Raw genomic sequence first — 71831 nt, 5'->3', positions numbered from 1 at the left:
ACTCTACTTACTCGGTCATGGACATACAGACATATTTCCATACTCCTCTGCTCAGACACTTGTCCCATTGCCCCAGCGGCCTTCGCTTACAAGACCCAAGTTCAGGGATAAAATTATTAAGACTATCAAGATGGTAACAGAAAAGCATGAAACCAAGCGTGAGGTCGTTTGGAACATGAGACCTTGTGTGCTGCACAGATTTCCCAGTGATGAAGCCAGCCCGGCTTATCAGGTGTGCTCATAACACATTGATTTTAAAAACACTGTCTCCATGGTGACCGGCTTTTCCTGGTGTGATACAGCGATTTCTAATAAGAAACATATTTTCATCCCATTCCTGGCACAGAGCTCCCCAAATCCTTGGAAGTTCCAAGGTGTGGAGAGGTTTTGAGATTCTTTTGTGATGTTAACGAGGTGACTTTTGGAAACTAAACATGGAGGGTGGTTGCCAGATGAGCCAACCTTGGGATGAGGGGGTTAGAACTTTTCAGTCCCACCCCCAACCCCACCACCCGGGAGGGGAGAGGGGGGAGGAGCTTAAGTTCAATCACTAAAGGCCAATGATTTAATCAACCACACCTATGAAATGAAGCCTCCATAAAAACCCCCAAGGACAGGGTTTGCAGGGCTTCCAGGTGGATGAACATGTGGAGACCTGGGGGGAGTGGTACATCCAGAGAAGGCACAGAAGCTCTGTGCTCTTTCCCATACCACGCCATATACATCTCTTCCATGTAACTGTTTCTGACTTCTATCCTCTTATAATAAACCGGTGATTTAATGAGCAAAATGTTTCTCTGAGTTCTGTGAACCACCCTAACGAAATAATCAACCCAAGGAGGGGACCCTGGGGAAACCTGTGATCTGCAGCCAGTGGTTTAGAGACACAAGTGACAGCCCAGACTTGAGATTGAGGTCTGAACTAGTTGGAGGTAGAGTGAGCAGTCTTACAGGACTGAACCCTTCACCTCTCTCCAGGTAGACGGTGGGATAATTGCTACTGACAATTGTGCCAGAGGATTCCTTGGTGTGGGGAAAAAACCCACACCCTGGATTGGAATCAGGGTCATACTCCTGCCGTGGTACAGTGAGCACACATTGCACTTTGTGGTAAGGGTGCTGTTGATGTGACAAGATTCAAAAGAAAAGCAAATAACTCTAAGTCATCATTTTGTTGAAAGAAAGAGAGAAAGAGAGAGGAAGGAAGGAAGGAAACAAGGAAGGAAGGAAAAAAGAAAGAGAGAGAAAGGAAGGAAGGAAGGAAGAAGAAAGAAAAAGAAAGAAAGAAAGAAAGAAAGAAAGAAAGAAAAAAGAAAAAAGAAAGAAAGAAAGAAAGAAAGAAAGAAAGAAAGAAAGAAAGAAAGAAAGAAAAAGAAAGAAAAAGAAAGAGAAAAAGAAAAGGGGTGTCTGCATGGTTCAGATGGTTAAGCATCCAACTCTTGATTTCAGCTCAGGTCATGGTCTCACAGTTCCTGAGATACAGCCCCTTATTGGGCTCCACAATATCAGCCCAGAGTTGGGCTTCTCTCTCTGCCTCTCCCTCACTCACACTCTCTCTCTGTCTCAAAATAAACCAACATTTTTTAAAAAGAAGAAGAAATTACAAGTCTAAAATGAAGTCATATGCCCCCCCCCCATAGCAGCAAACCAAAACTTAATTACAGTTTCAACCTATTCCAGCAATGTGACCTTTTAACGGTCCATCTGAAATTTCCTGATAGGAAATGATGAGGTCATCTGCATGATAAAACAAAAAGCAAAAAATCTGCCCTTCTCTTCCCCCAAAAAAGAAGAAGTAAAAATCCTTTTGTTTTTTTCTGTTGCCAATACCCTCTTGCTTTACCCTCCTTCCTATAAAAAGCCTTCCATTTTGTACAGCTCCTTGGAGCACCACTCGACTTGCTAGGTGGAATGCTGCCCAATTCATGCATTGTTTAATGAAGCCAATTAGATCTTCAAATTTACTCAGCTGAATTTTGTTTTTTAACAATTTCTTGCCAAGGGAACAAACCAGAATTCCCTGTGTATCTTTTTAGCAAAGGAACAGACGTAAAATGAAATTCTGGGTGTGTTTCCTTTCTGTTCCGTTGAGTTCATAGATCCAAGCAAATATCCCATCCTCAGAATTTAGACTTAAATCTGTCCTTCCTTTTGAGGAGGGTGAGAATTCCCCATGGTGTTTAGGTCTGATTTTCCTTCACTCTGCAGAAGTCTGGGGCTCCTGAGTTCTTCAGGAGTTCTGCTAATAATTGATGAAGTTTTGGGGTGATGGTGGGGTTCGGAGCTGACGGCCAAGAAACAATTCTTGAAGACGTCTTTGGTGTAAAAGGTGATTTTATTAAAGCACGGGGACAGGACCCGTGGGCAGGAAGAGCTCCACTCGGGTTGTGAAGAATGACTCATTATATCTATGGGGCTGGGGGAGGTAAAGTCAAGAGGAAGTTTCTTTTCTTTCTTTTTTTTTTTTTTAATGTTTATTTATTTTTGAGAGAGAGAGAGACAGACAGAGGGTGAGCAGGGGAGGGGCAGAGAAAGGGAGACACAGAATCTGAAGCAGGCTCCAGGCTCTAAGCTGTCAGCACAGAGCCTGACACGGGGCTTGAACCCACAAACCCTGAGATCATGACTGAGGGGAAGTCTGGCACTTAATGACTAAGCCACCCAGGTGCCCCAAGAGGAAGTTTCTTAAAGGGATTTCCCATATGTTAAAAACTCACAGATTTCAGGAGGCCTAGCTATTGTCAAGCTAAGGTTCTTTTTCCCTCTAGCAAAGCATTAATATTAAGACAGTAGGGAGTTCCTGGAGAAAGAAACTACTCTGCCTGCCTCAAGTATCTGTCAATGGGCTGCAGGTTACAAGGAAACTCAATTTTCTCTGCCATTTCCTTTTTTTTTTAATTTTTTTTAAACATTTATTCATTTTTTGAGAGACAGAGAGGGACAGTACAAACTGGGGAAGAACAGAGAGAGAGGGAGACACAGAATCCGAAGCAGTATCTGCCATTTCCTTCTTGCCTTTGTTCCCCACATCACTATGGAGGGAGGGTGATGTTGGGGCTCCAGGAAACTGAGTCTATAGGTTTCTGTATATTAGGCTAATGATAGATTGCCTTTTTCTTGTAATTGACTAAGATATTTGTAAACTGGTGGAGAGTCTATCAATTTAACCATTTATTTTCTGTCCTTTCCTTTGTCCTTAGGCAGCCAGGAGTGCCTGAGGAATGTCACACATATCCCACCTTGGGGGCAGGGGGCAGTGAGGAAGGGGGTAATGTTAGCTTGTGCTTGGTCCTCAGCTTGCCTTATGGTCCCTCATCAATAATCACATGTTCTTCTCCAATCCTTGCCTGTTGCTTTTTGCTGTGGTGACATTCTATACTGAGTGTACTTATAAGGAATCAGTTGCCATCTGAAGGAGGACTTCAGATACTATGCTTGGGTGGTTGTTAAAGCACAAATCACAAACTGATATCCACCCCTGTTTTTCAAAGAGAGCATGAGTGGGGGAGGGGCAGAGAGAAAATCCCAAGCAGGCTCAGCACGCTGTCATCACAAAGCCCGATGCAGGGCTGGAACCCACAAACCATGAGACCATGACCTGAGCCAAAATCAAGAGATGGCACTTAACTGAATGAGCCACTCAGGCACCCCAATATCTCTTCTTTTAACAAATACCCAAGATTTGTGGGAGCTCATTACAAGGGAAGTGAATTACCATTTGTTATTGGGTGATGCAAATGTGTTGCTGTTGTGATTTTTAATTTTTTTTGTCATCACAAAGAATTTTATAATACATTGTCATATACATATATTGTATGTCTATATATAGATAGATATAGGTGTATATATCATAGATTCTGAGTTTTACATCTGCTGAGAAAGGTCTTTGTCATTACAATATTATAAGTAAAATTGCCCATGTTTTTCTTTTCTTTTTTTTTCTTTCTTTCTTTTTTTTTTTTTTTTTTTTAACTTGAGAGAGAGAGAACAGGAGCAGAGGGGAAGGGCAGAGGGAGAGAGAGAGAATCTTGGGCAGGCTCGACACTGGGCGCAGAGCCTGATGCTGGGCATGATCTCACGACCCTGGGATCATGACCTGAGCTGAAATCAAGAGTTGGACTCTTCAACCAACAGAGCCACCCAGGTGCCCCGCCCATGTTTTCCTTTTAGTACTTTTGAGATGGTAATAGGATTTTTGTCATATGACATTTTTATCCATGTAATATTAGCCATCCTCCTTTTCTATAAATAGCTCCCTTGGAATAGTGCATGCTATTTAATATACTATTGAGTTGTATTTGCTAATATTTTATTTGAGATTGTGCATTTCCAGAATATGTATTTTCTCTGGGAACTGATTTTCTTTAAACTTCTTATTGTGTTTGTAACTTATTCAGTGTAATGATTTCTTGCTTTTATTTCTTACCCTTTCCTAAGTTCTGTCTCCTCATTTCTAAGTGTCCCAACTATGGTTTATGTAGTTTTTTTTTTTCTTTCATTCCATCATTTTTAACTCACTTTAGATCACTTTGAAATGGTAGGTTATATCTTAATCTGTTTTGCAAATGTGTCTTTCTGGCATACTCCCATTTTCTATAGAGATGTAATTTAGCTCCTAAATTTTTTTTGTTTTTGTGTGCTAGCATTTTGTAGGATTTTACTTCAATCCTTTTCTTTTTTTCATTTTTTAGGCAATTCATGTTCCTGAACTTCTAGAATGAATATAGTTCCACAAAGCTTTTCTAAGTGCACAGAGCTCCTTTTTCTCAGTTTTCATCAAGTGTTCAAAAATATATTGGCTTGATTTCAAATTTCCTGTCTGGACCTTCACTTTCCTTCATTTCTACTGACCCTATTCTGATCAGTTTTGATTCTTCTTTCTGGGGTTTCTTCTCATGGTGGGATGCTCTCTTGGAAGGGAACCACAGCTTTTTGTGAATTTTGAGAATTCACAGAATCTAGACTATTTTCCTCTCACCTAATGGCAAGACTCTTTTCACTCACCTACTTCTGGATGGGCAAAATTCTCCCAGTTTTGTAGGCAGATAGGGTTAGGGGTCCCCAGAAAAAGAAAGATGAGTTACAGCTTTCTCAACATAAGAGAAGTCATTTTAGGCCCCCAGCCATGTTGTGGTCTATGCCTGACCAGCACAACTTGCCCAAGCACACTTCTAGAAGAACTTCCTAGGAAGTGCTGGAATTACAAAGAAATGCAAAAATCTCAGTAGTTCAAGATTTTAAGGGAATAAAGGGAATGCAACAACTAATTCTCCACCAGGCAAGGGAATAGCGTAACCACATCCGAGGCAACAAATCAATAATAAGCCTTCCAGTGCTGTTTCAAAAGTAAAGATTGACCTAACACACATCCTTGAGTTGTTTTTTCACAGGATTTAAACCCCTCTGAGCACTCCAATACCAGACTAACTAGAGCAGAGAATGGATGATGCTGACCCATGCTGGCCCCCATGACTTCAATCAACTAGGACCTAGACTCTGTCCACTTAGGATGATTTTTGCCCAATTCTCTACTAAATTCTCCCTAAGTCCCTCTGTGAATACACATGCATTCTTAGCTTAAAACTTCTCTAATTTTGTTGTTTGGGGAGACACTGCTGTGGCAAATATCCATATGTTCTCCTTACCTGTTGTAAATAAAACCCTTGATTTTGCTATTATTTGGCTTGGTTGTGTCTTTTGGCTCAATACCCACCAAGTGGCAAACCCAGTTTCAAGTTACAGTTTCACCTTCCTCCTCAAATTCACCTGCTGTCATTTTCAGTTGGCCTTCCATTTTTCTCCTGTAATCAGACCCTTCAGGTGCCTCTGGATTCCCTCTTTTTCCCACAGAAATGCTTCCAACATGCAGGTCTTAAGGCTAATGGTAGTTTGTTCTATCAGCTTATATTTTGGGTTTCTTGATAATACCTTGCCCCCTAGATTTGTTAGAAAAGTTGTACATGGAGGGAGGGTGCTTGGGTGGCTCAGTTGGTTCAACATCTGACTCTTGATTTCAGTTCAGCTCATGATCTCACCTTTCATGAGATCAAGCCCTGAATCAAGCTCTGCACTGGCAGCACAGAGCCTGCTTAGGAGTCTCTCTCTCCCTCTCCCTCTCTCTCAAAATAAATAAAATAATAATAAAGTAAGTAAAAAATAATAAAAGTTGTACATGGGTCTCTGGTTTTGTGATATAATTGTTCTGTGTGATCTCTATGTAAGAATTCAAAAATTCTGCCATTATTGCCATGAGTTCCCAGAATCCACACCTTATTCTTGAAAGACATTTCTGTTTGGTGCTGAGTTTTAATGTGAGAATTATCTTTTCTTAATATTTTGTAGAGATCATTCCAGTGTCTTTGAATTTCTATTGTTGCTAATGGAAGCTGCTGACAGTCTGATTATGGTTCCTTTGTAGATGATCTCTATTTTCTCTGGCTGCTTTATGGTCTTTTCCTTGTCTTTGGTGTTCTTCGGCATCACTATAATGTGACTAGAAGTAGATTCTTTTTTTTTTTTAATTTTTTTTTCAACGTTTTTTATTTATTTTTGGGACAGAGAGAGACAGAGCATGAACGGGGGAGGGGCAGAGAGAGAGGGAGACACAGAATCGGAAACAGGCTCCAGGCTCCGAGCCATCAGCCCAGAGCCTGACACGGGGCTCGAACTCACAGACCGCGAGATCGTGACCTAGCTGAAGTGGGACGCTTAACCGACTGCGCCACCCAGGCGCCCCTAGAAGTAGATTCTTAAATTCACTTTGCCTCTTCTATTGGAGGACTATTTCTAGTCTATTCTAGAAAATTCTTACCCACTGTCCCATTCTGTTAGTGTTGTCTTTAGGGTGACTCCAATCAAAAGCGTGCCAAAATTTCTCTCCAGTCTCTCTCTCTCTTGCTCTCCCTCTGTCTCATTCTCTTTCATTTAGAATACCTTATCATTTTCCCTACAATTTACTTATTTTCTTCTCAGTTATGTCTTATCTGTTGCTTAATGCTCAGTTGAAATTTTCAATTTTAGGTATTATATTTCCCATTTCTTATTTTTATTGAAGTATAATTAACACACAGTGTTCTATTAGTTTCAGGTGTACAATATAGTGATCCAACAATTCTATATGTTGCTCAGTGCCCATCATGATAAGTGTCCTCCTAATGCTCTTTATCCATTTATTTTCTCTTCTCATTTCTTTTTCAAATTTACCTAGTCATTTTTGATAGTCACTCATTCATTTGTAACACCTGCGGTTCTCTCTTTCACTTCCCTAAACACAAAAACCACACTTTTTTTGCATACACTTTCTTATGATCTTATTATCGTTGGTCTTTGATGTCCTATTCTGTAGACTCTAGTTAGGGTTGACTCTTAGTCATATGGGTTTGTTTCCTCACACGTTTATTTCATTATGAGTGTGTATATGGTTGGAATTTGACTTTGGGAGTCCTGCAGGGTCAGGACAGAGATGATTTCCCCAGGGTACTATGGAGCAGTACCAACCTGAAAACATCTTAAATGAATTTCTTGGATTGGGGTTCTCAGAGGAAGTGGGCATGAATTCAAGCTGTAAGACTGTATCAGAGTAATGCCATGATTACAAGTCATCATCAAATATCAATAACATTACTATTATTGAATTTTTACTCAGTACCATCAGTGACAGAATGATTTACTGGTTTCTCCATTTGGCCAGCAAGGAGATTTTTGTAACATCATCTTTTCTACTGAAGTCATAGGCTTTTGGGATATACAGCTTTAAGTGGTGGTCTCAAGTTCAGCTATGACACTTGGTCAGGTCCAAATATTATTCCTCAATGGAACTCTTAAGCAGAAAATCTGTTTCTGCTCTGGGTATATTTCTAGGATGACTCGAGCTTTTGTGTTTGCTCACCACTCATATTTCAGCTATATGTGTTTTCTCTTTTTAAATGACTTCTTTTCTTTTCTTTTGAGCTTAGATATGAATTTAAAAGACATTTTACAATAATTTATTCAGCATTAGGATATTTCATCTAGTCTTATTTAACTGCTAGACATGGAGATACTATGGTGTCTATTTTTTTTTAAGTTTATTTATCTTGAGAGAGAGAGAGAGAGAGAGAACATGAGCCAGGGAGAGGGGCAGAAAGAGAGGGACAATCTCAAGCAGGCTCCGAGCTGTCAGCACAGAGCCCAACATGGGGCTGGATATCACAAACCATGAGATCATGACATGAACCAACATGAAGAATTGGACACTTAACCAACTGAGCCACCCAGGTACTCCCCACAGTCTATATTTTAAACTGGACTCTGTATCAACTTTGTTTGTAAATTTTACAATAAAACCTCTGTACCTTACAATGAAACTTGGGGTTCTTTTTTTCTTGGTTAGTTTTAAATGAATTTTTACTTTTTACCAAAGTAATGAGTGTACTTTGTTTTAACAGTCAAATCATGCTAAAAGTAAAAACAAAAGACAGTAGTGTCCTTTCTCTCCCTTCTTTTACCTCAAGCCCTGATTTCCACAGGCAACCACTTAAAACTCGTTTAGCTGCTCCTTGTCATCTTTATCTCTATATTTTAAAATGATATGCATTATTCAATATTTCTTGATTTATTGGTTGTAGATATTATATATTGTGCTCTTAAAGGAAGGTTGAGAGTTTTGCCTTTACTACCTTCCTTCTTCTCCTAATATAGTTATACCATAATATTTGGTTAAATCAATGTTCGGTATCTTCATCATTATGACTAAGTAAAGATCGTTCGTTATTGTGTTGAACAGTATACACCATGTTTTCTTGGACAACTTTTTGCTCTTCATGCAAGCAATATTTTTCTAACATTTTTACTAGCCAAGTTTCCTATACATCTTAATCTCTCATACTCTTTCTTACATAAACAAAACCACCCATCATTTTCATGTATCCCCGGCAGATCTCACACTCAGAATCTTCCCATCTTGTATTTTTTCTTTCAACCTAGTACCCAGCCATCATCAGGGATGTGCACTCAGTGCACTTGTACTGGGACCCCATTTCTTGGATTCTAAGCTTTCCCTTATCTTGTTCATTTTCCCTTCTAGTGGTTTTCTGACAAAGTGTGTAAGGGAGGTAAATTTTTTGAGAAATTTCATGTCTGAAAATATTTTTATTCCACCCTCATTCATGATTAATTGTCAATGTAGAGGATTTTAGGTTGGATATCACTTTTTTTTTTTAATGTTTATTTATTTTTGAGAGAGGGAGAAACAGAGCACAAGTAGGGGAGAGGCAGAGAGACAGAGAGACACAGAATCTGAAGCACGTTCTAGGCTCCGAGCTGTTAGCACAGAGCCTGACGTGGAGTTAGAACTCATGAACCGTGAGATCGTGACCTGAGCCGAGGTGGGACGCTTAACCAACTGAGCTACCCAGACACCCCGGATATCATTTTCAAGTAGAATTTTGAAGGCATTCTTCCTTGGAGTCATGACTTCCAGGGCTGTTGACAATTTCAGAGCCATGCTGATTTCCACATCATTGGTTGTGTTCTCTTTTCTTCCGGTATTTTAAGTGTTCTCTTTCTCTCCGTGGTTCTCTGAAATAAACTGAGCACATGCTGTGTGGCAGTTCTTTTTCACTTATTACTCATAGTTCTTGGTGGCCTCTTTCAACTTAGCAGCTAGGTCCTTTAGATATGAGTAGTATTATAGAATATGTTTATAATATAATTTCTTCATCATGTCTTCTTTCTCTCTTTCTGATTTACTTAAGGTTGTTCTTCTTGGACGAAGCCTCTAATTTTCTAATCTTTTCTTTTATCCATCTTTTTGTCTTTTGTCAACAGTTAGGGAGATTTTTTTTAAGCTTATCTTCCAACTCTTCCATTGAAGTTATTTTAGAAGTTATTTTTTAATTCTGAAAGCCCTTTTCTTGTGCTGTTCAATTTTAATGGTACTGTATTCATGTTTCATATATGCAATATTTTTGTTACTTCTAAGGACATTAATGATAGGTAGTTTTATTTTGTTTTTTAAGTTTTCTTTCAGCTTCCTTTATTATCTGTTTCCCAAGTGCCATTTTTCTGTTTCTTTCTTTGAATCTTTGTCTTTCATGTTGAAGTGTTTTCCATTGTATGGTGTTCTGAAATTCTGCTCATCTTTAAGAGTAAAGCCCTAAATATTTGGAGGCTGTGTGTGTGTGTGTGTGTATCATCACTCCAGAGTGGTTGTGCAGTAAGCATTCTTTGGTATATTCAAGTATCTGCAGGTATTTTCTCTAGAACTCTTCAGGTATCCTGGGGAAGAATCTGACAACTAGAAATGGCTCCCTAATTTGCAGGGGCTAATGCAAAATGAAAATGTCAGGTCCCTTGTTCAAAAGTCAGGAAAAAGTTCAGTGAGAGATACTAAAATATGAATATTTTTCTTTAAAAACATTGTATTACTTATAACATATAATAGAGGTTTAGTAATACAGATGTCACATAATCTTACAAATTACAAAGAAATAACATTTTTGATGTCATAATTTTATGTAATACAATAGGGTATGCTGCTTTATTAATATGATTTCTTGATCAATCAGCAGATTTTTCTGGCTTGCTTTTCTGCAAATTCACTTATTAGGTCATGAAAATTTATATTTTTACCAACTTCATTTTCAACCTCTATAATTGAAAGTGATGTCCGTTGTTCTTGGCAAATGCAAGATCTCAAATAATCTCAAATGGAGACAACAATAGGAGCAAATACCAAAAGGAGGGAAAGGAGAAGAGCAGTAAAATAAAAGAATGAATAGGTCAGGTAAGTACAACCTACCTCAAGAAGAAACACATGTCAGGCAAAGGAGCTTTATCTAGTTTATAGTCCATGGATTTTAAACCACGTTTTTAAACTCACAGAAACACAAGTCATGTCTCCACCTTAGAAATGGCAGCTCAGCGAGAATGAACTTTGCATTGATCACACAGCCAGGAAGTTGCAGAACTGGGATACGGATGCTGATATATCTGAATCCAAGAGCCCACATTCTTTCAATTACATGAATGGTGGTGTGTTTTAGGAATGGTGCCTTGACTTCCTGATCTGCCTACTGACCAGGACAGAGAGGAAAAAGACTTGAACCAAAATCCAATAATTGAACTGAAAAAAAATGATAGTGAAAAGAAAATAGAAGAGATAAATGCTTCAAGAGACACTGCAGAAGTACGTTCAGTTGGACCTAGTAACTTGTTGGATGTGAACTGTTAGAAGATGACAAAAATTAAAGATTTCTTAGCAATCTTGAGCATGAGTCAGAGTAATTCCACCAGTAAGTAATGAAAAAAGGTACAAAAGACAAAGTCTGATGACAAACTTTGATATGACAAAGTGTGAGTGTTGAACTAGAAGTCATGACAGCCTCTCAGTAGAAACGTCTGCTGGGCATAGTGAGGCCCAGTGGGTCTAGAATGGGGCAGAGGCCAGCGCTAAAGATGTATATTTAGAAACCATTCACCTAGAGCCAAAACAACAAGAAGGGATAACAGCACCAAAGGAGAATGTGTAGGAAACAAGAAGACCAAGCACAAACCTGTAAGGAATGACAAAATTTAGGGCACAGACACACTGAATGAAAGAAAGAACAGTAGCAAACAGAAATATTCTAATAGAAGTATTCCCAGAAGGCAATTGTTCAGAGCTCAGTAAACCTGGGGTGGTCAGTATCAAATGTGCCTAAAATAGTGTAGGAGAATAAACACAAGAAACACTGACTGAATTGGAGATGTGGGATAATTAGCAATCTTTAAGAGTTAATTTCAATAAAGTGCTGGAACCAAAATTCAGGAGTGAGTAGGAGGAGAAGAGTGGAGGAAGTGAATGCAGAAAATTTTTCTAGAAATAATGAAAGGAAGATGGGTGTCTGGGTGGCTCAGTCAGTTAAGTGTCCAACTTTGGTTCTGGTCATGATCTCACGGTTCATGGGTTTGAGCCCTGTGTTGGGCTCTGTGCTGACAGCTCAGAGCCTGGAGCCTGCTTCAGATTCTGTCTCCTTCTCTCTTTGCCCCTCCCCTGCTCACACTCTGTTTCTCTCTCTCTCAAAAATAAATAACATTAAAAAAAAAAAGAATGAATGAAATGAAGAAATGTAAAAATGCAAGAAATCTAGAAATAGAAAGGCCACATACAGACCATAGTTTTAGTCTTTTCATTTTAAAGATAAGGAAACTAGGCCCAGAGACGTTAGCTAACACCTTTATTTAACCTGGGTGGCAAAAGAGCTTAGACAGAAAACGAGTAAAAATGAAATGGTAACTCAGGAGGGATAAGGATCAAGGAAGACTTTCTGTTGCCAAATAAGAGTCCATTTAATTCCCCAATTTTCATTTAAGACCTGGCCTCCTTCCTCTAGTACCATGAGCTCATGATCTTGAAATTATTTTCAATACATCTGAAAGAAAGATCATATTATCCACTGAAAACCATGACTATGATGCCTCGCATGCTGGAAAAATATATGATGTTGTTGGTTTGAGCAGGGGAAAGAGAAATTTGTCTATCACACTTTTTTATTCTTAAAGGAGTTGTATAGTCCTGAAACCTGGAGGACAGGAAGGATTGCTCATACTAAATTTGAAATGCATCACTATAATAATCTTGATAATACTCCTCCCTGTCCTATTTTGGAGATAACAAATAACCCCAAGGTAACTATCCACCTACAGAAATGGACACAGTAGGGTAAAGGCGTTCATTAAAAAAAAAAAAATCACCCAATTATGAATAATTCAGGATGAGCTGGCAAACACCATTTTGCTATGAGTAGCAAAGTTCATCAAGAAACACCCTGATAATGCGTATATAAAGACAAGCTCAACTGTTTGAGCAGAACATTTGCCATCGAAGCTTCACCCCAGGAACAAGCTCTCCAGCCTGGACATCATGTCTGTGCGCTTTTCTTCTGCATCCAGACGGCTTGGCTCTAGCGGGGGAGTGGGCTTTGGGGCTGGAAATGCATGTGGTGTGCCAGGCATTGGAAGTGGCTTCTCTTGCGCTTTTGGGGGCAGCTCACCTGCAGGAGGCTATGGCGGAGGGCTCGGAGCGGGGACGGCCTCTTGTACTGCCTTCATGGGGAACGAACACGGCCTCCTGTCGGGCAACGAGAAGGTGACCATGCAGAACCTCAACGACCGGCTGGCCTCCTACCTGGAGAATGTGCGCGCCCTGGAGGAGGCCAACGCCGACCTGGAGCAGAAGATCAAGGGCTGGTATGAGAAATTTGGGCCTGGTTCCTGCCGTGGTCTTGATCATGATTACAGCAGATACTTCCCAATAATTGATGACCTCAGGAACCAGGTAAGAAACACAATGTTGTGAGGGTTAGTTAATACCCCAGAGAGTATTTAGCCACACGAGCACCCACAAACGTGTATGCTGTTACACACAGCAGGGCTTTGCTCTCAGCTTCTAATTTTCAGAAGTTCATTATTAATATTAAAAATAATTTATTAAAATATTTGTTAATGTTTATTTTTGAGAGAGAGAGAGAGAGTCACAGTGTGAGCAGGAGAGGGGCAGAAAGAGAGGGTGACACAGAATCTGAACCAGGCTCCAGGCTCTGAGCTGTCAGCACAGAGCCCAGCACAGGGCTTGAATCAGGAGCCATGAGATTATGACCTGAACTGAAGTTGGAAGTCCAACCGACTGAGCCACCCAGGCACCCCAATATTAAAAATAACTTATATTAAAATTCTAATCTTCGAACATGGCTCACCCATACCTGGTATGAGGTATGCACGTTTATGCTTTTTGTGATATGAAAATATCAAAAACTGCCCAATGTTTCCTGCTATTTATTTATAAGTTTTTCCATAGAAAGGATTTTTTTTAACAGGTGGGGTGAAGTGGTAAAAGAGGCCAGACTTACTTTCCCGTTTCCAAAAGAATCATCTTATTATTAGAGACAGAATGTCAGAAAGATTACTATAATTTCATAGGTGACTTTATTTCAAGGGAATGTGACATTTTTAGATTATTTCCTCACTCTTAACTAACTCTCCATTTATCAGATAATTTCTGTAACTACCAGTAATGCCAATATTATCCTGCAAAACGATAACGCAAGACTAACGGCTGATGACTTCAGGCTAAAGTAAGTAAAGCTGAAGAGAAACCAAAGAAGGTTATCTCAACATTCCCCCCACCCCTTTAATTTAGGCTATTGGAGGTCACCTAACTTGTTTGATTTTGCTTCTTTGTTTTAAACCAAATGCGTATAAGAATGACCAGCTGAATGGGAAATTTAGGAACTTACACAAATGAATGTTAAGATCATATGAAAGATTTTCGAGTGTTCCTATTCTCTTGCTTCAAAGAAATTTGTTCATTGCATTATGGGCAGTCTAACGGAAATTTTGAGTAGATTTTAACAGTTCGACCTCAAAGCACGGTTGGAGTTTTATGATGACCTAAAAAGTGATGGGACTAAGGTAATGCAGGTGTCTACTATTTCCTAAGGTTTGAAAACGAACAGGCCCTTCACCAGAGCGTTGACGCGGACGTCAGCGGTTTGCGCAGGGTCCTGGATGAGCTGACTCTGTGCAGAACGGACCTAGAGATCCAGCTGGAAACTCTGAGCGAGGAGCTGGCTTACCTCAAGAAGAATCACGAGGAGGTAGGTGCTCCGTCTCCCCCGATTCCACAATCCGCCTCGCTCCCAAAATTGAAAAATACATGTCAGATGACGAATCTGATGTCTGACGTCAATATTCCAAAAGGAATTTGTCGATTTCTCCCTATGGTTTAGACTGTTTGAAATGTTCCTATCCATCCGCCCCCAAAGAAACAAACTTTTTTAAACAAAGCAAAACAAAACACTTCTAATCTTCTGCATCCTGGCTTCTCTAGTTCCTTTGAAAATACTCAGCTCCTAACATGGTTACCTTTCTTTTAGGAAATGAAGGCCCTGCAGTGCGCGGCAGGCGGGAACGTGAACGTGGAGATGAACGCGGCGCCCGGGGTGGACCTCACGGTCCTGCTGAACAACATGCGGGCCGAGTACGAAGACCTCGCCGAGCAGAACCGCAGGGACGCGGAGGCCTGGTTCAACGAGAAGGTGAAACCCCGTGGGGGCGCGCTTACCAGGCCCTGAGCGCTGATGCAAGGCAAGCTGTACCCTAACATGCTCCCCAACCTTGCAGAGCGCTTCGCTGCAGCAGCAGATCTCCGACGATGCTGGTGCCACCACCTCAGCTCGGAATGAGCTTACGGAAATGAAACGTACTCTTCAGACTCTGGAGATTGAACTTCAGTCCCTCTTAGCAATGGTCAGTAAAAAGTACAAAAAAGATTTGTTTCAGAAATTGAGGTAAAAATCAGAAGAGTGCTTCTTCTACGTGATATTACTTAGTTTTGTTTTTATCCGTTAATGACCGTGCTTTGAAATAAGACACCTTTGCATTTTGCCCAGCAGAACCCCTCTTTGCCTGGAAAGTATACCTAGATGCTCATAATTATGAAACATTAGAAATTAGCAAGTACAATTCTTTTGAGGTGCCCGTAAAAGAAAAGCGTTTTTACACTGAGTCTTCCCTCCTAAGGCAAAAGATCAAAAAGCATTCTCCATGGAGTGCAAAAATACCTTTTCACCTCTCCTAGCTTCCTCATCTAGCATTCCTTTGGAACACTTAATTAAGAGTACTTACAAGTTCCATCTTAGGTGGCATAAACAAGAAGCAAAGCAGAGGCGGGAAGGTTGCCTATAAAGCTAAACAGTCATGATAATAATAGTAACCTTTTCATTAAGGCCCAGCACTTTCCCCCACAGGAATCCACAATAACCCTAGGGCTTGGGCAGGGCAGACTTTATAATTCATGTCATTATTTCCAAAAGAACAATCTAAGATTCAAAGAGTCTCCCCAGAGTCCCCCAGTTGAATATGAAGGAACCAGAACTTTCTCTCCAGATTTCCTAGCTCCCACCTCTATACTTTTTCCACTATGGCAAGTAAACAAACCTTTAGAGTTGATCCACAAAGGAGGGTATGAATGTATGTGAAATTGGGACTTTGCAAAAAATTCTTGCAGAAGAAAGAGTAAGACACTCTTATCTTCATCCCATGTAAAACTATAGCAGGCATCCCTCTTTAGGAGAGACCCTATATAAACCCATTTGGATTCACAAGCTGATGAGTCAAACCATTCAAAGACTGACTTAAAAGGTCATTCTTTCCTTTGGGTCATTTTACTTCTGGAAAGTTTATGCATTTCACTAGGGGATTGTCTTTTAATAGAAGAGCTAATCTCCATGAGAGGAAGCTGTTACATGATTAGAAACAAGGCAGCTAATTGTCTGAGAACTTTTTTCCTGGGGAATGTGGCAAATTGTGCCAGACTCCACAAGCATAGGCTATATTGGTGGGGTAGAGGGATCTTTACACTGTGCCCTATGAAGAAACAAGTTCATCTTTGCTAACACTCCTGGACATGAGTGACATTCACCACCAACTGTGTCATTGTCAAACACAACAACAGTATGACGATTAATATTGAACAAGGGGGACTCTTTGGGGTAAATATGGTCATTTGCATTATGTAAGGATAACTCTTTTAAATGTCTCTTAAGTGCTCTGCCTGATTCTAAAACAACATTGTGACATTTTCTACTGAACTGTGTCTTACTGATCCTCAGAAACAGTCCCTGGAGTGCTCCCTGACCGAGACCGAAGGGAACTACTGCACGCAGCTCGCCCAGATCCAGGCTCAGATCGGGGCCCTGGAAGAACAGCTGCACCAGGTCCGAACCGAGACGGAGGGCCAGAAACTGGAGTACGAGCAGCTGCTCGACATCAAGGTCCACCTAGAAAAGGAAATTGAGACCTACTGCCGCCTGATAGATGGAGAGGATGGGTAAGTACCACTTCCAGTGAGAAAACATTTTGTCTTAAGGTTATTGATTTTTTTTTTGAAATCAGGGATAAAGTATTTATGACCCATGTCATGTGTACATAAACTCCTTCTAGTGTTATTTAGAATCCAGATATCTCCCATCTTTTTTTTAAAGTTTATTTATTTTTGAGAGAGGAAGGCAGAGAGAGAGCACAAGCAGGGAAGGGTCAGAGAGAGAATTCAAGCACACTCTACACTGCCAGTGTGGAGCCCCATGAAGGGCTCAAACTCATGAACACTGAAATCATGACCTGAGCCGAAATCAAGAATCACACTTAACAGACTGAGCCCCCCAGGCGTCCCCAGAGATCTCCCATCTTAAATCCTTGTTTTACAATTTCCTCAGCAAAACAGAGTGAAATAATTAATGCAAGCTCTCTTATTTTTACAGCTCTTGTATTAAATCAAAAGGCTATGGAGGACCAGGAAATCAAAGAAAAGGTAAACAAAAGCTGTGTTAAGCATCCGGTATTTACTTGTATGTTTCAAATTATGAGTTAATTATTTCCCCTTTATGAATTTGATAAATTCTAACAATTCTTATGTGTCATTTTAGACTCATCTAAAACCACCATGGTTAAAACGATTGTTGAAGAAATAGATCCTCGTGGCAAAGTTCTCTCATCCAGAGTTCACACTGTGGAAGAGAAATCCACCAAAGCCAACAACATGAAGAGTGAACAGAGGGTGCCTTCCTGAACCCCCAAAGAAGAGCCCCTAAATTAAAATACCAACCTGAAGCTAGGTTCCTAAGTGAAAGCCCTCTTATTTTTCTGCTTTTCTTCCAGTGACTTAAGAACCTATTTTTAGAATTGTAGCATTTCTTTGGATTTCTCTCTGGTGGTGTTTCAATAAAAACTCTTCTTGTTGCAAGACATCTTCACTGGTTGTGGCCAATCTTTGCATTTTAAACATACCCCAGATGGGAGCTGAATCTTATTTTTAATTTCTTCTGTTTAATTCAGTGGCCTTCACAAGTTAGGAGTAAGTTTAACAGGCAAACTGGTTGGAGTCTTTTTCACATCTCTGTAAAATTTTAAATCTTTCCCCTTCCATCTATAAACACTTGTTATGCACACTTGCTAAGTGCTGGCAATGAGAATAAAAGTGTATAAAATCTAATCCCTGAGTGCAACTTGCTCATAGAGTGGAAATAAGAAATTGAAGAGCCAAATACATCCTTAAAATAACAACAACAACAAACTGTAAATGGTGATATTTGAAGGTAGAGTGGAAAAGAGAGAGATGTAGGAACTAGACAGGGCAAGAGTGGAATTCTGCAACACAGTGTTTGGCCACAAAACACGTCTTAACAAACTGAAGAAGACTGAAACTGTATCAGGTGTCTTTTCTGGCCACAGAGTATGAAACTAGAAATCAATAACAGAAGGACAATTGGAAAATTCAGAAATATTTAGAAACTAACTAAGACATTTCTGAACAACCAGTGGGTTAAAGAAGAAATTGAAAGGAAAATTTAAAAAAAAATCTTGAGACAAATGGATATGAAAATATAATATACCAAAACCTTTGGGATGCAGCAGAAGTAGTACTTAGAGGGAACTTTCTGGGATAACCACCCATATCAAGAAAGAAGAAAGTTCACAAATAAACAATCTAACTTTACACATCAAAGAACTAGAAAAAGAAGGAGAAATTAAGCCTAAAGTTAGCAGAAGGAAGGAAATAATAAAAATTAGAACAGAAATAAATGAAATGGAGACTAGAAAAGAAACAGATAAGATCAAGAAGACTGAGAGTTGGTTTTCTGAAAAAATAAAACGGACAAATCTTTACTAGACCAACCAGAGAGAGAGAGAGAGAGAAACTGAGAAGGAGAAAACACTTCCAAACTCACTTTACAAAAGGCCAGCATTACTCTTATACCAAAACCAGACAAAGATGCTACAAGAAAAGAAAATTATAGGCCAATATCCCTGATGAACTTAGATGCAAAAATCTTCAACAAAATTCTAGCAAAACAAATCCGACAGCACATTAAAAGAATCATACACCATGATCAAATGGGATTTATCCCTGGGATGCAAGAATGGTTCAGCATAAACAAACTAATGAATGTGATACACCACATTAACAGAAGGAAGGGTAAAAATCATGTGATCATCTCAAAAGATACAGAAAAAGAATTTGACAAAACTCAACACCTTTTCGTGATAAAAATGCTCAACAAATTAGGTACAGAAGGAATGTAAGTCAACATAATAAAAAGGCCATATTTGACAATACCACAGGTAATAACATAGTCAATGGTAAAAATAAACTGAAAGCTTCTCCTCCATGTCAGGAATAAAACAATAATATTCATTCTTGCCACTTTTATTCAATACTGGAATTCCTAGCCAGAGCAATTAGGCAAGAAAAAGAAATAAAAGGTACCTAAATTGGAAGAGAAGAAGTAAAATTGTCTCTGTTTGCAGATGACATGCTCTTATGTATAGAAAACCCTAAAGACTTCACCAAAAAACTGTTATAACTAACGAATAAATTCAGCAAAGTGGCAGGATACAAAATCAACATAAAAAATCAGTTACATTTTTATACACTTAATAAATTTTTCAAAAAAGAAAATTAAGGGGTGCCTGGGTGGCTCAGTCGGTTGAGTGTCCAACTTCAGCTCAGGCCATGATCTCACAGTTCATGAGTTCGAGCCCCGCATCGGGCTCTGTGCTGACAGCTCAGAGCCTGGAGCCTGCTTCAGATTCTGTGTCTCCCTCTCTCTGCCCCTTCCCTGCTCATGCTCTGTCTCTCTCTGCGTCTCAAAAATGAATAAAACTTAAAAAAAAAAAAAAAGAAAATTAAGAAGACAATTCCATTTATAGTAGCATCAAAAAGAATAAAATACTTGGAAAAAAACTTAACTCTGGAGATGAGAGACTTATACACAGAAAACTACAAAACATTGATTAAAGAAATTAAAGCACCCACAAATAATTGAAAGACATCCCATGCTCATGAACTGGAAGAATTAATAATGTTTAAATGGCCATACTACCAAAGCAATCTACAGATTTAATGCAATCCCTATCAAAATCCCAATGGCATTTTTTATCATAAACAGAAAAAGCAATCCTAAAATTCATATAGATACACAAAAGAACCTTAATAGCTAAAGCAATTTTGAGAGAAGACAAATCACACTTCCTGATTTCAAAATATATTACAAAGCTACAATAAATAAAACAGTATGGCAGACATAAAAATGTGGAGAAATTAGAATCCTTAAGCACTATTCATAGGAATGCAAACTGGCATAGCCACTATGGAAAACAGTATGACATTTTCTCAAAAAGTTAAAAATAGAATTACCATACGATCCAACAATTCCACTTCTGGGTAAATACCCAAAAGAATTGATTGCAGGATCTTGAAGAGATATTTGTACATCCATGTTAAGAGCAGCATCATTCATAATAACTAAAAATGTAGAAGCAACCCAAGTAACCATCAATGATGAATGAATAAGCAAAATGTGGTATAAACATACAATGGAATATATTCAGCCTTTGAAAGGAAGGCAGTCCTGACACATGCTTCTATATGGATGAAATTTGGAAGTCTTTATGTTAAGTAAAATAATTCAGTCACAAAAAGACAAACACTGTATGATTCCACTTATATAAGGTACTAGAGTAGTGGAATTCATAGGGAGAAAAAATAGAATGGTGATTGCTAGGGGCTGGGGGAGAAGAGAATGGGGAGTTATTGTTTAATGGGTATATTTAAGTTTTACAAAATGAAAACAGTTATAAAGATGGATGGTGGTTGCACAATATTATGAATGTATTCAATACCACTGAATTGTATGCTTAAAAATGGGTAAGGTGATAATTTTATGTTCTGTGTATTTTACCACAATAAAGAGAGTAGAGATCCCAGAAATATATCCACATATATATGGTCAACTTATCTTTGACAAAGGGGACAAGGATACATAATGGGGAAAGGGTAGACTCTTCAACAAATGGTGTTGGGGGGCGCCTGGGTGGCTCAGTCGCTTAAGTGTCCAACTCTTTGTTTCGGTTCAGGTCATGATCTCACGACCTGAGAGTTTGAGTTTAAGCCCCGCATCAGGCTCCGTGCTGGCAGTGCGAAGCCTGCTTAGGATTCTCTGTCTCCCTCTCTCTCTGCTCCTCCCCTACTCATGCTGTTTCTGTCTCTCTCAAAAATAAAATAAAGCTTTAAAAACACGTTTAAAAAAATGGTGTTGGGAAAACTGAATATCACATGTAAAAAGAGGCCCATGTGAAAGTGGCCCCTATCACATACTATACACAAAAATCAACTCAGAATGGATTAAAGACCTGAAAATAAGACCTAAAACAAAGTCCTCAAACAAAACATAGGAGACGAGATTGGGCGTGTTCACGGTGATATGGCCATAGACATAGGAGAAAGTTCCTTGACATTGGTCTTGGAAATGATTTCTTAAAAGTGACACCAAAATAAAAGGTAACAAAACCAAAGTATATGCAGGACTTTTTTACATAACTTCCAGGAAAGAATCAGTAATAGTGATACCCAGCACTTTAAACTCTATTCTAAGCCTTATTTTATTCTCAAAACAACCCTATAAGATAGGTACTGTTAATTATGCTCTTTTTATACATAAGGAAACTAAGGCAGAGAGTGACTGGCTTTCTCAAGGTCACACAGCTAATAACTGGAATTGCTGGAATGCTAATCCAAGCAGTCTGGCTCAGAGTCTGTGTGCTTCACTCTAACATAATACCGTAGTATTGAGAACCTCAGGATTCCACAAGGAATCCTTCCTTCTACTGAGGGAAGGGAGGAAAAATCTAAATGCATTCTAACTCCAAACAGACAAAGATTAAGCCGTCATCAGAGTCCTTTACAAGGAGGTAAGGGACCCTGCAGAGTGGCTTCAGATAGTGTCTGATCTCATTCCTCAGGTCCAATGTTCACCTCAGAGCAGAGTGGGACTATCAAAACCAGGGAAGCCATTCTGGGGGAAGAATTAACACACCAGAATCTGATTCTTCGGATACCTGGGTGGCACAGTAGGGTTGAGCATCGGACTCTTAATTTCGGCTCAGGTAATGATCCCAGGGTCATCGTGGGATCAAGCCCCACGTTGGGAGTTGGACTCTGTGCTGTGCATGGAGCCTGATTGTGGTTCTCTCTCTCTCTCTCTCTCTCTGCCCCTCCCCCACTTTCTCTCCCTCTAAAAAATAGAAAATTTAAAAAATTTTAAAAAGAAACTGATTCTCCAAAAAACTATTATCACTATAAAACAAACATCATTCATGTTCGAGAAAAATACTGTTCCAACTTGGATAACAGAAATGTAGAATGTAAATTTTGAACAACATCAAAAGATATTGAAGCATGTTTGAAACTAAACACTAAATTTATCAGGGGCAAAATTAGCATAGGATCATTAGAGTAAGATAATGTGATGAACGTCTTTATCTTGAGGTAAGCAGACATCTATGCTGCATAACTTAAAGTTTAATTTAATGCAATTATTTTCGAGTACCTAGAATATGCACATTATATAATGAATGTTCTAAGGCCTAACAGAATCTCAAGAAAGGGTAATGGTATGTGTTTCTTGCCATGAATACAATAACACTCTTGAGGAAGAAATGTATGGATAGAAATGGCCTAGAGAATTTGTTAAGTCTACCCCCCACTTCTGGAAAGGACTAAAGCATACCTAAACTTTTGTAGCAAGTATTCGTGTAGAGGAAATCTATGATTAAGAAAAGTCAAGGGGTGCCTGGGTAGCTCAGTCGGTTAAACATCCAACTTCAGCTCAGGTCATGATCTCACGGTTTGTGGGTTCGAGCCCCATGTCGGGCTCTGTGCTGACAGCTCAGAGCCTGGAGCCTGCTTCGGATTCTGTGTCTTCCTCTCTTTCTGCCCCTTCCCTGCTCATGCTCTGTCTCTCTCTCTCTCTCTCTCTCAAAAATGAATAAACATTAAAAAAAAAAAAAAGTAAGTCAAGAGATTTTCCCTGATGAGCAAACAGATGACAGTGTTTTCAGGAGTTAAGCATCATACATTCCAGTCCTGCTTTGTGATCTGTGTTGGCACTTAGCTTCACAGCCAACTCATCCCCAAAATGGTTCTAATAATATATGCCTAACTTGTTCTACAAAAGATTACAAGTTAATTCGTATTTATAAGATATCTAGAGATAAGTAGATTATGTTAATAATACTTTGTGGCCTCACAATACCTCTTATCCAAGACACTAAAGACTTATAAACTATTACACTGACCCCATACTCTGTTTCTCTTGTTTTATTCATGGGACATTTGGGCAAAAGATTAAAATGGTTACCAGGTCACAAAAAAATCAAAAACAAGTCTCTGAATACCAGCTGCACCTCCTATCACACATTGTTCTAAACCTGTAGCAATGGGCTGAGTTACAGTTTTATATTATCTTAAAATATTTTGGTCAAAAAAATCCATGTGTTGTGGCCTGCCAGATATTCTGTATCTTTCAGGAGCAATAATCTTGGGTGTTTTTCAAAGTATCTGATATGCACAGCATTGAAAAATCTCATCCAGGGGGCTCCTGGGTTGGTCAAACATCTAACTCTTGATTTCGGCTCACGTAATGATCTCACAGTTCATGAACCCAAAGCCTGTGTTGGGCTCTATGTTGTTGGCAGGGACCCTGCTTGGAATTCTCTCTCTCCCTTTCTCTCTGCCCCTCCCCCATTCACGCTCGTATGCATGCTCTCTCTCTCTCAAAAATAAACATTAAAAAAAATCTCATTCAGAAAAAATTACTGTTTCTAAACGATCTAAACCCATAATCAGTAGCCAATTTGTAGCATTATAAGTTATAGACACCTGACCCTGTCTGACATGTTCGTTTTATTATAATAATTTAAATAATTAACATCTACAAAATGTTTGTGCCCTTCAGACTGCTTTATAGTCATTAATTATCAGAACTGCTCAACATTCAGTGTTAGTATTTTCATTTGCCTTGCGGGGAAATGAAGCACAACCATATGGGATAACTTCCCATGGGTGTCAAAGGAAGAGAATGAAGAGGCTCCTTACCTATGACAACTAATTTTCCATCTCGAGTACGATAATCATTGGTTTTCTAGGTAGGGATGAAAACACACCTCTCCTTCAAATATTTTACTCTGTATTCATCAATAGGAAGTTCAGTTCTCAAAATAATTCTTTTTTTTTTTTAATGTTTATTTTTGAGACAAGAGAGACAGAGCATGAACGGGGGAGGGTCAGAGAGAGAGGGAGATACAGAATCTGAAGCAGGCTCCAGGCTCTGAGCTGTCAGCACAGAGCCGGACACGGAGCTCGAACCCACAGACCGTGAGATCATGACCTGAACCAAAGTCGGAGGCTCAAAAAGTATGGCAGGATTTCTATTATTTCAGTTTTCAACTTAAAAAATCAATTAAAAAAACCCGACTATCAACAGATCACTGTATACTGCGAGTACCTCCTATTAATAAGAAAGGAAATGTCCAGTAAAGCATGAATAATAGAAATACTCCATAAACATTCTCAGGACAAAAGCCGTAGACATTTCTCGTGTGAATTATTAATTCTTTATTGTCTAGGGGGGGAAAAAAAACACTAGACTCTCTTCCAGAAGTCAAAAAAAAAGAGATATGGGTACTCATATTTAATTTTGACCTTTGAAACTATGATTTAGTATTACTCGACCTGGTACCTTTTTCATAGACCAAGATATCCTGGGGGCACTTTTCTACCTACAGACTGGACCCTATTAAAAATCACCCAATTATGAAAAACAACAATTAGGGAGCAAGTAATATTTTATTACAGCTTGAAACAGTCAAGACTGAAATGACCTACAGACTCCTATAAAAGGCCAATGGAGATCCCGGCTATGGATGGTGTACTTTTGCTTCGCTCCTCGCTGAGAAAGGGTCGCTCCGCTATATTATTGCCATGTCTTTTCAACTTTCTGGTGGCTCCAGGCGAGTCTGCTCACGAACCGGCCCAGGGAGGCTGTCTGGTGGAGGTCCAGGTTTCGGGGCTGGGAACGCATGCCGTGGGTCTGGAGCCGGGAGCAGCGTTTCTTTTACTCTTGGGAGCACTTCTTCCGGTGGAGGTTTCTGTAATGGTGGTGGGGGCTTCTCTGCTGGTTTTCTTGGAAATGAGCATGGCCTCCTTTCCGGGAATGAAAAGATGACCATGCAAAACCTCAACGACCGCCTGGCATGCTACCTGGACCACGTCCGAGCCCTCGAGGAGGCAAACGTAGACCTGGAGCAGAAAATCAAGGCCTGGTACGAGAAATACGGGCCCGGTTCTTGCCGGGGTCTAGATCATGACCACACGAGATATTTCTCAGTCATTGAAGATCTTAAGAGACAGGTAAGAAATATAGATTTGTATACTTTTATGAGACTCTAGGTGTATATACACTAAAAAAAATATATATATATATATATAAAATGTGCCTAAAATTTTTACATGATGTAGAATTTGCTCACTCTCCATTCCCAGTGCTTAAAGCAGTAAGTGGAAAAAAAAAATTGTAGTATTAAAAAAAAAATCATAGACAAATAGTTTCAAAATGGATATAATTGCTTTATTGATCTTATATTTGGCTCATATTTTTTGATCAAGAGAAATAAAAGTATCTGTGATTGTAAAAGCTTACACTTTGGCTCTTAAGCTCTGGACATTCATTATCTGAAGATAAAGCCAGATTCCTTTAATGTGGAAAAAATGATACTAAAATAGATACTTGATGGGTTGAGAAGATTAAGAATCACATTTAAATTCTGGACTCTCCCTCGACTTTCAGCACTTAGCATTTTGCACAATCTACCCTATTCAGGTAATTTCCATGGCCACCTGCAATGCCAGCATTATTCTGCAAAATGACAATGCCAGACTGACTGCTGATGACTTCAGGCTGAAGTAGGTGAAATAACGTAATTAATTGTAATAAAGGTAAATACGACTATTGGAGTAAAAAACAGACCTTTTGCTTTAAAAGCCAACATGTTTTTATGACATCAGACTAAATCCCTGAAGAAATTAAATGCACCCTTATAAAAAGAGCGATCATAAATTTTAAACATTTTAATTCAATGATTAAGCACATTGGATGATAAAAACTCTGAATAAAGAACTCTTCCAAAATATTCATTATAAATCAGTAGGGATTCCAATTTGCCTATGCAATAAGCCTCAGGAGCATGCATAGAACATCCTATCCTTCATTATACAACATGTTGGAAACAGTTATGCTTTGCACCTGCCTACGGTTACAATTCTCAAGCGCTTTAATAACCTTTCAGGTATGAAAATGAACTTGCTCTACACCAGAGTGTAGAGGCCGACATCAATGGTCTTCACAGGGTTATGGATGAGCTGACCCTTTGTACAACCGACCTCGAGATACAGTTTGAAACGCTCAGTGAGGAATTGGCATACCTTAAAAAAAATCACGAGGAGGTAAGGGACCCTGCAGGGTAGCTTCAGATGTGACCTGATTTCAGTCCTCTGTCCACTTCAGAGCAGAGTTGGACTATCAATCAAAATTCTTCCTTGAGTGTTAAGACTGATCCTTTTTCCAGGAAATGAATGTCCTACAGTACGCGGCTGGGGGGGATGTGAACGTGGAGGTGAACGCAGCGCCAGGCGTGGACCTAACTGTCCTGTTGAACAACATGAGGGCCGAGTATGAGGACTTGTCTGAGCAGAACCGCAAAGACACGGAGGCCTGGTTTAATGAAAAGGTACATCTGTGGCCAATCACAGACCAAGGGCTTGGTCAGTAGACCATCGAGCCGCTCACTAACCCTTCTGATGATTATGCTACAGAGTGCCTCACTGCAACAACAGATTTCTGATGATTCAGGAGCGGCCACCACAGCCAGAAATGAGCTGATGGAGCTGAAACGCAATCTGCAAACCTTGGAAATAGAACTTCAGTCCCTCGTGGCCATGGTTCGTAGGAGTCACCATTGATTTGAATGAGTGTGTGTATATGTATGAACAAACACACATCTAACTAACTATATATAACTAATTACATATAACCAAAAGTATAAAATGTGGTAAATGTAGCAAATAATAAGAATGTTGTCCATAAAACATTACTCCTTTTTTAAGTTTATTTATTTATTTTGAGAGAGAGCGCATGTGCACAAGCAGGGGAGGGGCAGAGTGAGATGGAGAGACAGAGAATCCTGAGCAGGCTCCACACTGTCAGCACAGAGCCCAATGTGGGGCTCGATCTCACGAACCACGAGATCATGACCTGAGCCAAAATGCAGAGTCAGACGCTTAACCAACTGAGCCACCCAGGCGCCCCCCATAGACTTCTGACTCACCAATCCCAAAGTTTAAAAATTAAACTTTCTCAATGGAGAGAAAATGTTTGTTTGAAAAACAAACAAACAAACAAACAAACAAAAAACCCCTGGCTAATGCAGATTTTCAACTGAAAGGATTTAGACCTCATATAAATGCTTCTTTCCACCTTGAGAATGTTTTAAATACGAATGCACTGTTTATCTACTGTCCATGCAAGCCTGGCTTTATTCTTCTTCCAGAAACATTCGTATGAATGCTCCCTGGCTGAAACTGAAGGTAATTACTGCCTCCAGCTCCAGCAGATCCAGGACCAGATTGGGGCAATGGAGGAAGAGTTGCAACAGATTCGCACAGAAACAGAAGGCCAGAAGCTGGAGTACCAACAGCTTCTAGATATCAAAATATTTTTAGAAAAAGAAATAGAAACGTATTGCAAATTACTAGATGGAGAAGAAAGGTAAATACTAACTTGTGAAAAAAAATTAATCTCACGTCCACTGGGTTTGCTCGGTATCACATGTGTGCCAGTATCATATTCTAGAATTTCCTACTCTAAGGATCATACCCACTGTGGTCTTGGGAATTTATTACTGCATCCAAGTGAAATGAAAACAAGCAGCCATGTGTAAGCCAAATCAAATATCTAAGTACATAAAGGGTGTGTATCTATATTTTTTTTTAATTTTTTTTAACGTTTATTTATTTTTGAGACAGAGAGAGACAGAGCATGAACGGGGGAGGGGCAGAGAGAGAGGGAGACACAGAATCAGAAGCAGGCTCCAGGCTCTGAGCCATCAGCCCAGAGCCTGACGTGGGGCTCAAACTCACGGACCGTGAGATCGTGACCTGAGCTGAAGTTGGCCACTTAACCGACCGAGCCACCCAGGCACCCCAAGGGTGTGTATCTATAATAACAGGACATCTAAATACCGAAGGTTAAACAATTCCTATACTCCAAGTGGAAAATTGCCTTCTATGATTTACTGGGGGAGCACATGTCCCATAACAACACACTCTATTTTATTGTTACTTCACCAGTTACCACACGTGCACCCTGTCTTAGGTGGGTTGTTACGTTTTCATTTGAAAGAGGAACAATGACGACTTCATTGGAGAAGTGATCATAGCTTGTTAGCCAAGAGCAATAGCCCTGGAATCGTAGCCCTGGGCACACCTCACACCACTGGGTGAATTTGAACACATAGCTTAAACTCTTTAAATCCCAGTTTCCTTATTGGTAAGATTGTGAGAACACCAAAACCACACTCTTTACTCTTGACCATAGCACTTCACTATGTAGGTGAAGTGCTCATGAGAGTGGCTTGCACACAGAAGGGGACTTGGTAATCAGTGGCTATTACCAAATGCTTGCCTGTGGTCACACCGGGAGTCAGTTCTATCTCATGCATCTTCCAAGGCCAGTGTCAGTCCTCTACAATTTATTCTCATAGGAACTCAACAGTGATGCTCCCTCCTTCAAACTAAGGGCTCATTACACCGTTCATTATTCACTTCTTTTACTACATCTTTCATGCTGTTTTCCAGACAACTTCTTACATGCATGTACTTTATTTTCAATGGTGTAAACTGTGTCATCACTCTACATTTTCTATAGCAGCTAGCCCAGCGCCTTCTGCATTGTGACACCCCAAACATGTTCATTGGCCAGGTGATTGACTGAAAAGTCAGAGTGAAAACTTGTAGTCCCGGGATAGGGAGACAAAAGAGAAAATAGCTGGTCACAAGGGAATTTCTTATCGTAAACATTTATTTAATTTCCTCCTTCAGTACATTGAGGTCATGAGAGGCTTACTTATATGTCTCTTAGGCATAAGAGGAATTTAATTTTGTGGAAACTAGAACACCAAAACTTTTATTCCCAATTCATAGGTATTTATGAGCTTCCTTGTGAAAGAAAAAAAAAAAGCAACAATTTACTCTTCTCTTCACAGAAAAAGCAAGTCCACATGTTACAAATCAAAAGGACGTGGGCCAATACATTCCGAAAATCAAGTCAAAGGTACAGAAGGTTTTTTTTTTTTTTTACTTGGTATAAATCTTTTCGAAAGCAGCAGTTTTAATAAGTCACTTATTTGTACACTAAATCAAATTGTTTCTAAGATTGGGGTGCCTTGGTGGCTCAGTCGGTTAAGCCTCCGACTTGGCTTAGGTCACAATCTTGCAGCTCCTGAGTTCGAGCCCTGCGTCAGGCTCTGTGCTGACAGTTCAGAGCCTGGAGCCTGCTTCAGATTCTAGGTCTTCCTTTCTCTCTGCCCTTCCCCTGCTCATGCTCTGTCTCTCAAAAATAAATAAACATTAAACAAAATTTTAATAAAAAATATAAAAAATTGTTTCTAAGGTTACATGTAGCCAATGAAGGAATCAGGGGTCGTTATGGAAGTTCTTAATGTTTGTATTTTATATTCTTGTAGAAGAGATGTGGTCAAATTATAAACTTACTGAATTGGGGACTCAGTCTCCATTTTTCTTACCTAGGACCTATTATTTTCCCAGTTTCAATGCTTTGGTGGAAGAGCTACTTTATTTTAAACCACAAAAAATAGGGCAGGTTGGTATTAAAAAGAAGACATTACTTGCTCCAGGCCAGTACCTGCCTGACACTTAGGTTGTTCACACTCTTAAACACTCATTGTTCTAAAAACAGTGGCAAGTATAAGGCAGTTCTGGGCCTCGCATAGGCTTCAAACACAGTATTATATCTCAATTTACTGCAAACTTACAAACACTATTTTTATTTTTGAATTTTTTAATGTTTGTATTTGACAGAGAGAGAGAGGGAGATGGAGTGCAAGCAGGGGAGGGGCAGAGAGGGAGGGAGACACAGAATCCAAAGAAGGCTCCAGGCTCTGAGTTGTCAGCACAGAGCCCCATGGGGGGGCTCAAACCCATGAACCATGAGATCATTGCCTGAACCGAAGTTGGACGCTTAACAAACTGAGCCACCCAGGTGCCCAACAAATACTACTTTTAAAAGCCTACCATGAATGACTAAGTATCTTTCAACCCGTTAAGAATGAGTACTAGATTTGCATTTATTTTATTTTAGACTCAAAAGAAGAAATTGTCGTCAAAACAGTGGTTGAGGAACTAGATCAACTTGGCAATGTCCTTTCCCTGAGGGTCCACTCAGTTGAAGAAAAATCCTCCAAAATAAGCAACATTACAATGGAGCAAAGAGTACCTTCTAAAGCACCAAAGTGAGAAAACAAGTTATGAAGAAAAAAAAAAAAAAAAAAGCCTGCCTCTGCAGAATCCCATTGACTAAATAACCCAAGGAAATAATTTATTTCTGTTCTTAAAAAATGCAAGGGCTAGAATTTGGTTTCCTTCTCTACTCTTCTTTTTCTCATGTTCTTTCCATGTAATCTTTCTGAGAAGTAGGAGAAATCTTGCTCCATCTCAATGTTTTGTTTCTATCACAGGGGACTTTTTTTTTTTTGCCATTCATTAAAAATGTTTTCTGTTGCAATTTTTTCTGATGAGTCTGGTGCTTTTGAATTTCTATGGTTGATCCTAATGTGACAGATCTAAGGATTCTCTGGTAAAATAAAGTGCCTCACACAGTCACATTTACTTCAGTTCATGACAAGATAAGTTGGAAAGAGCACTAACCCTAATCTCTGGTCCCAAATCTGTCCCTGATCCGCTACGTGACTGAGTAGATGTCCTTGGGTTTCCATGGATGGGAAGAAGAGTGTCCCCATTGATCACTGGGATTTGCTCACCTTTTAATGGCTAGCCTGCATGGGCAATCAGTTAATGTTAGTTTGTTGAATCTGAATCTGGATAGCTGTTTTTCCATTTTGCAGCACCTTCATCTGTCTGCTCCTACCACAGTGGAGAAAGCCTATTGTTTCAGAATGGTGGAAGAAGCCTCAACAACAACAACAACAAAAAAAAAAACATGTTCAAGGAACTAACTGACCCCATAGAATCCAGGAAAGATTCAGGACTTGGAAGAACCAAGTAGGATGGTGGACCAGGCTGAGGGCAGGGATATTGACAGGTGAATTTACCATGACAGTAATGATGCATAAGCCTCAGGGTCCCTCATTAGCACAGGAAGGGCCCTAGAATTATATCTGTATAGACATTTTTGTAAAATTTGTGCAAAACTAAGATAATTTTAGCACCATTGGTTAAGTCTGCTATCTCTACTCCAATTTCTCCTCTATCACTTTCCCTCATGTCTGGGGGTGACCTAGCATGTCTAAGATGGGTGACCATACAATTTATTATATAAATGTAACATTTGAGGGAAAGTAAAGGATGCAATTAGCCAGGCATATTAGCAGACATGAACTGACTTATCGTAAGCATATGGACATAAAGTCAACTTAAGCCAAAGACAGTTGAATTGAACATCGTGGAATATATTAATGAGGTTCTCATCATTTCCATGGGAGGCTTCTAGGACTATTCCCACTGCCCACCATGCCCATGTAGTGTCATTTCATAAAGGCACAGGGCTGCAAGTTGTAATATGAACGTATCTTATAGCACATAGCACCAGAAATATGTAGATAACAGAAGAAGATACAAGGTATGAAGTGCATGGAGCCAGAAGCTAGTCTATGGAAAATCTTTTAACTCATCAGATGTGTAAAACTGTAGAGAATTCATTTTCACCAATGCCTGCTAAAGACAAACATCTCCTCCTGTCAGGAATATAATGGGTAATGCAACATATTTGTTATTTTCAGTACCGCTTTATGCTCCTTATACACTAGAATTTTTATAAATTTTATTTTTGCACAATTCCTATAAGAAATGTTCGCATATGACAGGTCCATAAGTTATGAAAATTGCATTCCTCTGGGAGTGAGCACAAGACATATGGCTCTTTGTGACTCATTTTAACGCCCTCTACAGAACATCCACCCCAGAGAAAAAGCTCCATAACTACGTGGACAAGCTGATTCACGGAGGTCAGCCAGGCTCCCTCTTCACAATGAGCTTGCACAATAAGCCCACTGTCAAAGTGGCCATTATGGAGGCTGTACTTCAGTACATGTGCGTGACATCCCTCTCTCTCAGGCTGGTCAAGCTACTGACCTGTCATCAGCAGACATAAAAATGGAGTCCTTGAGATGGTACCATTTTTTAAGAAAGAAAACTAACCACATGCTTATCAGGATACTACTGGGTTCCTTTACCCTGGAGGGAACAGCAAATTTTCCTTAACGGAAGTAACATTCATTCAAATATAGGTTTGCCTTTTAATTCCTATAGTACCTCTGCAGCACTACCATCGGAGACCAAAAATTGGATAAGCTTCAGGCCCTAGATCTACCTCTAGCAATTGGTTTAAAGTCAGAATAGAGAAAATAAACCTTTTCTGGCTTCCTGAAGGATAAAACAGAGACAACTGGGGTAGGACAACAGTTGAAGAGGTAGGAGCTGAAGTTTCTCCAGAACTGATGAAAGACACCAGTTCACAGATTAAAAGTCCTACACATCGAAATAAAATGAAATGCACATGGATCAGATCAAAGTAAAGCTAAAGACAAGATAAAAACAAAGCCACAATCTTACCAATAAGGAAACTGGGATTTAAAGAGTTTAAACCATGTGTTCAAATTCACCCAGTGGTGTGATCTGCACCCAGGGCTACAATTCCAGGGCCGCCACTCTTAGCTGACAAGCTATGGTCACGTCTCTGATGAAATCGTCATTGTTCGTCTTGCAAATAGAATATCTTTAAAATCAGGCAAATGGGGGGAAATGATTACCTTCAAATGAGTGGCAGCAAGAATGAATGCCAACTTCTCAACAGTTGGAATCCAAAAGAGAGTAGAATGATATCTTCAGTGTGCCAGGAGAAATCCTAAATGGCCAGTAAATGTATGAAAAGTGTTCAACCTCACCAGCAATCACAGAAATGGAAGCGGAAACCACATGAGACGCCATTACACAACCACCCGCTTGGCAAAACTTTTAAAATATTTGGCGCAACTTGTGCTATCTTCTGTTGAATTGTTTCCAGTTGGGGACTAGTATGAACAATACTACTATAAACATTCTGTACATGGTACCTATGACGTGTGCACGAGTTTCTCTACAGAGCAACTCACATATATACTGTCTACAAAAGATTCACTTCAAATATAACAAATACGGGTAGACTGAAAGTGAAAGGATGGAAAAAGATACATCATATAAACATTAATCCAAAAAATTGTTTTCAAATTTGTGAATATGTGGGGTGATGGATGTTCTTGACTTACTCTCTGGTGATCATTTTGTAATATATACATACATGGAACCATTATGTCATATATCTGAAACTTAATACAATGGTATATATGAATTATATATCTTAATTTTTAAAAATAAATTTTAATTTATTTTTAATAAATCATGAGTGGTTGTATTACTATCAGAAAAAGCAATCCTAAATATATTAAACAAGAAAACTTCAAAACACATGAAGAAAAACTAATAGAATAGAAAGAAGCAATAGACAAATCCATAAGAACACATTTTGCATTATTGCGTTTATAGCACATTTGTGACATAAAATAATTATAGAGATGGAGAACAGATTCATGGTTGCCAGGGGTTAGAGATTGGGAGGGAGGGGGGTAGGTGTGACTATAAAGGGGTTAGCATGCAAGGGTCTTGTGAACATGGTACAATTAGGCATCTTGATTGCAGTGGTGATTTCATGAAGCTGCACATGTGATAAAATTGCATAGAGCTGCACATGCGTGCACATGCATGCACACACACAAATAAATGTGTGTACAACTGGCAGAATCTGAATAAATGCTATGGATTATATGAATGTCAATTTCCTGGTTTTAAAAGTACTACAGTTATATAAGGTGTTAGCACTGGGGGCCTGGGTGAAGGCTGCCCAGGACCTCCCTGAACATTTCTTTGCACATTTTTTGCGCTTTTCTGTAAACCTATAATTATTTCAAAATAACTTTTTTTTTTAATTTTAGAAGAAACCATAGGAGAAAAATCTTTATAACTTTGGTTTAGACATAAATTCACTACATATGACACCCAAAGCATAATTTGAAAAAAAATACATATATATATATATATATATATATATATATATATATATATTCATTTGGACTTCATCAATGTGAAAAATGTGTACTATTTAAGAAAATGGAAAGACAAGGGGTGCCTGTCTGGCTCAGTCGGAGGAGTGTGCAACTCTTGATCTTGGGGTCGTGAATGTGAGCCCCATATCGGATGTAGAGATTACTTAAGTAAAGAAAACTTAAAAAAAATTTAAAGACATGGATTATGAGAAAATGCCTGCAAATCACTTATCTGATAAAGTACTTGTATCCAGATTCTTATACATAAAGAATCCTCATAACTCAATAGTAAGGATGCAAAATAATCCGATACATAAATGGGCAAAAGAATTGAACTGATGTCTCACCAAAGAAGAGATATGGGGGTGCCTGGGTGGCTCAGTTGGTTGAGCGTCCGACTTCGGCTCAGGTCATGATCTCACAGCTCGTGGGTTCGAGTGCCAGCCACATCGGGCTCTGTGCTGATATTTGCTCAGAGCCTAGAGCCTGCTTCGGACTCTCTGTCTCCTTCCCACTTCCCTTCCCCCACTCCCACTCTATCTCTGTCTCTCAAAACTAAATAAATGTAAAACAAAAAATTTTTTAAGAAGAGATATGGATGGGAAGTGAGCACATGAAAAGATGTTCAACATTATGAGTCATTAAGGAAATGAAAATTTAGGACACAATGAGATACCACCACACATCTATTACAATACATAAAACATATTTTTAAAACTGGCAATAGCAAGGGATGGAAAGGATAAGGAGCAACTAGGACTCTTATTCATTGTTGATGAAAATGAAAAATGGTACAACAACTTTTTTAAGTTTTATTTTTTATTTTGGTGAGGGGGGAGGTGGGAAAGAGAGAATCCCAAGCAGGCTCCGCACTGTCAGTGCAGAGACTGACATGGTGCTCGATCTCCCCAAGCACGAGATCATGACCTGAGCTGAGATCAAGAGTCAGAAGCTTAACGGATTGAGCTAGCCAGGCGCCCCATCAGTTTCTTATAATATTAAACATCCATCTATATATATGGCCCAGCAATCCCACTCCTTCATATTAAATAAAATCAAATTTACATTCACATAAAAACCTGTATGTGAATATTTATAGTGGCTTTATTCATATTTATCAAAAACTGGAAACAACTAGTGAGTGGACAAACAAACTGCAGTATGCCAAAAAAAGTGGAAAACAGTCCAATAAAAATTAACAAATGTTTAATAAATACACTCAACAGCATGAATGCATGTCAACTGCATTATGCCAACTGAAAAAGTCAGACTCAAAGAATTCACTGTCTAATTCCATGTATATCACATGGTGGGGCAAAACTACAGACCTAGAAAAGCGATCAGTGTTTGCCTGGAGCTGGGGCTGTGGGCAGAAACGGAGTACAAAGGGATACAGAGGAATTGGGGGTGGGGGGGTCAGGGGACTGTTCTATATCTTGGTTATGGTAGTGGCTACATGACCATGTTTTTGGCAAAATCTATAGAACTGTAGGCTATAAAAGGCTAATTGTATTATGGATATATGAAACCTCAATAAATCTGATTAAGAAGAACTGGCAAAAAAAAAAATCTTAAGGAATCCATTCTAAAGAAAAATGTGAACATGTTCAGCATTATCAATAATAGCAATAAGCTGGAAACAATCTGAAGGTCCCTTAGTAAGAGAGTGGTTGAACAAATTACTTAAAATTAGGTTTGGCTCCGAGTAACAGTACGAGAATAACAGGACTTTATACAATTAGAAGTTTCTTTCTTTCACGCATAAAACTGCAGAAGTAGAGCATTCAGGGCTATGATGACAGCTCTGCACCAGAACACCAACAGAAACCCAGGTTGTTTTCAGCTTTCCACTTTACCAGAGCCAGAATGTGGCCTTGGCTCATGGTCCAAGGGGAAGCACCAACCATCAGATCCAGCCATCACACCCATGCCAGCAGGATGAAGGAAAACGAGAAGATGGGACAAAGACTTGTGTCAGCTTCCTCTTAATTTTTTTAATGTTTATTTATTTTTGAGAGAGAGAGACAGACAGAGTGCAAACGGGGGAGGGGCAGAGATAGAGGGAGACACAGAATCTGAAATAGGATCCAGACTCTGAGGTGTCAGCACAGAGCCCGATGTGGGTGTCAAACCCACGGACCATGAGATCATGACCTGAGCAGAAGTTGAACGCTTAACCGACTGAGCTACCCAGGCGCCCCTCAGTTTCTTCTTAAAGTTTCCAGAACATGCCACATATACTCCTGCTTGTATCACATTGGCTAGCTTAATCACGTTGTCACAATTAGCTGCAGAGAATGCCTGAAAAAGCAGTCTTTATTGTGGGCAGACATTGCCCAGTTAAAAATTTGGGGGTCAACCGACAGTTTCTACCACATTAGGCACCTACTCATGCTCTAAGGCATATTATGTACAGTGAACAAAGCAAGTTAGAGAACAGTGCATATAACACAGATGATTCATGTGTGGCACTTGTGTATTTACATACTATGCACGTGTGCAAATGAATAGAAAACCAGTTGGAGGGTGCAAACAGCTGGAAGGGTACACTGGGAGAGTAGGGAGGACAAAAACCAGGAGGGACTTTGATATTTTACTGGATATCATTACACACTGCTACATTTGTTTACATCAAGAACGTTTTCATGCAGAACAAAATGGTGGTTGCCGGGGCCTTGAGAGGGGGGAATATGGGATAGGTTGGTAAAAGGGCCCAAACTTCCAGTTAGAAGATGAATAAGTTCTGAGGACTTAACATGTAGCATGGTGACTACAGTTAATTATATTGTATTGCATACTTGAAATTTGCTGAGAGTAGATCTTAGGAGTTTTCCCTCTCACACACACAAAGGTAACTTGTGAAGCAGTGGATATGGTAATTAACTTGACTGTGAGAATCATTTCACGGTGTATCCATGTATCAAATCATGACATTGTACAGTTTAAATATATTACAATTTTCTTTGTCAATTATATCTCAATAAAGCTGGAAAAAATAAATAAAAACTGGGGTGAAAAGAATAGAATGTACAAAGTTGATCAAAATCACTAGGCAAATATCAATTGCATTTCTTTACATAGTAAAATTTATCTAGAAAATGTGATTTCTAAAAGATGTCTTTGGGGCTCAGTTAGTTGAATGTTCAGCTCTTAATTTCAGCTCAGGTCATGATCTCAAGGTTCATGAGTTCAAGTCCCACACTGGGCTCTGTGCTGACAGTGCAGAGTCTGCTTGGGATTCTTTCTCTCCCTCTCCTCCCTGCCCTTCCCATGCTGTCTCTCAAAATAAATAAATAAACATTTTAAAAATAAAAATAAAAGATATCCTCAACAACAATATTAGATAAATATCTGGAAGTTGTTCTAAAAAATGATATGAAAGCACATATGGAAAAATAACTTTTTACTAATGGAAATTGAGGAAGACCTCAGTGAATGGAAAGGATATTCAATTTTCTGGATATACACAATATCATAGGGATGTCAAATTTTCTCAAATAGTTTTAAAGATTTAAGGCACATCTTAAGATCTTATTGTATTTAAAAAGCTGATTTTAAAATTTATATAAGAGGAATTGGGATGAGCACTGGGTGTTGTATGGAAACCAATTTGACAATAAATTATATTTTAAATTTATTTTTTAATGTTTATTTATTTTTGAGACAGAGAGAGACAGAGCATGAACAGGGAAGGGTCAGAGAGAGAGGGAGACACAGAATCTGAAGCAGGCTCCAGGCTCTGAGCTGTCAGCACAGAGCCCGATGCGGGGCTCAAACTCAGACCGTGAGATCATGACCTGAGCCGAAGTCGGAAGCTCAAACGACTGAGCCACCCAGGCGCCCCAACAATAAATTATATTTTTAAAAAGAATGAAAAAAAAAGAGGAATGGAGAAATAAAAATTGACTTGATGGCAAGGAGTTGGTGGAGTTCTTGCCTTACCAAATATCATGTTATATTATGGAGCAATTGTGACAAAAATGATATGGTTCTGGCACAGATAGAAAACTGGTACCAAATGAATCCTCACCTATATGAAGATTTTCTTAAGGACAGAGGAGGCAGTGAACACTTTCTTTATTGACAATATGGCACTACAGGGAAAGGATGGCACCATTCAGTAAATATGCTCAAAGTATCATTATCCACATTTTTTTTAATATTTACTTATTTTTGAGAGAAAGAGAGAGAGGGAGAGAACAAGTGGCAGAGGGGCGGTGGGGGGGGGGGGGAGGGCGCGGTACAGAGGATCCAAAGCAGATAGCAGAGAGCCCGACGTGGGTCTCAAACTTATGGGGAGATCATGACCTGAACTCAAATCCAATGCCCTACCGACTGAGCCACCCAGGTGCCCCCATGATCCACATTTTTAAAAATGAAATTTGATTCTGTATCAAAGATTCAAAAAAAAAGAATACTAAAAAATTATTCCAAACTACCAAAGCCTTAAATGTGAAAGGCAAAATGATTCAATGTTTAGAAAACAAAGTAAGAAAATATTTGTATGAGCTTGGAGAATTAATCATTTCTTAAATAAGATAATAGAATCACAATTCAAAAATAAAGAGTGATAAATTCAACCTGTTTAACAATGAAATGATAATGGATTAATATCCAGAATATATAGCACACTCCTACAACTCAACAACAAAAAAACAATATGACTCTAAAAATGGGCAAAGAACTTGAATAGACATTCCTCCAGAGAAGATATTCAAATGGCCAACAAGCACATGAAAAGATGCTCAACATCACTAATCATTAAGGAAATGCAAATCAAAACCACAAGAAGACACCACCTGATGTGCATTAGGATGGCCACAATAAAGAAAAGAAAAAAAAGAAAATAACAAATGTTGGCGATGATGTGCAGAAATTGGAACCCTTGTGCACTATGGATGGGAATGTGAAATAATGCAGCTACTATGGAAAGCAGTATGGCATTTCCTCAAAAAATTAAAAATAGAATTACCATAAGATCTAGTAATTCTACTTTCGAGAAGTAGAATTCCCATGGGAAATAAAAGCAGGGACCTGAACAGATATTGTATACCCATGTTGATAATAGCTTTAATCACAATAGCCAAAAGGTAAACGCAACTCTAATGTCCATCAACTGATGCATGGATAAACAAAATATAGTATATACATGCAATGGAATATTATTCAGCCTTAAAAAGAAAAGAAATTCTGACACATGCTACAATATGGTTGAAACTTGAGGACATTATGCTAAAGGGAATAAGCCCATCACCAAAAGACAAATAATGTATGATTCTACTTATCCAAAGTGCCCAAAACAGTGACTGGCACATAACAGATGTTTACTACATATTTATTAAATAAACGAATGAATGAATCTGTAACAGCCTCACATAATAAATATTCATAGAAATTGTGCCCACAAGTCAATTTCCAGATGTTTCAAAATTTTCCAAAATATTCAGGGTTTTCAATAAATATATGGGAATCCACACCCAGTAAATAATTAGTCTACTGATGACTTTCACCTAAGCTAAACCACAGTGAAATAAAAACAGACGAAACATTTCCTTCTAGGTTTGCTTTAGATTTTTGCAGGGTCAGGAAATACGTTAATGTCCTTCCAAACTCCCGCAACACATAAGAGCAATTAGGGGTGTGTTCCTAATTGCCAAAATGGATAAGAGAAGACAACTATCCCCCAACATAAGTGTCAACAGGAGATGACGCACATCAGCCAAAATGGAGGTTCCCATTAGAAACGGTGCCAAGAGGGAGGGAAAACTAATAATGGAAGGACCATTTGAGGGGAATAACACGAGTCTGTGCTCTACTTACGTGGAAAGAACTGTGAAAATAAAAGTAGGAAAGGTCTCAGAAGCATCAATATCTATTAGCATAATAGCCCAAAACCATGACGCCAGATTTTTACTGTGTGATGGACGGACGAGTTTTATCTTCTAAGGATGGAAGTGAAGAGTGACTCACTCACCATTTAAAGATGTAATAAGGAAACTGACATTACTCCACCCAGACCAATTTCTCAGATAACCACCAACCTGAGGGCAACTGCCCTCCTACAGAAAGGAGCCCAGCTAAGTTAGTTACTAATTAGGAAAAATCATCCAATTATGCTAACTTGCTGAGGCTGGCAAGCCATGTTTTACTCTATGTAGGCAGAATTTCGTCCAGAGCACACTTGGGAATTGTCTATAAAAAGGCAAACAGAAGAGTTGAGGAGACGAGGCACTCCATTCTGACTTCCTCCGAGACAGCTGTGCAACGCGCTTGTCCTGACACCATGTCTCTGCGACTTTCCAGCGGGTCCAGGAGGGCCTGCTCCCGTCCTACCGCAGGGTCCCTCAGGCTCTCTGGCGGGGGAGCCGGCTTTGGAGTTGGAAATGCTTGCAGCATGCCCGGAATTGGAAGCAGTTTCTCCTGTGCCTTTGGGGGCAGTTCATCAGGAGGCAACACAGCGGGAAGCAATCTCTGTGCTGGCTTTACGCTGAATGAGGGCGGCCTCCTGTCGGGCAACGAGAAGGTGACCATGCAGAACCTCAACGACCGGCTGGCCTCCTACCTGGAGAATGTGCGCGCCCTGGAGGAGGCCAACGCCGACCTGGAGCAGAAGATTAAGGGCTGGTATGAGAAATTTGGGCCTGGTTCCTGCCGTGGTCTTGATCACGACTATAGTAGATACTTCCCAATAGTCGACGATCTTAAAAATCAGGTAAGAAATTACACTTCACAATCATGTTTATTTCTGAACGTTCTTTTCCTTTCTTCACTGAATACTGAAAACACTTATCGTCCCTATGTGTAATTTCTTAAGGAAATTTCAATTTAGCATTGGAAATAAGCATTGAGTAGATTCAGTTGGTGAAACTCATGATAAAAATGTCACTGACTAGTAACTATATTAATTTTTATTATTTCCATTCCCTACTCTAAAAAAAAAATACTTGTATCTTATTGGCTGTAATAAATTGCCTTTTAAAAGTCAAACCCCCCTTTTCCAGATCATTGCTTCCACCACCAGCAATGCTAATGTTGTTCTGCAGATTGATAATGCCAGGCTGACAGCGGATGATTTCAGACTCAAGTAAGTAGGCTCAGAGAGTGAAAAGGATACATGGTGATTGATGCAAAACATTAAATTTAATTTATTTTTTGATCCCTCCATTAAATATTACCAACTCTTATTCTAATACTGGTAGAACACTTGGATTTAAGCAGAATATAAAAAATAAACAGAATGTTATTACTTCTTTATATTTGGCTATGAAATATAAAGTATGAACTGCTATAAAAGCAGCATCCCATCCCCTAGTTTCTTTTCTGCCAAAGAAATGCCTCAAATTAAAGAAAATAATAGCTCTTATATATACAATATACTTTGAAAATGTCTCTGTGGCCAAACCTCCCACTTCAAAAGTCCAGACTTCTAGTGTTTGATCACTGATTGGTGACTATTTCTCCCACCATATGACATCCTGGAAAATCATTAATATTCTCTAAGGTATGAAAATGAGCTGGCTCTTCATCAGAGTGTAGAGAGTGATGTCAATGGGCTACGCAGAGTTCTGGATGAAATCACCTTGTGCAGAACAGATCTGGAGATTCAGTATGAAACTCTCAGTGAGGAGATGACTTACCTGAAAAAGAACCATAAAGAGGTAAGAGCTGTCTGCGCACATTTTGCTATCCCTCTGCAGATACCTTCCATCTGACAGAAAATAATGCGCTTGACTTCTTAAATAAGAAATTGGTACTAGAGACCCATTGTCAGACAAGCATGAGGCCTGAGTTGTCTTGAGGAATGGCCTCATATTTGTCTAGATTCACCCTTGCTTGCTCTCTCATCAAGTTTCCCATGGAGGGGTGGGGAGGGGGGAATCCTGTTTTCCAGATCAATCAGGGTTACAAGAGTAGTGTTTGGCTAGGTAATTATAGCTAAGTTAAAATGATACAGTTAAGAGATTACATCTAATTACATAAATATACTATAAGCATATCCTAAGAAAACTAGATCTAAATTTCTATGTAATAGTGAAAGATTCAAAACACATAAGCATTTACTTTATACACGCAGTAAATATATACATTTAATATTGATGTATATTCTTTTAAAAAATTTTTTTTTAGTGTTTATTTATTTTTTAGAGAGATAGAGAGACACGAGTGCAAGTGGGGAAGGAGCAGAGAAAGAGGAAGACACAGAATCTAAAGCAGGCTCCAGGCTCTGAGCTGTCAGCACAGAGCCTGACACGGGGCTCGAACTCACTAACTGTGAGATCATGACCTGAGCTGAAGTCAGCTGCTTAACTGACTGAGCCACCCAGGCACCCCTTGATGTATGTTCTTAATAGATGTATCTATAAAAATAGTGAGACTGAAAATAAATTGTTATATCAAAAATTTTTCTTCCAAATGAAGAGTATACCTCAAAGTGGTCATTGTTGGAAGCTACTTCGAAATCAGATCATACAGCCACTGTTCCTAAGACACAGCTTTGGGATTGCTTTCAGAACCACTGTTTTCTGGGGAAAAAAAAAATCTTTATTCTTTGAAAGTGAATTTGATATTTTTAAACAGCCAAAAGGCTTCTACAGTCAAGCCTACTAGTTAACACAGGAGATCAAGCTAAAAATGCTACTTGATTAGTCATGAGGCTGTCTTATAAAAATAACTACTTAAAAAACAACATTTATATGGATATATGGGTTCAACTGTGGGTATAGCCCATGGTTGTTACTGAATACATTTTTGATAAATTAAATACAATTGACTTTTTTAATGCTTCACTCACAGACAAACCCACATGCATCTTTTTTTTTAATGTTCATTTATTTTTAAGAGAGAGAGAGAGAGAGAGAGAGCGTGCACAGGTATAGGAAGGGCAGAGAGAGAGGGGGAGACACAGAATCCGAAGCAGGCTCTAGGCTCCAAGCTGTCAGCACAGAGCCCGATGAGGGGCCCGAACTCACAGACCTGAGATCATGACCTGAGCCAAAGTCAGATACTTAACCGACTGAGCCACCCAGGCACCCCTATTAATTATAAATAGACAAACATTTATAAATATAAATAAACATAAATACTTATAATTATTTCAATTGTTCAGAATTATTCAGACTCAGCCCCTCAACCCTGTCCATGCTGTGTTCAGGATGTAGCTGAGTCAAGAACACATGGAAGCTGCTCTCTAAGTGGAAGGAAGACCAGTCTACCAATGTGGAGACATTTCAGTTGTAAATGAATAGAATAAGAGATGACAGATAATTCATTTTAAAGATCTTAAGGAATTAAGACTTTCTGTGCAACAGAACTAAAACCAACGGAGTTATAAAAGCAGGACTTTGGTTCACCATATGGAAGAGCTCTGGAACAATTTAAAAAATTCTCCCATAAGGAAACAGGCTGCTTCGTGAGACGGGAATATAAAAAGTAGAGAAGGGTCGTTGCTTAGCTGGGGGCGGGGGGCGGGGGGTGGGGATGTACAGCCAAATGTACTCTAAGCATCCTTCCAAAGCTATGCCTCTGGACTGTCTGTGAGATCCCTGCATACCTGAGCAGCACACTTTTTGGCCTCCAGGAAATGCAGGCCCTGCAGTGCGCGGCGGGCGGGAACGTGAACGTGGAGATGAACGCGGCGCCCGGCGTGGACCTCACGGTCCTGCTGAACAACATGCGGGCCGAGTACGAAGACCTGGCCGAGCAGAACCGCAGGGACGCGGAGGCCTGGTTCAACGAGAAGGTGAGTCTTGCCCAGAGAACAATCCCTCCGCATCTTAGTGACAGTCACAAAACTAAGATTTGCTCCCTCGTTTATACCTTTTCAGAGCGCTTCGCTGCAACAGCAGATCTCCGAGGACGTCGGGGCCACCACCTCAGCCCGGAATGAACTGACTGAAATGAAACGCAATCTCCAAACACTGGAAATTGAACTTCAGTCTCTCCTAGCCACGGTAGGCAAAGGACGAATTCCCACCGTCTCCTGGGGTATCCTTGTAAATATGCGCCAGTTGGGGGCGCCTGAGTGGATCAGTTCCTTAAGCTGAGTTAAGTTCTGACTTAGGCTCAGGTCATGATCTCCTTGCTTGTTGCTCCTGGATTCCAGGCGTGTTTCTTGTGCTGACAGCTCGGAGCCTGGAGCCTGTTTCAGATTCTGTGTCTCCCTCTCTCCCTGCCCCTACTCCCCTGCTCATGCTCTCTCTCTTTCAAAAATAAATAAATGTTAAAAAAAAATTTTGTTTTTAAAATATGCACTTATTGGTTTTAAGGCCCCTAACCCTTGTGGAAACATATCCGCATACACATTTATGTAACTAACTTAGAACATAAGAAAAGAATAGGATTTTACATAGAACGGCCAAAACAGCCACATTCATGTCTCCAGTTTATTCAACCAGAGACATGTGCTCCTTTTTAAGAATTTCACAGTCTTAACCATGTGTCAGTGTGAAATTGAACACAATTGTAGACAAAGTTCACAAGAGAAGAAAATCATCTATCAGAGCAAATTTCTGCCTATCTGTATCTGCCTCAGGTTCTTTCTTGTTCCCTGATAGAAACACTCCCTGGAGTGCTCCCTGACCGAGACCGAAGGGAACTACTGCACGCAGCTCGCCCAGATCCAGGCTCAGATCGGGGCCCTGGAAGAACAGCTGCACCAGGTCCGAACCGAGACGGAGGGCCAGAAACTGGAGTACGAGCAGCTGCTCGACATTAAGGTCCACCTAGAAAAGGAAATTGAGACCTACTGCCTCCTCATCGGTGGAGATGATGGGTGGGTAAAACAAATTTATAGGGACGATGTCCTGTACTGAAGTCCACTTGAAACTTAGATCCCTGGAAAGTGAATGTAAACTGACATGACTGTATTTATTGTCACAAATGCTAAAGATTAAACAGAATACGGGCCTGCCAACATACAAATTAGCAACATCTGACAAAACCAAAAGATGACAAGCCTGTATTAAAGGTATGACAAAAATATCACCTCTAGATACTAAGGCAGAGTCGTCCCAACTGTGTAACCCACGGCAACTGTTCTCACCAAATAGCTAAAGAAAATGCAAGAGTGAATCTAGAATTAAAGGGGTTCCCTCTGAATCACTCTTTGGTGATGTTTCCAACGATATGTGTTCACAGGGCTTGCAAGTCTGGAGGTTACAAGTCTAAAGATTATGGATCTGGAAACATGGGAAATCAAGTCAGAGGTAATTAAAATGAAATTCTGTGTGTGGTTTTTTTTTTTTTAAGTTTGTTTATTTATTGGGAGGGGAGGGACAGAGAGACAGGGAAACCAAGAATCTCAAGCAGGCTTTGCACTGCCAGCACAGAGCCCCATGCAGGGCTCAAACTCACCAACCGTGAGACCACAACCCAAGCCAGAATCAAGAGTCAGATGCTCAGCCGATTGAGCCACCAGGCACCCCAAAATGGAATTGTGTTTTTATGCTGTCGTATTTCACTTGCAATGTCCAGCTTGGTTGTTTTTGTATTAGGCTTAATGAGAACAGATATGATAAAGATTTATAGTAGATATCAGGGTGTGCTGGGTGTCTAACTTTAGTGATATGTGCTAATTTTAAACAGTGGAATATGTCACCATGTTTTTAGCGAGCCAAGAAATAAAAATTCACCAAAAGTTTATCTATTTGTGCTTCCTACATAGTCCATGCTATTCAAAAGTCTATTAGTCCTTTAACTGATATAATTTCTTATTCATCTTTTCTTTCAGTTTTTTCATTGTGGTAAAATATACAGAACATAAACATTACCATCTTAATGATTTAAAGGATACAGTGCAGTGGCACTAAGTACATTTATGTTGTGGTACAACCATCAACACCATCCATCTGTAGAACTCTTTTCATCCTGTTCTACAACTATTGAACAATAGCTTCCCATTACCCCCTCCTCCCAGCCCCAGGCAACCAGCCTGCTACTTTCCTTCTCTATACATTTGACTACCCTAGGTCCCTCATACAAGGGAAATCATACAATATTTGTCTTTTTGTGATTGACTTCTTTCACTTAGCGTAGTACCTTCAAGATTCATCTATGTTGTAGCATGTGTCAGAATTTCCTTCCTTTTGAAGGCTGAATAACATTCCATTGTATGGATATACCGTATTTTATGTATCTATTTATTCATCCATTGGTGGACACTTGGGCTGCCTCCACATTTTAGCTATCGTGATCTTATTAATCTTTTATCAACTCTCTAAAATCTCCTTTTAAATTTTAATTTTTAGATCTGGCCAAAGCCATAGTGGTTAAGAAAGTTCTTGAGGAGGTAGACCAACGAAGCAAAATACTTACCACCAGGCTGCACTCCCTGGAAGAGAAATCTCAAAGCAATTGATTCGAGACACAAGAGAGAGAATTTGGCAAATACTCTCTAAGAAGAGAGAGCATTGTGTCTGGAAAAATGAGCAAGCCTAAGAAGAATGCCTGTCCTGTTTTCTTTCTGTTACTGAAATATGAGCACCGTCTGGGCAATCAATAGTGCTATCTCCCCACTCATCTGGAAGAATGTCACATACAAATATGATGACTTGATTGTCCTACAGAAAATGTCAGTTCTTTGTATTCAATAAACCTTCTTCCTTTAGCAAGTTACCATGGGTGGTATTGTCTTATCTTTAAAACATTCATGTCTGTGGTACACATGTATGAACATCTAACAGCTTTTTTTATTATTATTTGTTTTTACATTTGATTTATTTTTTTGAGAGACAGAGAGACACAGAGCATGAGCGGGGAAGGGGCAGAGAGAGGAAGACACAGAATTCGAAGCAGGCTCTAGGCTCTGAGCTGTCAGCACAGAGCCCAACATGGGGCTCGAACTCACAAACCACGAGATCATGACCTGAGCTGAAGTCGGACGCTTAACCGACTGAGCCATCCAGGCGCCCCTAACAGCTTTGAATATATGAAAATTTTAGGGATACCTGGGTGGCTCAGTCAGGTATCTGGCTTCAGCTCAGGTCATGATCTTGCGGCTCACGGGTTCAAGCCCCGCGTCAGGCTCTGTGCTGACAGCTCAGACCCTGGAGTCTGCTTCGGATTCTGTGTCTCCATCTCTCTCTGACCCTCTCCAGCTCACGCTCTGTCTCTCTCTTTCTCTCTCTCAAAACTAAATAAACATTTTTTTAATTATTAAAAAAAAGAAAAATTTTAAAAATAATTGACAGGTTTCCCCCTAGATTTTCATGAGGCTTTCCCAATAATTCAAATAAGACAAATTCAGGAGGAATAAAAATACTTCCACTTAAATCCCCAATCTGCCATACTGATGATACAATAACAAGCTTTTTCTCTTTCATAATAGCTACGATGCATACATTTCAGGTTAATCTATAAAATAATAACACTACTTCTCTCAAGGGGTTATTGTAAAGATTAAACAAATGAACTACAGGATCATGCACTTAGGGAGCAAGGGCTCAATGAATGCTAACTCATTTTTTAATACTTGACATTTATAATGATGAATTTTCAAATCTCATTTTCTTTTTGAATATGTATTTAAACAATATCCCAAATATAGGGAGGTTAAAGCAAACATCCTGGTTTAGAATCCAAGTTCTATTTATTAATGGAGTCATTCACTTGTATTACAAAGTATGCTTGATGCTTATAACTCTCTTGACCAATGGATCCATTTCCAGTAAAGGGAAATAAATCAGATGAACTGAAAACATAATTTCCTCAGGTCAAATATTACCCCTAGATACTTTGGTGACTCTCAGTCTTCTATGGATGGGCTATCCACGTTGTAATCCATCCATGAAAATTTGATTTCAGGCTTCATCTGAAAATGTTAAGCAGAGAAGATGCTGGGATCCTTTAAGGGCACTAGAATTATCCTTGAGTTACTTTTATTGTCTTCTTCTAATGAATCTTAGCCAGAGGCCACTACAGTCAAAATGCCTAACAAGATCCTACATCGGATTATATGAAACAAAATATTATAATCTCAGAGAAAACTCCACTTAGAAAAGAAAGATCTTGCACAATTATCTAAATGCTGAAGGAACTTACACCACCCTTCCCACCTATCATCAAATCCTCCCTCATTATAGTGATGCTGCCAAATGTAAATTCTTTAAAAAAAAATTTTTTTTAATGTTTATTTATTTTTGAAGGAGACAGAGCATGAGCAGGGGTGGGACAGAAAGAGACAGAGACACAGCTTCCAAAACAGGCTCCAGGCTCTGAGCTGTCAGTACAGAGTCCGATCCGGGGCTGGAACTCACGAACCACGAGATCGTGACTTGAGCCACAGTCGGATACTCAACCGACAGAGCAACCCAGGTGCCCCCAAATGTAAATTCTTATTTGTCAAAATTTATAGCCCTGTACACATCAAAAGGGCAAATTAATATTTCTGTCAATTATACCTAGTGGCGTCCAGGAGCTGTTTCTCTATCTCACAAGAATCAATTCTGTACATTTCTTCCCACCTCTCCATTTAGTGATGTCACCTAGCTTGAAATCAGCCGCAGAGAAGGTATTTACACCACAGAAATGGGCTAGCACTGTAAATCAGGACTCATTCCTCCCTGAGAGTTGGTCATTAAGTATTTACCAGCATATCACTGATTGCACCTCAAGAAAAATGACTTCATTTATTTCTTTTGAAATATTTATTTTATTTTGGGGAGAGTGCAAGTGGGGGAAGGGCAGAGAGAGGAGGACAGAGGATCTGAAGTTTGATGCAGAGCTCAAACTCATGAACCACGAGATCACGACCTGAGCCAAAGTTGGACCTCAGCCAACTGAGCCACCCAGGTGCCTCAAGAAAAAGACTTAAAAAAAACCCACAATGTTTAATGTTTCAGTATGTGACCTGCATGACCTGGCCTTGCTTATCCTTCCACTCATAACTTCTTCTCTGACCCCACCCTCAGTTCTAACCGTATCGCCCTTTGTGTTATTCCTTGAATACAAGTTCATCCTGCCTCTGAGCCTTTGTGCTAACTGTTCCCTCTGACGTGCACTTCCCCTGGACCTCCTTATGGCTGGTTCCTTTGTATCATTCCCATCAGAAGAGCTGTCTGACCACTCTAGCAAAAGTTGCTACTATATTAGAACACTTATCACCATACAAAATTATCTTGTTTATTTTCTTTAATGTTTATTTTTTGAAGAGAGAACGTGCAAGTTCATACATGTGTACCACAGACATGAACGTTTAAAAAAATTTTTTTAATGTTTTTATTTTTGGAGGAGAGAGAGACAGAGCATGACGGTGGGAGGAGCAGAGAGAGAGGGAGAGAGAGAGAATCCCAAGCAGGCTCCACGCTGTTAGCACGGAGCCCAGTGCAGGACTCAATCCCAAGATCCATGAGATCATGACTTGAGCTGAAATCAAGAGTCAGCTGCTTAATTGACTGAGCCATCCAGGCGCCCCACAAGGATATCTTTAGAAAAACACACAAGAAAGTTGCAGCACTATAGTAACTATAGTAATGCAGCCAAACTGCACAGAGTGGTGATTGCCCAGGTAATGTAATAAAGCACTGATTCTCAACTGCGCTCAGTGTATGTTCACTCCCCTTTGGAGTAAACCTGAAAACAGCATGCCAGCCACACAGAAATTCTGATATTCACTCTCCTCCCCCATTCTCAGCCAAGATTGTTATCACAAAAGGTTGCCAGTAGGGCTTTGTCAGGTCATGCCCTGCACTTGGGTACCCAACCCACGTTCCTCTCCCCAGGCAGAGTGTCCAAGAGAGAAGGCACCATTTTTCCTTCTGTACAAACTTACAGGAAGGAATATAGCAGTACTGGGACACGTCATTAAAATACCAGAATATTTCACAGGACTGTTAAGTAGCCACTGCCCAGAGACCCTGTAAAAGCCCTCAACTATGGCCCCAGGCCCTTCTCCATGAGTCCTTCCCCACCACCCAGTAACTAAACACCTGATGCAGAGCAGAGGACTCTAGGACCCCATTCCAGACTTGCCAGCTGCCAGTGTTCATTCTGATTCATCAGTGCCTGTGCCATAAGATTGCTAACTATTTTATTTATTTATTGTTTTATTTTCTAATATAATTTAGTGTCAAGTTAGCTAACATACAGTGTATACAGTGTGTTCTTGGTTTTGGGGGTAGATTCCCATGATTCATCACTTACATACAGCACCCAGTGCCAGTGCTCATCCCAACAAGTGCCCTCCTCAATTCCCATGACCCATTTTCCCCTCTTCCCCCTACCCCCATCAACCTTCAGTTTGTTCTCTGTATTTAAGAGTCTCTTATGGGGGCGCCTGGGTGGCTCAGTCGTTAAGCGTCCGACTTCAGCTCAGGTCACGATCTCGCGGTCCGTGAGTTCGAGCCCCACGTCGGGCTCTGGGCTGATGGCTCAGAGCCTGGAGCCTGCTTCCCATTCTGTGTCTCCCTCTCTCTCTGCCCCTCCCCCGTTCATGCTCTGTCTCTCTCTGTCTCAAAAATAAATTAAAAAAAAAAAAAAAAAAAGAGTCTCTTATGGTTTGTCCCCTCCCTCTCTGTTTGAAACTATTTTTTCCCCTTCCCTTCCCCCATGGTCTTCTGTTAAGTTTCTCAAGTTCCACATATGAGTGAAAACATGATATCTGTCTTTCTCTGATTGACTTATTTCACTTTGATTGCTAAACATTTTAAAAGGGATTTTATCCCTTTTCCTTTGTTTTCTTGTTCACATCCTTCGAAAAGCCTTAAGGAAACATTTGTATGGGTTCAGGAATGGTCTGGTATATGATATAAAGTCATATTTCACAATTGTTGTGGTCAGTTTCCAGGGCACAAAACAGCGACCAGACCAAGAGCTCTGTGACAATGCAGACTGGATCCAAGTGGTCCTGGCCCCAGCTGGCAGGTCAGGGCAGCACGGCTTAGACCTTCTCCTCTAATTCATCCCATTAATGAATCAAACTAACATATCAAACTAAAGAAAAATATATTCTCTAACTTACTTATTAGAGAAGCCAGCACTGAAAGCATGCTTAAAGGGTCAGGCCCTGAACTGCCTCGATTCAAAATAATTTCTACCTCTTTCGTGCTGTGTGCTTTTTGACAAAGTTACCTAACTGCTCTATTCTTCAATTTCCTTGCCTGTAAAATGGAGATACTAATGATAATACTTTTTTCAGAGGGTTGTTATGGGGATTAAATATTCGATTTATGTAGTTTGAAAAGTGTTTGGTTCATTTTGAACCCTCAATAAATGTAGCCTGTATGATGAAAAACTAAAAATGTAAAAACTAAGTTCAAGATATTAGAGAGCTTGAAAGAGGTAGGAAAATGTAGGGATAGTCAAATCTGAGTTTCCCCAAAGGCTACTGAGTCCCCAAGGGGATTTAGAGTCCTCCTTGGTACTCAGAATGAGAAATAGCCTTATCAGTCCTTTTAAAGGTGAATGATAATTCTCCCCACTTTGCATAAGGCTCAGGCAATGAATTGAATAAACCAGCCAAGTAAAACCAAAGCATTCAGGAGAAAAACGACCTAATTCTAAAGAATGTGTTGCCAAGATGGCAAGTCTACAAAGAAAACACAGAGCACAGCTCCAAATCCTATCGACCCTATCCTTTGTGCACAGGTGCCCCCTGAGGCCAAGATGTTCCTGCTCAGGTGGGAGGTACCACCCAACTAGGTGGGTAACGTGCTTGAACTAGTGTCTAAGGCAGGAAGCAGCCGAAAGCTTTCCAGAAAGGGAAAAGAACACGGCTGCCTTGGTTCATTAGGGACATCTCCCTGCTTGATACAAAATGTACTGAGAGAAGATAGCTACAATTTTTTTAATTATCTGGAAGATTTAGTAAATTTGAAACAAAAAATATACAGGTATCAGTGAAGTCTTCTTAACATTTATACACTAATTTTCCTAATTCTTTAATGTTTACTATAAAACTACATACAGATCTTTTCCACTGTAATTTAACACTCTGCACTAGGCTGTTGATAATCTCAAGTCTCATGATGCTACAAGGACTTGGAAGTTGTACTGGAAAATGAGAAAGAAAACACCCCTTCCTCTCTTCTCTGAACTCTGCTCTGTGCAGGTGTGTTGGGAGCCCCAAGACCATCCTCAGGTTCAGTCATTCCCCCCAGAAGGGCTCACAGAACCCAGAAAAGCTGTTATATTCATGGTTATGGTGTATTATAGTGAACATATACAGATTAAATCACAAAGGCAAAAGGCACAGAGGGCCAGGTATAGAAGAGACTAGACACAGTAGAATCATAGAAATGGGACTTATTTCTCCCAGAAATGACATGTGACAACACATATATAGTGTGTCCAACAAGAGAAGCTCACAAAACCTTGGTATCCAGGGTTTTTATTGGGGGTCGGTCATGTTGCCAGGGGGGATCCATCTGACACACCTTAGTTACTCAATCTCCAGCCCCTTCAGAGACCACACTGATATACGGTAGCCCAAGGACCCCACCCTAAATCCTATTGTTACATAAACTATCTGGCATCTACAAAGGCACTCTAATCAGGCAAGATATTCCAAGGCTTAGAAGTAATCTCTCAAGAGCTGGGTAAGGGCCAGACTTCTCTTTGGAATGTGCAAGGTTTGGGCATCCTAAGCCTGCTGAATTAACCCTACACTGCATGTGGGATCTCATGGCAGAGCCCCACGACAGTACAGAATCCAGCTCGAAGCAATTATTCCCTACAACTCAGCCCTGAACTGCCAGGATGGATGAACAGTCCATACTCAAGACTTCAACGCTCCTTGGATATCCAGGCTCTGTAATCAAGTGTAACTCATGGAGAGTCCATCTTTCCTTAACGTGAATTCTATCTTAGAGACCTCTTTTATTATTTAGCACCTGCCAGGTCCTGCTGATCTGCACTGGCATATTTTCAAAACCCAGCCACAAAGAAAATTGAGACTATTTCACAGAAAGCCCCTCAGTTCCCACATAAAATAGAAGATGGAAACAATTACCACTGAATGTACCTAAATCTCCACTCAGGATCAGAGGTATTTAATAGTGTTTGGAAGCTTTTACTATATAAGAGAGATAGATGTTTGTGTGTGTGTGTGTGTGTGTGTGTGTGTGTGTGCGCGCGCGCGCACGCACGCGTGTGAAGAATACTTGAATCAAGTCAAGCTTACTAAGAATTTACATTCCTTGGAACCATTTTCCAGGCAATTAAACCAAAAACGGGAAGTTCAATCAGTACAAACAGACATGTTTCAGACATATCAGAAAATAGTATTTTCTAACCTATTGCCACAATTAACTTTCCAGGCCTGAAAACCCAAGGAGAGAGAAAATACGACTGGATACTTACTTAAATCTAACATAAAAATTCATCTTCCAGACATAAAACTCATTCCTCCCTTCTTCCTCACCTTCAATATCGATTTTTCTTAAAGTCTGAAGATAAGAACTCAAGGAAACACACACTGACATCACAATTAATTGAATGGTGATTATACATCAGGTTTATAGATCACTTTAGAATTTGAATATACAGATACATAACAAAACATCGATCTTCACGAAACCCTAGAAGATAAGTGTGATGACCATTTACAGATCAAGAGTCAGACTCAGAGATGTTACCTGTCTTGTCCTTGGTCTCACGGCAATTAAGCGACAGTATGGGACTTGGACTCAGGTCTCCAAACTGCCAATCCAATGCTTTCCCCACCCAACGCACTACCTTAGGAATTTGACAAGGATTTCAAAAACTTCAATGCCTTGAACTTTATTCCACAAAAGGTTATTTTACATAAAATGTTTTAAAACATGTGGAAAGACATAGAAACTAATAGATATATGGGGCACCTGGGTGGCTTGGTCAGTTGGGTGACCGACTTCGGCTCAGATCATGATCTCACAGTTTGTGGGTTTGAGCCCCATGTGCTGTGCTGACAGCTCAGAGCCTGGAGCCTGCTTCAGATTCTGTGTCTCCCTCTCTCTCTGTCCCTTCCTGCTTGTGTTCTCTCTCTCTCTCTCAAAAATAAATAAAAATTTAAAGATTAAAATAAAATAAAAATAAGTAATAAAAGAAACAAATAGATATACACTTCTTTTCTTCAACATGGACCTAAAATGTTTTATGCCACCAATCAACATGAAATGAACAAAGAGTAAATTATATTCATTTCATTAAGAAGAATTTACTAAGGCAAAGACTGAATGCTTGTAAAGTGTGACTGTCCAAGAATCATAGGAAGATTGGTAGATTTCATGGGAGTTTTTGCTTAATTGTAACTTTCACCAAGCTTGTTTCATAGTGAGCATCTCAAAGCAAAGCTGGCGGAATCAGAATTCACAATAAGAAAGTATCACTCACTAAAAAGATCAAAATTTTAATTTCAAAAAGCTGCTTTAACACCTCTCTCTCTCTCTCTCTCTCTCACACACACACACACACACACAGAGGTTCTTTCTTTCCCAAAACAAGGAAATATTACAAAACATAAAATATCTAATGATCATTTTTAAACTGCTGCAAAGGGACAGAATTTAAGGTGGGAACACTGAATTTCATGTGTAAGGGATCCTAGAAACAAGGAGATCCATGGTTTTTACTCATAAACTTCATTTGTTTCAGGATTGATCCCTTTCAGGCTAGGCTCTCTTCAAGGTACATGGCTAGTTGGGGACATCCACTTAGAGACTCTCAGTGAAGGGGTCACCGCGAAGAGAGCACATCAGCAGTCAGAGAACATTTGATGTAGTGAAATGAGTGTTGCATGGACTCCAGAGACCCTGGCTCCAACCCTAGTTTTTGCACCAACAAGTTGTATTATATAAAGGAAAACAGCTTTTTTTTTTTTTAGTTTTATGAAGTTTTTAATTTTAATTCCAGTGTAGTTAACAGTGTTATATCAGTTTCAGGTGTACAATATAGCAATTCAACACTTCCATAGATCACCTGGTGCTCGTCACGACAGGTGCATCCTTAATCCCCTTCACCTATTTCACCCACTTCCCTCCCATCTGGTGACCACTAGTTTGTTCTCTACAGTTAGGAGTCTGTTTCTGGGTTTCTCTCTCTCTCTCTCTCTCTCTCTCTCTCTCTCTCTCTGTCTCTCTCTCTCTCTCTCTCTCTCTCTTTCTCTCTCTCTCTTTTTCCTTTGCTCATTTGTTTTGGGAAAACATAATTTTAGATCTTCAGTTTCCTTCTCTGTGAAATGTCCTGACTGCCTGTCACAACTCTAATAATTATTTGATTACGTTGGTATGTACAAGTGTGGTTGAAAACAGCAAAAATGATGTGGAAATGCAAGTATGAATAGCAGAAGAGATCAGACAAGACAATGATGTCTTAGTTAAAGGAGCAATAAGCCTTGAATCTGATGAATCATGAGAACAAACTTGTGAAAAATGATACTTAATGCAGATTAAGGATAGTGGTGTAGGTGTAAGTATAGGTTTCCATGGTGATAAACACACCTACAGTTAAGGCAGTGTCATGAAGTAAAGACTGGAGGTTACAATGGTAGGCTTTTCCCACGTGAAAAGCATACCATCTGGAACCTCAGTTCCCAGGATAGAGCATAAACAAGCCACTGATTTGAAAATTGAAATAAATAGAGATTTGGTCCAGCCACAGAAGAGCAAATATTATCCAGTAATTATAGAATGGAGGAGTCAAGCAAGAAACCTACTACTCCTCAACCTTTCTTCTAGGTAATAGTTTTGTAGGATTTTTAAAATTAAAAAATAGTGCATTGCAACATATACATAATATTGCTTTCTGATTTTTTTAGGTAACTGGTTCTAGGGATTAAAATCTCAGAAATTTTTTTAAATGAGTAAAGACATAATGGTTATTGAATCCATCAATTTGTCGTTAAAAGCAAAAGCAATCTTCTATTCAAAGGGGGTTGTAGGGGCACCTGGGTGGCTGTCAGTTAAGTGTTGAACTCTTGATTTTGGCTCAGGTCACAATCTGAGGGTCATGGGATCAAGTTCCATGTTGGGCTTTGTGCTGCATGTGAAGCATGCTTGGGATTTTCTCTCTCTCTCTCTCTCTCCTCCTACTTACATGTGCTCTCTCTCTCTCTAAAAAAAGAAAAGAAAAGAAAAGAAAAAAGAAAGAAAGAAAGAGAAGGGGGAGGTTGTATACCAAGAGGGTTTTTTAAATAAATCTTTCTACTTAGCTAACACATTTCATACTTGCTGTACGCCAAGAGTATACTTACTCTTAGTTCTTTACAATGATACCTTGTTCAATCCTCATGGTAACTCTATGGGGTAGGAAGTGTTGTCTTCACTTTACAAATGGGAAAACCAGTGTACAAAGATGTTAAGTAACTTCCTCAATGCCACACAGCTGGTAAATAGCCAGATAATAAATGGGGAGCTGGAAGTACAAAACTGTGGCTCCAAGAATCTTTAGGTATGCCATTCTGACCTTTTGAAATTTGAATACATCTTCCTTCAGAAACAATGTTATAAATAATTATAAAGTTCCACCATAGCCCATTTTAACCACATGTAGCTGAGCTGAAATTCTGTAGTATCTGTCGAAGAATAAGCGCTCAATAAATGTTTGTTGAATTTAGTAGAGAACAGATACCCACCTATGACATTAGCACTGGAGGACAGCATAAAGCCCCGACAGCAGGAACATGGATGTTCTCCTCTCCAGCATCTCCTACGTCAGTCCTAACAGTTGGTGGTGAAAAGGAAATTGGGAGATGGGGCCTTATGGAGGTGGCACAGGTCTCTGGAAGCAAATGACAGATGGGGGTCTTGATTTTGGCAGTGGGGCTACAGCAAAGAACTTCGGCAGCAAAACTGCGAGAGAATCGGTTACTGTCACTGGGTAGCACAATATGGTTACACGTCTATGACAGAAGATGGTATGAAGTGCATAGTAAGGGGACAAGTGAGCTTGTAGGACTCAGCTACATAGAGACTGGGTTTCTAAGTAGGGCAGCTATTTGCATTCAAGGAACGATGATACATCAGCCACCAGCAACCAAGAATCTACAACTAGGTCAAACGCTGGGACAGCAAATAATCTCTATTGTTTTTCAGTGGGGAAAAAAAAAAGTAAATTATTTTTCTGATATGTTCTCAACCTTGTGAAAATTACATAAGAGAAGACTTGCTGTGATCATATAAAATACAACAAAAATTATACACAAGTTCTCTAAGATCAGGGACTGTGATTTGTCAATTTCATTCCCAAGACCTAGCAGGGTGGTCTTTGCAAGAAGCAGTTAATAAATGATAAGGTAGCAGAATTCTCGCAACAGAGAGTTGTGGCACCGAGGCTTTTTATCCAGGAAGCAACTTTTATTCATGCCAGCACTGCTCAGTTGGGTTCATACCCAAAGAACTGAGCACTGAACAACACATGGCATAGTTTTTTTATACCTTTTCTATTTCTTTGTCTCCCATATATGGTAACAAACATAAACATGCAGTCTGGTTAAGTAGTCTCAGTTTACAAGGTCATGAGGGATGTTGTCACGTAGGTGCATAGCCAGGTTACCTTGAAGTTTTCTCTTCCTTTTTTCTCTCTCCTTAGGGAGGGGACCCTACCACAATACAAGTTGACTTATTACTGCTATGTGTAAAATATAAACTAACAAGATAATAATAGAATGATAAATTAGAGGATGATAAATTATAGAATGATAAAAACAGAAAATATTAGAATAGATAGAATAATTGATAAATGAATATAGTAATAGATTGAATAATAAACAACAGAATCATAAGTGAATACAAATATCCCCCACTTTTTGAAAATTCTTTGTTATACCACTTCGCTTTTATGAAAGACGCATGTTTGTACCTGACTTTGCTAACTGAAAGAATTCCAAAGAGGATTCCGCTTTCACAAAAGCATGAAAGGAAAGACAAGTCTGTATCAAGAAAATAATGTACAGCGAGAAGCAAAACAAAATTGAAAGAAAACATTGTAAACCTTAATAACGCATGGTCAAAATCCATTCCAACACCAACGGGAATCTGTGCAGCTCACCAGCCCAAAGGACTCCAGATTTGGGCTACCCAATTTCTATCTCGTCTTACCTACAGTTTGGCACCACCCACTGGCAGCTGTCTACTTGTCCAAAATCAAGAGAAGATTCTGGAACCAGCCAGCTTCCAAGAAAGCAATAGTTCCAGGAATCCACAGCCCGTTTTGCTTGCCTGACTGATCCTCAGCCTTCTATTCCCCAAACACCCCTTCCCTAACCACAGCCCCTCAACCCTGCCTGTCTACCTGCCACACCTCTCCATCTCAGCCCAGAAGATATGAACTTAACCCACCTTCTTGGAGGCTGGATGCAGCAGGGGAGTCAACAGCCAATCACTTTGCGTCTAAATGTTCAGCAATACCACATGGTACCAGGAATTTTCACTGTCCTTGTCACATATGACTGTCCAAGGGCTGATGTCCCCAGTACATTAAATTCATGAACAGATCCATAAGTAAAAGATAACCATCATAAGAAATGGATACATGATACACATAAGCAATTCATACAATATGAATGGCCAAACAAGCATTAAAAAGTGCCCCATGCCCAACATCTCTAGTATTCAGAGAAAGACATCACAACAGGCCCATTTTTGTTTAATGATCATACCCATTTCAGCAAGGGTGTAGGGAAAAGGCACTAACAGATTGCTGGATAGAGTGTAAATTGGCAAAACCATCAAGAGAACAATTCAGCAACAGGAATCAAAGACCTTTAAGAAAAGAGTAAATGTTCTTAGAACGTGCAGTTTCATTCCTGGAAATTTATCCTTAAATACTCATATTGTATGCCCATTCCTCCCAGCAGTGTCTAATCGTAGTAAAAAATCAGACATAATAAAATATCCCACAACAAAACATCAACAGACTGTCACAAAACACCCATCAAGGTCCACTGAAGGAGAGTTGTGCAGCCAATAAGAATGTTCGAGTTGGTGTATTGGCCTGAAAAGGTGTCAGTCATTTTTTGAGAAATGAAAAGTAGAGTTTCAATACAATAAATACAGTATCATCTACTTTTGTAAGAAAATAATCATTCATGAATTACATACATGCTTATTAAAAATCTGAAAGAATGTACATCAAAATGTTAAAAGTGGCTACTCGTGGGTAGTGAGAATATGAGTGACTTTTATTTTCTGCTCTGTGTTTATATGCACTTTCCAATTTTTATGAAATAAACATGTATCACTTGTACAATTTTAAAATCTTAAATGCAAAGAAAAACCATCTGTATGTTTAAGTGTTTTTGCAATGAATAGGCTCCTTTTTTTAATTTTTAAGGAAAAATTAAAAAATAGCTAAGTGGTATAAATGTGGTAGAAACTGTAAGAACAAAAGAAAGAAGCAGCATGGGGGGAGGTGGGGAAGCTGGTAAATTAGAAGTTGGTAGGTGGAGCCAGAAAAGCATTCTAGAAGAGGCAGGTCTTGAAAGGTAGTAAAATTTGAATACATAGAGAGAAGAAAATAGGGCATAGTTTGGGTCCTTGGCTCCAGGACTAATCATGTCAACGTGCTTCTAGAAACATTTAGTCACTCACAATGAATAGGTCACTGGCTAGTACATAAACATCACCCTGCAGCCCTTCTCAGAAATATTTATGTCTGCTCTGTACCCTGGACTCACTGTCGAACACCACTGTGGGAAAGACATGGGGTTACTCAGTACCCTTCAACCACAGTTCTATGGACGCCCAGTTCCTTTGTCTTCTTCCAGGGCACAGACACCAGAGAAGAAAGAGAATTGCTTTCTAGGGCTTTCTCCTCACTCAATATGGCTCCCACATCAGAGCTAAATAAATCCCATCCCTTTCTTCCCTCCCTGGAAAGATCTTTTGTCATAGCCTATGCTCCCATGAACCCATTGTGTGGATTCCCTCCACACTCTGGTAACCCTACTGGGTGTCCCCCTAGGTCCTAACCCCACAACCAAACCTACCAAGCCTGGCTCAGAGTTGTGAGCTCTCTACTCAGACTTGCCTTGTTCCATGAGCCCTTCTCATTCCAGGCCACAGCTCTGCCATGGTTTCTAGACAGCCTGCCTTCCTGGGGTGAATCCTGTGCCCTTTCTCCCCTAGCATGCCTCAGGGCCAATGCAGGTAGGCTGTCAGCCTGAGCCTGCCACAGTCCCTGCCCCTGGAATGAGCCTTGACTGAACTGGTCTGATGGGCACTGAGATCACTCACAGGATAGTATAATTTGTCTAAATACTAGAAAGATCTCCAAGTGTGTTGCCATTGACTAGTATATGGTATTCTCTTATAATTATTTTAATATTTTCTGTACCACCATTGTGTCTCCTATCTCATTTCTAATCTTGTAGATTTCGATTCCTTCTCTCTTTGCTTTAATCAGGCTCGCAAAAAGGTTGTCTATTTTTTTCAATTTTTTTAAACGTTTATTCATTTTTGAGAGACAGAGAGAGATGGAGCATGAGCGGGGAAGGGGCAGAGGGAGGGAGACACAGAATCCCAAGCAGGCTCCAGGCTCTGAGCTGTCAGCACAGAGCCCGAAGCAGGGCTTGAACTCACGAACTGCGAGATCAGGACGTGAGCCAAAGTTGGACACTCAACCACTGAGCCACCCAGGAGGCCCAAGAGGTTGTCTATTTTAACCAAGGGCTCCCAGTAGCCCATTTCTATCCTTTGCTTTGTCTTGACCAAACTCTAGTTAAGCTTCTCTCTTTCCTAGTTTCATGTAGGAAAGAGAGAAGCCAACTAGAACTGATCAGTTGTAACTCAGATCAGAAAACATTGCCTTGGAAGAATTCCTATGCAAACAAGCATCCTCTTCCTCCATCAGCTGCCCTGAACAAGTCTTCCCTTAGGGCCCAGTTAAGGAGGACCTCTAACTCAGATTAATTGTGTCTATTCTGACCTCCCATTTGCCACAATCTCTATCCAATAAGCAGTACTCTCTACCCAGTTCTTAAGTGCAAACACTGAACTTTTGCAGCCTATGCTTTAGTAACAAAAATCCCTCCTCATTTGTAATATAAAACATTTCCTAAATCTGACCGTGAGGTAATTCACTAAACCCAATTGCTAAATATTAGAGCTTGAAGGGAACTTGGAAATTATATAGCCCAGTAGAATAGTTTTACAGATGGAGATACTGTGGCCTCATCTAGAGACATCCAAAGAACTGAAATTTGAGGACTGTTTTTATAAAATTTTGCTACAGTCCTGGGTGGGAAGAGATCAGAGGACGTGGACAGGTAAAGATTTCCCCTGAACCCACGGGATCAAATATCACCCATTCCTTTGCTATGAAACAATGACTTTACTACTGGGATTCCTTAACTGAAGGTCTGCAGCTTTTCTGAGATCAGAAGGCCAAGAAGATTGAGGGGTCAGGTTCAGAGAGACAGGGGGGAGAACACCTAGCAGATTGACTTCACAATGGAAAGAGACACAGAAGGCTGGGCCTTGCTGCCTGTATTACAGTCTGGGTTATATATGTCTGTGGGTTCTCTGAATAGAAAGCTATTGTCTCTCTGGCATGAAGAAAAGTCCAAAGTCCCTTTCAAGCAAAAATAATCAATAAACTCTGCCTTCCAGTGTACTGAAGATGGCGGAACAGCATGGAAGTTTTTTGTGTGTCTCACGTCCATGAAATACAGCCAGACCAACACTAAACCATCCTACACACTTAGGAAACTGATTGGAGGATTAACACAACAATCTGCACAACCTGAACCACAGAATTCAGTAGGTACGTGGTACAGAGAGGTGAACTTGGGGAGTGAGAAGGCGCAGGAAGGGAGGTGCTTTTGAAAGCGGGGAGAGAATGGAGGCTGGAGGCAGGGGGGTAGGATATGGGAAAAGCACCCCTCCCCAAAAGCAGCTGGAGAGAAAGTGGAAAATTGGAAACAGCCGCAGGGACTAAACTAAAAAGGGAGAAGGGAGAAAGGAGAAAGGAGAGGGTTTAAATTCCATTAAGACTGTAAACAAGGGGAGCACAAAGTCTGCAACTCGGCAGCTCGATACCTGGCGGTGCCTGGTGGGAACATCGAATCTCCAGGAACAGAGTGGGGTCTGGGAGGTTCTCTGGCCACATGGGAAAAAGTGGTTCCACTGCTGGAAGGACATTTGGCAGAGACTATTGAAGCCACCTGGTCCCAGCAAACCCCAGAAAACGGCCACATTCGCTGGTGCTGGAACAAGGTCATTAAGTGTGAAGACTGGTGCCAGATGTGTGTTGTGATTTTCCATAATCCCTGAAAAGCTGCTGCCACAGTATCTCGCGAACTTTTTCTGGGGCGGGCTGGCACCTAGCCGCAGTCTTGGGGCACCAGAGGCAGCGGGGTCCAGCAAGCATTCCTGGGTGCAGCCGGCATTCGGCCATTGCTCATTTGGCCATTGCTCGGTGAGACCCTCCTGCAGAGGGGCAGAACGGGTCAAAGCTGCAGTCCTTCAGAAGTAAGGGGCTGGGGAAAACAGCTGCATCTGAGACAAAACTCGGGAGAGAGGTACTGCCTGGGGCCTGGTCACAGACAGTGAAAAAGTGGGGAGTGGACAAAAGCTGAAGACAGAGGACGGGTGCGCGATTGCCGATCCGGGAGAACAGACTGGGTGACTGGGTGGCGCCATTTTCACCACTGCTGTGCATGCGCATACGCACCTACGAGCGCTAAAACACTGCACCCCAGTAGGCTAGCAGCGCCATCTAGTGGAGAGCGGACCATTACACTGAGCCCCACCCAACTGGGCCAACTTCGCTCTTCAAGAACACAAGTCTCATCGCCGTCTTAGTTTATGAACTATAAAGCTCCACATAGACTGACTTCTAAGGGGAAATGAAGTAACTTCAGTCCATCTATTCAATTTTCTTTCCTTTTTTTCTCTCTCTTCTACATTTCTTTTTCTTGAATACAGAAAGAGAAAATATTCATTTTTATTTTCAATTTTTATTGAAATATTTTTATTTAATCTTTATTACTATATTTTTTGCTTTTATGTAAATTTTTTCAAATTCTATTTTACTTCCATCATTTTATTTTAGTCTACTACAGTGTATTCACTTCTTCAAATTTTCAAACGATTTCCTTTTTTTTCATTTTTAATCTTTTTCTTTTTTGTTTCTTTTCTTTTTCTTGAACACAGAAAAAGAAGAAATTCATATTTATTTTTAATTTTTATTAAAAATATTTTTATTTAATTTTTTTCTACTATATTCTTTACTTTTGTGCATATTTTTTCAAATTCTATTTTACTCCCATCATCTCATTTTAGTCTACCTCAGTGTATTCACTTTTTCAGATTCTCAAACGATTTCCTTTTTTTTCTACCCTCCCTTTTTTTCCTCTAATCTGTCAAATCATTTTCAACACCCAGACCAAAGCACACCTAGGATCTAGCATCATTTATTCGATTTGTGTGTGTGTGTGTGTGTGTGTGTGTGTGTGTGTGTGCTTTTAATTTTTTAATTTTAATGTTTTAAAAATTTTTTTAATTTTAATTTTTCTACCTCATTAATTCCCTTTCTCCCTTCAAAATGACAAAACGAAGGAATTCACCCCAAAAGAAAGAGCACAAAGAAACAACAGCCAGGGATTTAACCAACACAGATACAAGCAAGATGTCTGAACCAGAATTTAGACTCCCAATAATAAGAATACTAGCTGGAGTCGAAAATAGATTAGAATCCCTTTCTGCAGAGATAAAAGAAGTAAAAAATCACCAGAATGAAATTAAATATGCTATAACTGAGCTGCAATCATGGATGGATGCAGGAGCAGCAAGGATGGACGAGGCAGAACAGAGAATCAACGATATAGAGGACAAACTCATAGAGAATAACAAAGCAGAAAAAAAGAGAGAGATTAAGGCAAAAGAGCATGATTTAAGAATTAGAGAGATCAGTGACTCATTAAAATGAACAACATCAGAATCATAGAGGCCCCAGAAGAGGAAGAGAGAGAAATAGGGGTAGAGGGTTATGTGAGCAAATCAGAGCGGAAAACTTTCCTCACTTGGGGAAAGACACAGACATCAAAATCCAGGAAGCACAGAGGACCCCCATTAGATTCAACAAAAGCCGACCATCAACAAGGCATATCATAGTCAAATTCACAAAATACTCAGGCAAGGAGAGAATCATGAAAGGAGCAAGGGAAAAAAAGTCCCTAACCTACAAGGGAAGACAGATCAGGTTTGCAGCAGACCTAGCCACAGAAACTTGGCAGGCCAGAAAAGAGTGGCAGGATATATTCAATATGCTGAATCAGAAAAATATGCAGCCAAGAAATCTTTATCCAGCAAGGCTATCATTCAAAATAGAAGGAGAGATAAAAAGTTTCCCAGACAAACAAAAATTAAAGGAGTTTGTGACCACTGAACCAGCCCTGCAAGAAATTTTAAGGGGGACTCTCTGAGGAGAGAAAAGATGAAAATATATATATAGAAATAAATAAATAAATAAATAAATAAATAAATAAATAAATAAATACCAAAAGCAACAAAGATTAGAAAGGACCAGAAAACACCACCAGAAACTCCAACTCTACAAGCATCATAATGGCAATAAATTCATATCTTTCAGTACTCACTCTAAACATCAATGGATTCAATGCTCCAATCAAAAGACACAGGGTAGGGGCGCCTGGGTGGCTCAGTCGGTTGAGCGGCCGGCTTCGGCTCAGGTCATGATCTCACAGTCCGTGAGTTCGAGCCCCGCGTCGGGCTCTGTGCTGACAGCTTAGAGCCTGGAGCCTGTTTCAGATTCTGTGTCTCCCTCTCTCTGACCCTCTCCCATTCATGCTCTGTCTCTCTCTGTCTCAAAAATAAATAAACGTTAAAAAAAATTAAAAAAAAAAAAAAAAAGACACAGGGTAACAGAATGGATAAGAAAACAAGATCCATCTATATGCTGTTCACAAGAGACCCACTTTAGACCTAAAGACATCTTCAGAGTGAAAATAAGGGGATGGAGAACCATCTATCATGATATTGGTCAACAAAAGAAAGCTGGAGTAGTCATACTTACATCAGACAATCTAGACTTTAAAATCAAGACTCTATCAAGAGATGCAGAAGGGCATCATATGATAATCAAGGGGTCTATCCACCAATAAGACCTAACAATTGTAAACATTTATGCTACAAATGTGAGAGCACCCAAATATATAAATCAATTAATCACAAATATAAAGAAACTCATCGATAGTAATACCATAATAGTAGCAGACTTCAACACCCCACTCACAGCAATGGACAGATCATCTAATCAAAAAATCAACAAGGAAACAATGGCTTTGAATGACACACTGGACCAGATGGACTTAACAGATATATTCAGAACGTTTCATCCTAAAGCAGCAGAATATACATTCTTCTCCAGCGCACATGGAACGTTTTCCAGAATAGACCATATACTGGGACACAAATCAGCCCTCAACAAGTACAAAAAGATTGAGATCATACCGTACATATTTTCAGACCACAACACTATGAAACTCGAAATCAACCACAAGAAAAAATTTGGAAAGGTAACAAATACTTGGAGACTAAAGAACATCCTACTAAAGAATGAATGGGTTAACCAAGAAGTTAAAGAGGAAATTAAAAAGTACATGGAAGCCAGTGAAAATGATAACACCAGAACCCAAAACCTCTGAGACGCAGCAAAGGCGGTCATAAGAGGAAAGTATATAGCAATCCAGGACTTCCTAAAGAAGGAAGAAAGGTCTCAGATACACAACCTAACCTTACACCTTAAGGAGCTGGAAAAAGAACAGCAAATAAAACCCCAAACCAGCAGAAGACAGGAAATAATAAAGATTAGAGCAGAAATTAATGCTATCGAAACAAACAAACAAACAAAAAAAAAACAAAACGAAACGAAACAGTAGAACAGATCAATGAAACCAGAAGCTGGTTCTTTGAAAGAATTAACAAAATTGATAAACCACTAGCCAGTTTGATGAAAAAGAAAAAGGAAAGGACCCAAATAAATAAAATCAAGAGTGAAAGAGGAGAGATCACAACCAACACAGCAGAAATAAAAACAATAATAAGAGAATACTATGAGCAATTATATGCCAATAAAATGGGCAATCTGGAAGAAGTGGACAAATTACCAGAAACATATACACTACCAAAACTGAAACAGGAAGAAATAAACTCTGCCTTCCTTCAATCTGTATTGGCTCTGGACTCCGGAGGACAGAAGTCCCTCAACCCCTACAAAGTCACTTACCCATTCTTTTAACTCTTGGTAAGCCGACTAAATGATCTTCAGGAAAATTAGAAAATCAAGCTGTTTGAAGAGATTGTAGGTCATTCAATCTCAACAAGGACAAAGCTGAATCATTTTCTCCCAGAACAAAATTTGGCAAAGTGGCATGACCAAACAGATGCTGGTAAAGAAGAGGAAGCCTAACTGAAACTATAAAGAGAAAAGAATGCAAAAGGACGACGGGGAAAGAAAGTGGGAAAGGAGAAGGTGTGAAGGAAGAGAAGCAGGCACAGAATGGGTGGTGCTCTCCCCAATCACCAATGGGTGATTTGGTGTCTGACCATAGCACAGGGCTGAAATCCATTTGTGGATGGCACTACCTCGTCTGTAAGTGGCTTCTCAGGACACGTACTATTGCAAAAAATTTTTTTTCTTTTTCTTTCTTCTAAGTAGTTGAGCCTGGTGGGGCTCACGGTGGCCACTATCTGGACACTGGCCTAAACAGTGATTATTTCCAGGGGCCGCCCCCAGGGGATGCTGACATGTCCTCCTCTGCCCACTCCCCAAACAATACTTCCTCTCACTGACAACACCCCCAACACACACAGGATCACAAACCCAGATGGTAGAAAACAGGGGTTTGGAAGACAGAACACGTAGTAAAGGACAAAAGTGATCAGCTCCCGAGTTGTTCATGAAGAAGGAGAGCCGTGCTGTTTTTTATTCATTCAAGGAATATTTATGGTTTATCTATAATACGTAAGTTTCACAAAGTGCCTGTGCACACAACAAAATGGAGCTTTTCCCTTTTCCCTACTGTCTGTCACGAGAATTTCTGCCAACACCCAGAGAATACTCCATGGCTAGTTACTTCCCTTCGCTATTCTGATCTTATGCTTCCATTTGAAAACCATGTAACAGGGGCGCCTGGGTGGCTGCGTCGGGTAAGCGTCTGACTCTAGATTTCAACTCAGGTCATGATCAGAGTTCGTGCCACCGAGCCATGTGTTGGGCTCTGTCAGCATGGACCCTGCTTGGAATTCTCTTTCCCTCTCTCTGCCTCTCTATCTCTCAAAATAAATAAATAAACATTAAAAAAGAAAAGAAAACCATGCAACAGATTCCCTAGAACAAGCAGAAAATAGGAGCCCCAAGTTTATTCTAGTCCCTCAACTCAAGATTCAGCAGGGGTAGAGGTGCCTGGCTGGCTCAGTCAGTGGAGCGTGTTAACTCTTGATTCCAGGGTTGGGGTTTGAGCCCCACATTGGGTGTAGAGATTACCTTAAAAATATAAAATCTTTCTTTTTTAAATTTTTTTGAGTTTATTTATTTACTTTGAGAAAAACAGAGACAGTGCAAGTTGTGGAGGGGCAGAGAGAGAGAGAGAGAAAGAATCCCAAGCAGGCTCCGTGCTGCCAGCACAGAGCCCAGTCCACGGCTGGAATCCACGAAGCTACAAGATCATGACCTGAGCCCAAACCAGGAGACACTTAACCAACTGGGCCACACATTGCCCTCCTCCCCCCCAAAAAAAATCTTAAAAAAAAAAAGATTTATCAGGGGCAGTATCCCACACCTTTCAGTACTTGGTTTTCCTACCAGTCTAAAAACATAGACTATATTAATCTGGATATTTAAAAAATGCTAGTAATCTATCTGATAAAAATTTTGTCAGCGGTCACTATTGGCAAATCATTCTGCACCCATTGCAAAAGTTTGATTGCATAATGAACCCTAGTTTACATGATTCTTTGCAAGTAAAAGAAACTGTTAACAAGAAACTGTTCAAAACAATGTATAACTGAGGGCAGCATTGAACTGGGAGCCTGGATATTGGGGATTCACTCCATTTCTTTTAAACCACCTTATACTGAGCAACTTTTGATGCCAGGCACTGAAGCTGGCATTTCTGAACATTATGTTTCACTGGAATCTTACCAGATTCTTGATTCATTTCAGTTTACAAATGAAAGAAATGGCAAGAACTAATTTGTGAGCTTTGCGCGTCATTATTTCAAATAAAGAGAGTGGGTATCAAATTTGGAGGATGTCATAAAACAACGGGGACCAATGTTTACTAAAGAATTCTAACACTTCAGGCAAGAACAGAGTTGTATTGACATATGTGATTAAAACCCTTTAATCCACTGAACACCAATGGTCTAGAGTTTGCAAATCATAGAATTAGGATTAGTCGGATAGTTTTATCATTTAAAAGTAAAGGAACACGGGGCGCCTGGGTGGCTCAGTCCATTAAGTGTCCAACTTTGGCTCAGGTCATGATCTCACGGTTTGTGGGTTCCAGCGCCATGTGAGCCTCTGTGCTGACAGCTCGGAGTCTGGAGCCTGCTTCCAATTCTGTGTCTCCCTCTCTCTTCCTGCCCCCCACCGCTAGCACTCTGTCTCTCTCTCAAAGAAAATAAACATTAAAAAAAAAAAAAGTTTAAAAGTAAAGGAACATAGATACATACAAAGAAAGCATTAAAAATGCATTTCAGGGAATACTAATGAACAGAAAAAAATCTGTGGGTTTACATCTACATTTATTTATACATTACTTCATTAGGCAAAGAATTTGAGGTATTAATAGTCGTTTTATTTATTAAATGCCCTTCCCAGCCATCCTGTCTGAATACAGAGTATCAGAGAAGCATCTTAGAACTTAATCTTGAATCTGAATTTTAAAAAACAAAGAAGAAATAGATGTTAGCATTAAAAATTATACCAAGAAGAAAGCTAAAAAAAAAAAAAAGGACACAAGAGGAATACCTCAGTCATCACAAGCTTCTTCAGTGGAGACCCAAACATCCAGATATCCCAAAACAGAAGGTAAGTAAAGCTGCCAACATGAAAAAGGCACAACTCACAGGACAACTAAAAACACAAACTCCAAGCAAAATTCAGAGGCCAAAGATCCTGCTGAATGTTGTCTTTTAGAGCTTTTGCACAGAAATCTCTTTCTACTTAGGCTCTGAAATTTCTCAGTTTTATGAGATTTCTTTCACTTAGCTCTTGTTCCTTTCTTTAAACCTTCTTTTAGCCAAATGCCAGCCTTTCTGAATGTGGAAAGATTACATTTTATAAATTTAAAAGGGAAAAAAAAGCCCAGTGATTGTTTCTCCTCTCCAGTATTTACATATCATTTAATCCTTCCTGCTCCAGCTTCCTGGGTTTCCTAGCTCTGGGGAGGGGTGAGGCAAGATGACCAATGTAAGGTAATGGTTGGTGCTTTTTTTTGTTACGGGTGTGATGGGTGTGATGAGAATTACTCCCAGTTTAACAATTTAAAATTTATAAAGCACCTTGGACGCCTTGGAGAGATAGCACCCTACATATAAGAATGTCAACACATCACTCCTGTGAAAGCAGAGCAGGTAAATATAAAAGCTAATTCCTGAAGAGCCACCCAGCAAAGGAAACTATCACCTACTTAATAGTGTGCCCCAATCAAAGGCAGTCCAAAAAGAAATTAACAGAAGGCAGAATGCTGGAAAATAAATGATCAATTATAAAGGTTAAAGCACACACATAGTTTAACATGGACTGCCAAGATAAAAACAGTTTTAAATAAGCAAAAGTCAGCTACTTGAGCATACAGCTAAGGAGGCCAAGAAATATTTTAGAAGCATCTATACTTTTTTTAAAGACACTTTTTAAAAATTGTGGTAAAATGGACATAACATAAAATTTACCATCTTCACATTTGTTAAGTGTGTGTTCAGTAGTGTTAAGTACATTCACATTGCTGTGCAACCGACCTCCAGAACTCTTCATCTTGCAAAACTAAAACTATATCCATTAAAGAACTCATCATTTCCCCCACACCCAGCCACTGACAACTACCATTCTATTTTCTGTCTCTGAATTTGGTTACACCAGGCACCTCATATAAATGGAATCATACAGGAATTGTCTCAAGAAAAAATAACACTTTTAAACATTGTTTTTTAAAGTTTACTTATTTACTTTGAGAGAGAACAAGAGAGCAGGGGAGGGGCAGAAAGAGAGAGAAAGAGAGAGATAATCCTAAACAGGCTCTGCACCAGCAGCTCAAAACCCGACTCGGGGCTTGAACCTATGAACCGTGAGATCATGACCTGAGCCGAAACCAAGAGCCGGATGTTTAACTGACTGAGACACCCAGGCACCCCCCCTCCAAAAAAAGCTTTTAAACCACAGAAACTACTAGCAGAGGCAAATGGAAATAATCTAAAGTACAAAGGGACAGAAAAACAGGAAGCAGAAAGTGAACTGGGGAGGATTCTAGACTTTGGTATTTATAAAATGAATCCCAATCATAACATTAGTTATCAGAAAAGGATACAGATCTTTTCTAAATATCTTTTCAACAAAAATTGAAAAACACGAGCAGAAAGTAGACGGGGGGAACTCCACACTTTGGTATCTGCAAAATGACTCCAGGCATAATATTGGTTAGCAGAAATGGATTCAGGACCCTTCTGTAGGTATCTTTAAAACAAAGATGAAATCAACATCATCCCTTAGTTTCTTAATATTTTACTCCAAAGAAGGAAAGTTGGTATCACCATCTCAGACTTCAATTCAATCAGAAAGAAAAGCATCTTCGTACCCATTACATCAGTGACAATCAACTCCCAACGGATGCTGAAGCAATCCACCTAAAGATGTTGTCAATCTCTCTGAGACATTCTCTGCTCAGATAAACGTGTTGCTGAGATCTACTAATACATGCAGGGAAGACTGTTATATTTAATGTTTTCTTATTAACAGCAAAAATATCTAGCCTGATCTCAGAATACAGAGAAAACTTCAACACAAACGTAACCTTAGAAATATGCTGATTGAAATAATCATAGAGAAAGACAATTAAGTCTAAAACTAATGCTGATGTGCAAGCTAATTCCAACTTTAAGAGAATAATATGAACAAAAGTTATGAGTTTGATGGGAAATTTCCATCCTCATTGCATTAAGTATTTTAATTACATTTGCTAATCTGGGGATGTGTCCTTCAATTGGGAAATCATGAAGCAAAATGAATAGAACTCATTCAGAAAAGCATGATCAGTCATCTAAAACTCTGAAAGATTAAAACTGTAATTCTGGGGGAAAAAAGTTTTTGCTTTGCTCCACCTTATTTTTTTTTTCTTGATATAGTAAATGCCCTGAGGCTCTGGCCTAGCTTCAGAAAAAGAGCCAGGGGAGTGTGTTCACAAAAAAGAAATTATCCAATTGCAGATTAGCAAAACTGTAACAGGGATTAAGACGTGACACAGAAAAGGAACACCCTAAAAGTGTGTATATAAGGGCAAAAGGAGAGCTTGCAAGTACATTCTTCCCTGTCCTCTCTCTTGTTCACCTGGACAAGCTGAACGTTTGCAGGAGCACCATGTCTTGCTCATCTCGTGT

General features: G+C 39.8%; 4 protein-coding genes across 5 annotated transcripts in view; all 4 read left to right on the top strand.

Moving 5' to 3' along the window:
• Positions 1 to 12578: 12578 nt before the first annotated feature.
• On the top strand, positions 12579 to 17718 carry LOC122206550 (keratin, type I cytoskeletal 27). Its single transcript, XM_042915852.1, has 8 exons — positions 12579 to 13297; positions 14011 to 14093; positions 14459 to 14615; positions 14895 to 15056; positions 15142 to 15267; positions 16632 to 16849; positions 17280 to 17329; positions 17445 to 17718. Exons 1-8 carry the CDS (start codon positions 12884 to 12886, stop codon positions 17585 to 17587), a joined length of 1353 nt encoding a protein of 450 aa, XP_042771786.1. The 5' UTR covers positions 12579 to 12883; the 3' UTR covers positions 17588 to 17718.
• Positions 17719 to 24838: 7120 nt separating this feature from the next.
• Positions 24839 to 30648, top strand: KRT26 (keratin 26). The gene is made up of 8 exons (XM_042915849.1): positions 24839 to 25267; positions 25737 to 25819; positions 26203 to 26359; positions 26482 to 26643; positions 26729 to 26854; positions 27463 to 27680; positions 29176 to 29243; positions 30291 to 30648. Exons 1-8 carry the CDS (start codon positions 24839 to 24841, stop codon positions 30443 to 30445), a joined length of 1398 nt encoding a protein of 465 aa, XP_042771783.1. The 3' UTR covers positions 30446 to 30648.
• Positions 30649 to 40588: 9940 nt separating this feature from the next.
• KRT25 (keratin 25) lies at positions 40589 to 46857 on the top strand. The gene is made up of 8 exons (XM_042915851.1): positions 40589 to 41017; positions 41307 to 41389; positions 41807 to 41963; positions 43883 to 44044; positions 44130 to 44255; positions 44859 to 45076; positions 45442 to 45509; positions 46551 to 46857. The coding sequence occupies exons 1-8, from the start codon at positions 40589 to 40591 to the stop codon at positions 46658 to 46660; spliced, it is 1353 nt and encodes a 450-aa protein (XP_042771785.1). The 3' UTR covers positions 46661 to 46857.
• Positions 46858 to 71811: 24954 nt separating this feature from the next.
• KRT24 (keratin 24) overlaps positions 71812 to 71831 on the top strand; it is a 5006-nt gene continuing 4986 nt past the window's right edge. For both annotated transcript variants that reach the window (XM_042915333.1, XM_042915332.1), the window contains exon 1: positions 71812 to 71831. This exon is cut by the window's right edge and continues 610 nt beyond it. In XM_042915333.1, the coding sequence (XP_042771267.1) occupies positions 71812 to 71831 (20 nt within the window).

Source organism: Panthera leo, chromosome E1 (assembly GCF_018350215.1).
Source record: "Panthera leo isolate Ple1 chromosome E1, P.leo_Ple1_pat1.1, whole genome shotgun sequence".
In the NCBI taxonomy this organism is placed as follows: domain Eukaryota; kingdom Metazoa; phylum Chordata; class Mammalia; order Carnivora; family Felidae; genus Panthera; species Panthera leo.
This window is presented reverse-complemented; position numbering and strand designations above follow the sequence as displayed.

Excerpts from the sequence above, each read along its gene's own strand:
- LOC122206550 (XM_042915852.1), top strand. The coding sequence starts at position 12,884 with ATGTCTGTGCGCTTTTCTTCTGCATCCAGACGGCTTGGCTCTAGCGGG. Across the intron at positions 15,268-16,631 it reads TTCAGTCCCTCTTAGCAATG|AAACAGTCCCTGGAGTGCTC; the intron begins GTCAGTAAAAAG and ends ACTGATCCTCAG. Across the intron at positions 17,330-17,444 it reads ACCAGGAAATCAAAGAAAAG|ACTCATCTAAAACCACCATG; the intron begins GTAAACAAAAGC and ends GTGTCATTTTAG.
- KRT26 (XM_042915849.1), top strand. The coding sequence starts at position 24,839 with ATGTCTTTTCAACTTTCTGGTGGCTCCAGGCGAGTCTGCTCACGAACC. Across the intron at positions 27,681-29,175 it reads TTACTAGATGGAGAAGAAAG|AAAAAGCAAGTCCACATGTT; the intron begins GTAAATACTAAC and ends TTCTCTTCACAG. Across the intron at positions 29,244-30,290 it reads TTCCGAAAATCAAGTCAAAG|ACTCAAAAGAAGAAATTGTC; the intron begins GTACAGAAGGTT and ends ATTTTATTTTAG.
- KRT25 (XM_042915851.1), top strand. The coding sequence starts at position 40,589 with ATGTCTCTGCGACTTTCCAGCGGGTCCAGGAGGGCCTGCTCCCGTCCT. Across the intron at positions 41,964-43,882 it reads TGAAAAAGAACCATAAAGAG|GAAATGCAGGCCCTGCAGTG; the intron begins GTAAGAGCTGTC and ends TTTGGCCTCCAG. Across the intron at positions 44,256-44,858 it reads TTCAGTCTCTCCTAGCCACG|AAACACTCCCTGGAGTGCTC; the intron begins GTAGGCAAAGGA and ends GTTCCCTGATAG.